The sequence below is a fragment of the Dendronephthya gigantea genome, unplaced genomic scaffold (genome assembly GCF_004324835.1).
Source record: "Dendronephthya gigantea isolate DGI-Jeju-01 unplaced genomic scaffold, DenGig_1.0 000071F, whole genome shotgun sequence".
Classification (NCBI taxonomy): domain Eukaryota; kingdom Metazoa; phylum Cnidaria; class Anthozoa; order Malacalcyonacea; family Nephtheidae; genus Dendronephthya; species Dendronephthya gigantea.
The window spans coordinates 443,096-515,184 of record NW_021163081.1 but is presented as its reverse complement, the minus strand read 5'-3'; the positions used below and the strand labels follow the sequence as shown (position 1 = coordinate 515,184).

The 72,089-nt window shown below is 35.9% G+C and overlaps 4 protein-coding genes and 1 pseudogene across 4 annotated transcripts; 4 read left to right on the top strand and 1 right to left on the bottom strand.

The window, feature by feature from the left end:
• The first annotated feature begins 24,211 nt into the window (after positions 1 to 24,211).
• LOC114531434 lies at positions 24,212 to 25,076 on the top strand. Its single transcript, XM_028553037.1, has 3 exons — positions 24,212 to 24,459; positions 24,565 to 24,607; positions 24,784 to 25,076. The coding sequence occupies exons 1-3, from the start codon at positions 24,241 to 24,243 to the stop codon at positions 25,014 to 25,016; spliced, it is 495 nt and encodes a 164-aa protein (XP_028408838.1). The 5' UTR covers positions 24,212 to 24,240; the 3' UTR covers positions 25,017 to 25,076.
• Positions 25,077 to 27,937: 2,861 nt separating this feature from the next.
• LOC114531405 lies at positions 27,938 to 30,342 on the top strand. Its single transcript, XM_028553019.1, has 3 exons — positions 27,938 to 28,123; positions 28,385 to 29,067; positions 29,250 to 30,342. The coding sequence occupies exons 1-3, from the start codon at positions 27,938 to 27,940 to the stop codon at positions 30,340 to 30,342; spliced, it is 1,962 nt and encodes a 653-aa protein (XP_028408820.1).
• A 7,167-nt stretch (positions 30,343 to 37,509) lies between these two features.
• LOC114531404 lies at positions 37,510 to 38,830 on the bottom strand. Its single transcript, XM_028553018.1, has 3 exons — positions 38,818 to 38,830; positions 38,662 to 38,697; positions 37,510 to 38,570 (listed from the first exon to the last, which is right to left on the bottom strand). The coding sequence occupies exons 1-3, from the start codon at positions 38,828 to 38,830 to the stop codon at positions 37,510 to 37,512; spliced, it is 1,110 nt and encodes a 369-aa protein (XP_028408819.1).
• A 6,868-nt stretch (positions 38,831 to 45,698) lies between these two features.
• On the top strand, positions 45,699 to 46,634 carry LOC114531403 (zinc finger BED domain-containing protein 4-like). The gene is made up of 2 exons (XM_028553017.1): positions 45,699 to 46,339; positions 46,415 to 46,634. Exons 1-2 carry the CDS (start codon positions 45,699 to 45,701, stop codon positions 46,632 to 46,634), a joined length of 861 nt encoding a protein of 286 aa, XP_028408818.1.
• Positions 46,635 to 57,538: 10,904 nt separating this feature from the next.
• On the top strand, positions 57,539 to 58,136 carry LOC114531402 (annotated as a pseudogene).
• Positions 58,137 to 72,089: the final 13,953 nt, after the last annotated feature.

The window sequence follows — 72,089 nt, the reverse complement described above, 5'->3', positions numbered from 1 at the left end:
GCTTGATGCAGTCAATATGAGATGTAGTAAACAAACATTGGTTGAGGTTCTTTCTACTTCAGATAAATCTAAAAATTATGTTTTGCCACAGCTTTATAAAGCATCTCTTAAAGACTTTGAAGGTTCAGAGGAAAACATGCTAAGAGTGTTGCTGTCTATTATGGTGGGGGCATTATGGGAAAGAGGAAATATCGTCAAGTGTACAGGAATGTATCCTTTCAGAAATTATAAAGAAGTAGGAAAAAATACGGAAAACACATTGCTGTGAACAACTGCCCTATCCCATTGCTTGTGCCTTACAATAAGTTGATGCCATTTGTGAAGAGCATTAATATTGGCACTATTTATAGTACCTATGACACATTATGTGATGCCTTTCATGAAGGTGATAAAATACAAGGCTGCTATAGAAGTCTCAGGGAACTACTAATTATGCTAGCTGAATTTTACCTTGCATTTACACCAACTGACCTTGTTTGGTTTGATGAGGCTAATAAATTTTATGTTGCTTTAGGTGGAGATGGTGCACCATTCGGCAAGTATGATACCGCATGTGCATGGTTAGTGACCTTTTTAAATCTTGGGAAAGGTGTCTTAAGCAGCAATGAGAATTATTTATTGTTTGGTGCTAACTGCAGTGAGAGTATCCCAGTTAGTAGATTTATCCAGAAGTTAATGATAGACATTGCACAAATTTAAGATGAGGTTTTTCCCATTAATGTTAATGGCACTGTGGTAAATGTAAAATTTTGTATAGCAGAATTGCCAAATGATATGAAGATGCTAGCATTCCTTGCAGGGGAGCTTTCTAACAGTGCAAAATATTTTTCCACTTTTGCTAATGTTTCACTTGATGATTGCACAAACACCAGTGGCAGATTTGGTAAGGAGAATCCAATACTTGGAGACCCTGGAAGAATAGCAAAAGGTTGCCAGTGGCAAAAGCAGTTGATGTACTGAAAAAGAAGGTTGAAAAGCAAAATATCAAGTCATAGACAAAGAGCAACAAAGTCACCTCATTTATAGTACAGAAATGTAGTCGTCAAGAGTTTGTGCCTTTAGTTGGCAAGCTTATTGATCAAGCCCATGTTGATCCTCTGCATCTGAAAAACAATGCCTGTGCTTTGGCCCACCATTATTAATTGAATGAAATTATTTCTATTTCCCATCTAGATTTAAGCATTACTTCTTTTTCGCAAGTATCAGCAAGTTCCCCTTTTGGTAAGTATATCAAGACATTGAAATGTAAGTGCAATCTCACGAGGTTAGCAAAACAAGTTGTAAAGTTGTAAGATGGTTTAATGAAACCAAAGGTGAGGGAAAGGAATTTGATAACCGTTTCACTGGTAAAGATTCCAGGTTATTTTTGCAGAATTTCATGTTTTTTACTTCTTCTGTAGAGAATGATGTTGCAAAAGGAACACGAGAGGAACTAATTCTACATGTCCTTGCTTATATCTGTCTTTGTTTAAGGGATAGCGTTTCCATTTTTACATGTGTTTCAATTTGCGATGAAGACATCAGTAAGGTAAAGCAGCTTTGTTCAAATTACTAGAAAGCTCATTGTATTTTCCTCAATGTGAACCCCACAGTATGGACCCTTGGTAATGTTGTGCCACATCATATTACTGAAATGAAGGCAAGGTATGGTACGGGTCTTGGGCTTAATTCCATGGAGGGTAGGGAAGCCAAACATGTCTTTATTGCCAAGTACTCCAAAAACACACTTCATCAGTGCAGATGGCAGCAAATATTTAGGCAGGAGGATGTTACACTGCTTTGGCTCCGCTCTAGAGGTCTCAATATATCCAACACCATCGTCAACAAAGCCACTTATATACCTAAGAAAGTATTTACAGATAGCACTGCATGTTACTGTGGCCTACGCAAACCTGCCGCTGCTAAAAAATGCAATTTTTGCAGTCTTTACTTAGAAAAGAAATAGGAAATAGTGTTCAGCAAGGTAAGACCATGATCAGTGGTTCAATTGATTGCAAAAAAACTTCCAAAAGGAGTGGTTAAGGCTGAAAATGGTTTGTGTTGTTCATTCAGTTATCTATTATCTAGTTATATTATTAAATGGTTGCTTACGATTTTTACAGTACAAAGTTATGTGTCATGATCATGATGTGCTTCACATCAGGTATTTAACACTTTATGAGAATAAAGTAATATGTCAGCGGTCGCTATGGTGTAAAGCCGCAAAAAATAGTGCTCTGCAATTTTTTAAAAATTTATTACACTTTTTGTATCAGATTTGGAAACATTATCAGATATTATTACAAGTAAAGTTTTCGTTAACATTGTGGAAGTTTATTTTGTTATTTGTATGAGTGTTTTCATGTAAATAATTGCATGTTTTAATGTAAATAATTACAACATTCTTGAAGAGTTGGCCGCTAATCATCAACTAAGATCATAGGATTTGTGGCAAGTGGACAGTTTTATTTGTGCTTTTGGTGAATTACTTTTGAACAATATATCCATTGGGACTTTGTGATAAATAACTGGACATCCTGTTTATCAATTTGGAATATCTGCTCAATTTATTTTGGTAATTGCTGGGGTTTGGCTGTTACTAGTACATCTGTGTTCGTTTTTCCGTTAACCGTGTGCAACATGATTTGACTTTCAATTATTGATTACGAGTCGGTGCGCATTAATTAGAAACTATGTCCAAGAAAACAAAGACGGTGAATGCGTTTTCCAATGTAATTTGTGCCCGAGACCATTTGGTTCGGAACGAGGACAATCGCTACATTTAAATTCATGCAGAAAAAAACAGGCAACAGTTAGAGTGCGATGGAGAAACATCAGGTATGCCTAGCTCTACTGTTATCAATCCGGTTACTTGCTCAAGTTTTCAAAATAGCAGATCACCATGTGTTTGGGGCAGCCTCACTAAAGACGATCTTGTTAATGCAGCCTATGAAGAGGTGGTTTTTTGGCGCAAAAATCTGTTTATGTTACCAAGTGGAGCTGCTGGAAAGTCATACGTCAGGGAATTGGAGAGACTGATTAACGCTTGGAACAGTAACCCGGAGATCTTGCATATTTCTTTAAAACTTACTATGATCATGCCTGCTCTTCTCTTGCAAAAACCGAGTTTCAAATCGAGATCGAAAGACCAGGTGACTTGTCTGTCTCGGCGCATGGCTTTGTGCCAACAAGGGAACTTTGATGGGTTACTTCGGGAATGTAGAACTATCCAGTCAACACTACTGGCTACTGGAAAGGTTTTTAATGAACAGCTTTCCAACATCTTTGCTAGTCTCATGTTTCATGGCAAAGCGAATGCAGATATACATTTGTTGGATGAACAATCATCTGGTGGAGTTCTCCCTCTTAATAACGTTGTGTACAAGGACCTCTTGCAGAAACATCCACCTGCACAACCTGAGGATCACTCCGTCATGATTGATGGTGAAATTTCGTATGTCTACGATCCATTGTTATTCGCCAACATTGACGAGGCAGCCATAGCAAAAGCAGCATTGAGGACTCAAGGTGCTGCTGGTCCTTCAGGTCTTGATGCACTTGGATGGCGGCATATTTTTGTGTCTCGCATCTATGGAAATGCTGGCAAAGACATACAATTGGCAATGGTGTTAATGGCGAGAACACTAGCAACCCAGAAGGTTGTTATTGGAGCAGATCAGACCACCAGCTTAGAGGCCTTCTTAGCGTGCCGCTTAATACTTCTGGACAAGAACCCTGGCGTCAGACCGACTGAGATTGGAGAGGTTCTACGACAGATAATTGGAAAATCAATTGTCTTTGCCATCAAGCCACAAATCATGGATAGCGCAGGAGACTTAAAGCTATGTGGAGGACAACAATCAAGCTGCGAGGCTGCTGTTCATGCCATGTCGAAGATTTTTGAAGAAGAAACAGATGCTGTCTTACTGGTGGACGCCACCAATGCGTTCAATTCCATCAACCGCAAGATCATGTTACATAACATTCAGTACATTTGTCCCGCAATGGCTGTTTATACGTTCAACTGTTATGTGACAGCTTCAAGACTGTTTGTGCAAGGTAAGGTGGTACAGAAATTGCATCAGCGGAAGGTACCACGCAAGGTGATCTGTTAGCCATGCCGTTATATGCGGTTGCCATTACCCCACTCCTGCTCATGATTAAATCTGATGAAGCTAGTGATGTAAGGCATGTTGCGTACGCAGATGACCTTAGTGGTGCAGGTAAGCTAATGCAACTGCGTGCCTGGTGGGAGAAGATTGTCGTGCATGGTCACAAGTCTTGGATACTACCCGCGAGCAGATAAATCCTGGTTGATTGTGAAGCCACACCTGGTACACCATCAGCAGAACATGTAGATTCCATCCACGATCTTCGTCATGAGATTGCAAAACAACGTCAAGCTAGGAACTTGTTGCTGCTACAGAACTTGAGATCGTGCATGAGTGAAGGCAGATTCGAGCAAATGACCTTGCCCAGTTGAAAGGATCCTTAGCTTGGCTAACAGCTCTGCCACTTGCTGATGAGGGCTACATCTTGACCAAGCGTGAGTTCTTTCATGTAATCTACAGGGTGTCCCAAAAAAAACAAAAACTATTGAAATCACTCATTGTTAAAATTTGAATACTGTGTGCACGAATTTTACCCCATGGGGATTTAATGCAACTCAGTAAAATGCTAAATGCTTCGTGTTGCTACAGAAAGGGGACATGTTGAAGGTCATGGTGATTGAGATGCACATTTAAATATTGTTAATAAATATCATTTTCGCATATGAGCAAATTTTCTTGCATCATATGCATGCATAAAAATGCTTATGGCAAACATTTACACACTTGTGGGTCCCAACAGAGTGCTTAGGCATTTAAACTCTAACAATTACATTGTTATGGGTGATTTCAATAGTTTTCATTTTTTTAGGACACCCTGTACATGGATTATCGATGGCCTTTGAAACGCCTTCCATCTTTCTGCGCCTGTGGAAAATTGTTCACGGTCAATCATGCCCTGTCGTGCCTGAAAGGAGGCTTTATCCATCGAAGACATGATGAGATCCGTGATCTACTTGCTTCTGCTATCGATGACGTTGCTTACAATGTTTCAATTGAACCTGCCCTTGCTCCTTTGACTGGCAAGGTTCTTCCATCCAGTGCTAGGTGTGCGACAGGTTTCTGGCATAGATGTGAAAAGGCATTTTTTTATGTTAGGGTGTTTAACCCATATGCCTCAACACATTTACGCCAGACATTGAGCAGCTTGTTCAAAGCCAACAAACGGGGAAAGAAGAGACATTATAACCAACGGATTGTAGAAGTCAAGCATGGCTCCTTCACACCAGTCCTCTTCAGCGGATGCGGAAGAGAGACTCAACATTTCCTGGGTGCAAAGCTTGCTGACAAGGAGAATCAGTCTTCCTCTATGGTGATTAGCTGGTTACGTCGAAAGATCGCCTTTGCTTTGCTTAGAGCTCGTGTGCAGTGTGTTTGTGGCAGTCGAAGTTGGAGGACTGTGTCCATTGCATCACTTAATGACATCACTTTGTCAGAATGGAACTCAAACATTAGGGAGTCTAGTTAAGTTGTTTTTGTAAATAGTATGTAGAACTGTTATACTCAGTTTTAATGCATGTTTGATTATTGTAAATTTCCTGGTACTAATAAACGTATTTAAATATAATTTTTATTTGGCCTGAAAAAAAAGTTTAACACTTATTATATATATACTGAGACGTCTATACTAAACACTATTGTTGATATCCTTTTTCACCCCGACAACTTGTATTGTGGTCAAAGAAATCGAAGTGTCCGGAGGAACCCCCAGACTTTGCTAGAGAGCTTATTTACTCTTTTCACATTTGCAAAAGCGGAAGGCCTCGATCGGCTCGAAAACACACCGTGATGATTCCGAGATGAAAGGCGATGGCATCATGTATATTTGTGACTTGTTGCTTGCTATTTGTGTCAATTTTTAAGGTGTGCAGTTGCTCCATACCTTGGCACCTAGTTGCGCACATTTAAAACATGAGTCAAGTGATCTGAAGTTGGTACATGAATACCTGTATATGACTCCTACAAGTATACATATACTGCGACTTTGATGGTTTGGCAATTGTTTGCAAATCTTTGATTGATTTTAACAAACATGCATGCACTGCAAAATGTTCATCCCTTGAGTAGGCCTCTTCACATTTATAATTATACACTGTGTGCTTATGAGTGGACATGATTTTTTAAATGCCTGTAATTCATGTCATTCACAAACATAACAGAGCAAGTTAAACAATATTTGCATTGTTGTTGAAAACAAATAAGGTGGTTTGGTCACCATGCATTCACCCAAATTCATGGCCACACATATGATTGCACAAACTGGCGTGTTTCTAGTATTTTCTTGAAAAAGAAGTGCCAAGAGACCAGAGTATATTAACATATTGGTGGAGAAAGGTGAATCAGGCCTCATCATTGTAAAAAGTCTGCTCGCGCCGCTAGGAAGAAGAGAATGCCAAGTTGAAGCATGATATACGCCTTTGCCCATTAATTATTATATAATGTACAGTACCGTATATATATACAGTATGAGGAATGTTTAAAGGGAATAAAAGTACAAAACTATTAATTAAAAGCAGTTGCCGAAGGGTAACATATTATATAAACTGCAGGAGTGTTTGCAAAAGGTACGTTTACACATTGCGATTTGTCTGACCGATTTCTGGTTGTGCTGCACGTTGATGAGGAATAGCAGTCAGTTGGGGATATCGTCAGATGATGAGTGCTAGCGGAGAGGATTTTTTACTTATCATTGACGTAGACCTAAAATTGGCCCGACAAATCGCAATGTGTAAACTTGCCTATACATGTAACAAGTTTTATTCTGAGGTGGTTGGCATTTGTCAAGGGTTATGCTGACATACTAGACCTAACCGGGAACGTTGCGAAAAATACAATTTAGGTTGTTCATGCAGGAATCGAATCTACCCCCTGGGATTCTGGTGACTTACCTATGGAATAGCTGTCCACAGCACTGCATCGGAATCTTAGCTTGGGGTGCAGTACAGTCGCGTACATTGGATTCCCGTTAGAGGACCTAAATTGCATTTTTTACATATAACATGCAGTGATGCAGCAGACATAATCGCTGTCGTCTAACTTTGTAATAAGTATTTAAGTGAATGAACTGATCGAACTGGACAATGCAACTGACTTCATATTGATATGTACAATTGAGTTGCGATGTTTTGCAGAAGTGTGTTTTCTAAAAGTTTTCGCATGGTGTTTTGCACTCTTGTGTGGCGAGGATACATTGGTTTTGCGTTAATGGATTATGCTGAAACCAGATAAGGATATCAAGAATGAACAAAGTACCAAATATGTTGATGTACCAATAAAAGAGTACAGCCTACTCAAAAACCCAGGAATGGCTCTTCACTCACTATGTTGCTATATAGACAATTATATAAAAAGTGGTGGATCTTGATACAATTGCCAAAGTGGACTTAATTATGCTTAATTATACTGCATTCAATGAATGCCACAGAGCAATACCATCGTTGATGTCATGCGTTATGTGCCAAGCTGCCAACAACAACAAACTTCTGTCATATACTTGTGTGTGCATTTAAGCATTATGCAAGACATTGACCAAAGCACATTTTCTCAAAATATCAAAACAATGTTGTTCATTGAATATTTTCTTGGTATCACCTAGTGAAGCTGGACAATAATACAAACACATTGGTATATCTAAATAAGAAAAGTATGACTTTTAAAGGGGTGGAGGTGAGAAGTGTGGGAAGGAGAGCCAGGGGGGTGAGAGGGGGGAAGGAAGCATGTATATTTTTGTTAAGGAAAATAAGTGTTTGCCATTAGCTATAGAAAGCATGCAAAACAATAGCTTGAAATCAAACCAGATGTTGTCATCTATTGTTACGTTTTCATGGCTAGACAACAAATTCAGAAAATGTCTGTTCTGATCCATTGATCAAATATATTAGACTACCTATACTACAACATGAAAAGAGGAACATTTTTCGTTGAATATTACATTTTAAATCATATTGGTTGTCAATAAAATTTGCAATGTTGAAATTTTTATTTTTGTCCTAACTCCATCTTTGATTAGCTTGATGTGATCTCCTTATTCAGAGAAGAGTTAACAGGAAGTTGGGTTTAATTTACAAAGTAAATTATGAAAGTTTTTAAAATGTATAAAATTAGATGACATGCAATTAAAGATTGATTAAAAATATGGAACAAAATTTGTGAAAATATTTTTTCTTGTGTATATACACATTTCCCCAACAACACATTTCCCCAACTGTCAATTTATCAAAGTCTGGGGATGACATGCTTCCAAAATTAATCAATCCTACAAAGGCCTAAGATCCTAAATCTATCTTTATGCTGATCCTTGCCCTAAAAGGGCTTACAATGATTGGAAACTCACTGTGGCACACAACCTGTCCATGCATAAATTATTGTGAATATGTCTGTGATGGTTATTGACAAAGTTAATAAATAAAATGCTAAATCTAAACAGTTCCAGCCATGAAACTACTATTGGCAAAACAAATATGAGATATCGGTAATACCTTTTAAACATTTGTATATTTAGGTTATTACGTATAATCACTATATATCATCTTATAACAATTATATATAATAATATAATCATATAACCATATAGTATTCTCTTTAGTCAGACTTACATGCATGAGTAAGCAAATAGTTACATGCATGAGTAAGCAAATAGCTATCCACACCTTATCCCACAAACACTTAACAAGGTGTCGACCACAAACCACGGTAGCATGCATGTGCTACAACGCACTGTATTATTGCGTACGGGAAATGACTTATAGGTTTAGGGTAACCAAGCGTATAAAGTCTGAGCACAACCAACCACGGGAGAGAAATGCGTACAGCATTCTTCGTAAGGCCTCAGTGCCTAAATATATATTGTAAAAGCAGAAGTACTAAACAAAGAGAATTGGAGTTAAAGTTGAAGACAAGGCTTTGTGGAGTTGTGCTCAGACAGAGATAAGTCAAACATTTAAAGATATATTATCTTCTTAAAGTCATAATCTTATAGAGACATTAATTACTGTTATTGGAAAGTTAAGGAATAAATAACTATATAAATCTAATTGACTCGCACTGTGTTTGTTGCGAGTAGAAACAGAACCAAAAGCAAGTATCAAAGTTTATAGGACTGCGCTCGTAACAAGGTAGAAAATCCTACACACTGTCTGAGCTTCTCTTGTAATACCCCTTAAACATTAGTGTATTTAGGTAGTGGAAATCCTACACACTGTCTGAGCTCCTCTTGTAATACCTCTTAAACATTTGTATATTTAGGTAGTAGAAATTCTACACACTGTCTGAGCTCCTCTTGTAATACCTCTTAAACATTTGTATATTTAGGTAGTGGAAATTCTGCACACTGTCTGAGCTCCTCTTAAATTAAATTACATCAAATTTCAAACTCTTTAATTATGTTGTGGAAAACCATAGATGTTCCACTCACAAAAATAAAAAAATATGTCCATCTGCCCTCTCTTTATGTTATAGGTCAGACTAAACTGCTTTTCCTCTGACACCAGAACCTCTACCCTACTTTCACTTTTCCTGCCTCTCAATGGCTTTTCCAAAAACTTATCCCTCAGCTCTTCCTTGACTATTGCAGATAGCGTTGACAAAAACCTAGTGGAATATGCCATGTCGCTAAAGGCAATGACCACTGCTATACTGTTCCTCTCAACCACACAAGAGGACCTGCTGAATCCCAGCATGTCCACAAGGGGAACCAATAGATTGAAAATTTCTACTGGTATATCCCTGTGGATGATACCAGTGAAAGGTTGCCGTATGCAATGCCTCCTGCTGAGACGTCGATGGAGAGCTTCCAGCCAAATTCCTGACTCAGGAATCAGAAGCTTTCATGGGTAAAATCGCCTTTGTTTTTAAAAATATAATGGCATCCATATTGGGATTAATTAAGACACCTCCTTCTCCAACACCTCCCTCATTTTCCGCACTTTATTCCTCAGTATTGCTGTTTGACCCTTCAAAGATAACTTTAATAACCTGCTCTACATTCAAATCTTCCGCTATTTTGAAATTAACTAATACATTAATGCGCATGACCGCTGATCATAGTGAAAGGCGAACGTTCTGAATTTGAAGGCTCTTGTGCTCGGCGTGAACACCCGATTAGCACCTCATGAAATGATTACGATGAAAGCTAACTTTGATTGTTTTGTAAATGGTGATTGTACTATATTTTTGTTTTTTAAAGTCAAATTACTGTATATAATTTATAGGGCACAAGGAAAGAAGTCAAAAACAACATTTAAAGTTGTGGAATATAGAGGGGGACGTGTTCGTAAACGCTCGAAGGTTACCAAACCAGTTCATATAACATTACCTGACCAATCATCTGTTTCGGGGCAAGAGAACACCAGTGATCATAATGTTAAAGATATAAATGAAGGTGATCAGTATGATGGATCAATCGTTGACTTTACTGATGTTGCCAATGTAGATGATGATCACAGAATGAAATTCCCCAATATGGAATACAATCCGTCCTTAAAACTCGTGTTAGGCAATGTCGTAAGAGAAAGGAAGCGGAAATAGAAGCCTGGTCAAACGTACGTGAAAGTATGCTGGATTGAAATTGAAAGCATGGCATTATCCAATGATACCAGTTGCTGCTTTTGTTCAAACATAGTTGAGTGCCAATGCCTGCGGAATCCTGCAATTAATGTGTGCTGAATGTTGTATTAGGAAGCACAAGCTGTCTTTGCATGTGCCAGAGATATGGAAGGTAGAGTATAATTATAATGTATAAGCTGCATGAATATAGGTAGGTAAATGTAAGTGAACAGCAATGAAAGGATCAAGAATTTCTGGTCTCCAGTTTAATTTCAAAAGACAAGAAAACCTTTTTTTTTTCAATGACTTAATTTATATAAAATAGAGGGAGCTAGGAAATAATAGTTGATAGTTATTTATATGATGTTAATTAAACTACCTCCATTAGTTGGTAGTTTATTGGTATAGCAGGGGAAAATTCCCCAACAGTACTATAGATGCTTTAGGTATTTATCTAATTTCGAGTTAGAGCACAGCTCAAAACTGGTATATTTTCACCAATATATTCATTCCAGTAATTTTTTGCTACCAAAAATTGTTATATTATTTATTTATTTTATCAGATTGTATGCTTTCATTTATAATCATTACAATTTTTTTTAGGTTATTTGATTTTTAGTGCAAAGTTCGAGAAACTTTGAAGTATTGTGATGAGTGGCGAAAATTCAAATAAGTCAGTAAGTCAGTCAGACAGTCAGTCAGTCAGTCAGTCAGTCAGTCAGTCAGTCAGTCAGTCAGTCAGTCAGTCAGTCAGTCAGTCAGTCAGTCAGTCAGTCAGTCAGTCAGTCAGTCAGTCAGTCAGTCATAGTGTAAACTTTACGGGGGGTAGGCTGATTTATGCGTATAGTAACTTTTTGTATATGATCGGTAATTTAAGGTTTTTAAATCAGTTTAACTTCCTTTATTTATTAATGCACTATACCCCTTTTGCAAAGTTCACCAAAATATTGAGGGGTTTTTGGCGGTTACTGTAAATTTTGAAGCATTGCTTTTCCGTGGTTTGGGTTTTGTTTTAAAGGGATTTGCGCAGAATTACCCCCCGGAACACCCGATTCTTTCTTAACATGTTGCAACTGCGCAAGTGCCGTTGAGACTTGAACATTATTCACGATGTAAAGAAACGAGGAGTGACGAGCATTGCTTTAAAACATTCCAGGCGTAAAAATCGAGCAATTCTTTGAGAATCTATGCACTTTATCAACTTATGTTATGAATTACGAGCATTCAATTCAACACAAATATAATTTGGAAGGTTTATTCCATAAATAGAGCTAAGAGGTTAGGAAGAAACGACGCTGTGTTGTTTATGTATTGATGAACTCTTACACGAATGTATATTATGTCGATAGCAAGTCGATACCTGATATTCTGCATACAGTACATAAATGATACAATATAAAACGGACATTTTGTGCAGTAATCAAATCATTTTAGCGGTATACAGTATTGATTGTAAGTATATTGTTTTGTATCGATTTACGCGTTGAAGTATCCACATCATAGACATAATATGCACCGCAGTTTATTTACATTATTTACAACGCAACTATTTTGGCTATTCTTATGAAGTGACGGATAAATTGTAGCCATCATATAAATGTAGTGAATGTAGTCACAGTTGTTTGACGAAGAAAAGAGACTACACTGAGAAAATCGCGAACTGATGTCGCATGAATCTAAATTCTGTGAAGCACTCGCCAACAAGTAGTCGGTAAATGTCTTTTACCTAGTAGAAAAGGTTATTGCCACATTACTTAATAGTTACCACATTAGCATATAGATAAATTAATTAAACCTCTTTGATTAGATTGAGCCCATATTGCACATATAACTACTAGGCTTTTTAATCCAAAACCTCTCCCTCTCTTTGAGGTTAATTATTAAGCATGCATGACATCAATAACCTGCACCAAAAAATCACTTTAACCTAAATGTCCCTTCCCCCAAAAATGTTCATGTAATTGTTGCCAAAAATATTCCTCTGCCGTATCTACTCAAAAACGTTATTGGAAATTAAATTGTAATCTAAATGGTGTTATACTATTTCTTACATACTGTATGTAACCCACAGCACTTTATATGTACCACTAATGAAATACACTAAGCCGCCAGAGTCACAATCAAAGTGATGCATGGTTAATGCAAAAAGCCCCTCACTTTAATAACCATGTTGAAAGGTGCTTGTTCCCGTAACATTATAAAATTATTCTGATATTTTATAATGAAGTTATTTTATTATGTTACTTTGTTGAGACTTATGCTAGCTGGAGAAAGATCTGGACATAACCACTTTAGGGCATTGCAAAATTGCTTTGTAGACAAACGGCACTCCAGGAAGAGTACTTATCCATTCCAAGGAAAAAGGAACTGTGCATATTTCTGTCAATGCACTTTTTGGGTGTGTAAGAAAAAAAGTTCTGGCGAGAGCACTGCTCCTCCAAAGCATGGTGAGACATTTTTTATCTTGCAAGACAAAGTCGATTCATTCACCAATTCCTATGGAAAAAAGAAAGATGTGAGATTAGAGAATGTAAGAAAACTGTAACAGAATTATAATCTAAATTCATTCTAAATATGAATTATCCTGCTTTTCATTTCATTCTATCATTATGTTCGTGAACAAACTCCTTTTTTTCTTGCCCTAAACTAAAACTCAGCATAAATATTTTTGTCAAGGAGTGCGACCAATTTCAAACCGGAACAAATTTAAGATCCAAAGTAAAGTCCAACAAGCTTGATGAAACAGCTGTTTTTGGATGTTCTTGTCGCCATGAATTTCCTAACACCTTCTTTAGTCTTAAATGTGGAGAGCAGTAAGTATATATTTCAGCTAAATACTGTATTATTTTAATGGACTAACTCACAGTTTTTACTTCAGCATTAACTACTGTATTACAGTAAGGACTTCACAGCATCATTAGACTTTTCGTAAACTCTCTTTAAAATGACAATAAATTAATTATTTTACTAGAATATCAAATGCTGTGTTTCTATTGAAACACGTAAAGCAGAAAATTTCACATCCTTCGGTGAAGTTACATTTTTTGTATGATATTGCTTGCACTTTGGAGTCTCATTTAAAGGTTTGTTAAATAGACCTTAGAAGTGTTTAAATCCACAGTTTCCAATCTATTGCATTGATTTCGTTGTTTTACACTTCCAAGATTTAGGTATCTCTAAAAGCTATTAGGATGCATGATGTATTTGCAGCATGTTTTTAGTAAATTTTCGTGCACACAATACAAGTGTATCAACACGGCTTCAGCATGTAAACAGTATCAGTGTAAAATGCTTTCGCATCTTTAATGTGTAATATTATAAATTTGTAACACTATGTTATAGATTTTGTCCGTTTTCACCAATAAAAAACTACATTTTTAGGCGAGTGGGCAAGTTGATTTGTTGGACGATGTAAATCTTGCAGTTCCTATGTTCCATGTATATGGTCATAAAGTAAAGTGTCAGGTAATTTTTATCCATTTTGAAAATAATCTTTTTGATCGTTGCAGCTCATTGTACATAGTTACATTTAAGGTTGTCATGTCAATTTTAAATAGGGTTGTCATGTCAATTTTAAATAGGTATTGTATAGCCCTAGAAGATTGGAAGGCTTTGGATTGACAGATGGAGAGGTTATGGAGCATCTTTGGTCATACCTTCATCCCACTGAAAAAATTACAAAGGAAATGACTGCCAGCCACCGAATCGATGCGCGCACTGATTACCTTCTACATTATGCAAGGAAATCAGTATCGCAGATTGGTATGTTATTGTGTTTTACCTATTGCACTAAAACAATTACCTAATGCTTAATTATGAAATACTATGATCATCTCGGGTTTTATTATTCTGTACGGAATCTGGCAGTTTGTAGACCTGGCAAAACATCCGAACCGTGTCAACACAACAACAAAAAGACTTATATTTTATGCTAATCAATTCATGATAATTATTGAGTTATTATTCATGACAGGTAATCGCTAATTAATTTTCCTCATTTCATCGTATTAATTATTTTTCTATATATACATTTTCTTCAATTGCTAAAGGTGATCTGTTGTGTCAACGGATGCAAAATACCTTGGAAATGCAAAAGTACAGCAGTGAAGAATTCAAACTTTTAGCTTTAAAACTTGGAAAGGATGGTGAGTACTCATACAGCAAAACTGGAATAAGTTGAGACAATTAAGGTAGTTTATTCCATGTACTTTACCTGTCTGTAAAGAATCAGAATGTTTTTAGACTCCGTCATATATATATCCTCAAACCCCATAATGTTTTTTTGTTACCTACTAATGTTGTTTGAAGATTTAATGCGTGGAACGTTTTTACACAGAAAATACCCGACAAACAGATGTTCACATCTAAATTGCTGAAGAAGAAAAAACATACATTAAAAAATGTCCAGTGCCAAGTATGTCATTATATATCTTAATATAAAAATTTAGCTTTAAAGAATTATCTTTAAATATGGTAAATTTGCTTGTCCAGTTGACCAGATACTATCCCACTGTGAATAATACTGTATTTTAGATAGCAACAGAGTGTTATATAAGGAACAACAGTATATTGAAATTCTTGTTTGTCATATATAAACCTTGTACACGAAATGCCTTGATCAACTACATTTGATATTTTGATTTTTGAAACAGCTTCAGCAACAGCTTATGGATCTCTTCAGTATGCAGAAAAAACTTCAACAATACTATTCTGCAAAGCGCATTGTTTACAAATTGTATCAAATAGAGTTAAACTTCTGGATAAATTTGTTGTATTCATTGTTCATTATTTTTCTTTGTTCACTTTTTGAGTTTGTTGTATATTAGATACAAAAGTTCTAAATGCATCCCTGACTCACCAGCATGGAAAATAACAGTTGAAAATGCGCTGAAGTAAGTGGCTTTTTTGGACTTCATGCATTTGCACCGCAATGGTGCAGCGAAATCGTTGATACTTCCTCCTCCTGTTGACATTGTTGATTTCCAAATTAAATGTGTTCCAAAATAGTAAGGAGCCTTCTTCAAAATGTTATTAGTCCTGATACAAAAAAAATAGTTTACATACATTCACTCTGAACATTTCAACATGAACCATTGATGATCTGTAACTGAACTGTTAGGCGATTGAGGAGAGGTTTTGATTTGAATTTTGTATAACAATTAATTTTAATTAATTCAAAATATTTATTTTAGGTTAGATAACATGTTAAAGAAGATGGAAAAAGGCTTTTCGAGATGGCGGAGTGACAGTCCCACATTTCACGAAGCAAAACAGAACCTGGAAAAGCAGAACAGGAAGAACCAACTAGAGAAGATTCGCCATATGGCATCAGAAAGGTGGTTTCTACTTCAACTAATGAAGAAGTATGCAGGTGATATTGCACGAAAAAATGGCCGCATTTACCCATTATCCATATTATTATTATTATTACACATACCTGGATTATATAGAGAATAATGCATGGATGCGTGGAAATATGGAATTTATTTCAAGTGTTGAGAATAATATCGAACAAGTGAGATATCTTTCTCAACATGAGAAATAAATTCCATATTTCCAAACATCCATGTATTATTCTGTTTATTATATAATAAAAGCTGTTTTTTTGAAAAGTTTTTTATCCCCCTTCCTGATTCCAGTTCAGTGGATCAAACACAATAATCGCACATGTGTTATTATCATGAATAATCGCACATGTGTTATTATCGCTTTTCAAAATGGCGGATTCATCAATAAAACACTGCATATTATATAATAAAAATGTTTTACTGCATGGATGCCTGTAAAAATGTTTTATCTATTGAACATCTTCAGGTGATTGGATATGTATCATATAATCCAATGCAGGTTCGATTCCTGCTAGATGTTTAGGCCTGAGTATTTCATACTAACTTTGCAGTGGTAACAATTCCATACATTTTTATAAATGATCAAGCTATCTTCCTTTTTATAGATGGTCAAAGTATGCGAAGAAACTTTTTGGGCAAATTACTAGGCAGACGAGTATGATTAAGAAAGCCATCATCAATACCTACCTACAATGCAAGTACTGGAAAAACGTCAACCATATCGGAAGTTCAATATCCAGATCAATTCACTTTTGAGCAGTGTGTCAATATTGAATCGTCGTTGTGGGATGGGTTAACAGCGCCGAACAATGTAACATGCACATGCCCAGATCAATTAAAAAGCACTTAATTGATATGTATAATATAAAACAAAGATGTGAGGAAGAAGTTGTTATGTTAAAAGATGAAATGAGCAACTGCATCAACTTCTTCATGCAATCCCTTGATCAACCTTGAAAGTTGGTATAATGTGCTAAAGGCAGACAATCTTTCTGAAAGCAATTGTGGAATTATAGCTGTATTGTCGTCAAGAATACGTTCACTGTCTTTCTTCATTGGTATTCTCAAGCAGCAATTTAACGTTGATGTTTCGCCCAACACCTAGAAAGCACATTATCCTGACGAGGACATCACTGAAGAAGCAATAGCGGAATACTATAACATGCTGAACATGGAGAGTATGGAAAGCGACGATGATTAATTCAATGATGATAATTATGAAGAGATAATCCTTAGGGCCACCCCAATCACTATAGGGAGCTTAAGCATTGACTACTACTCTGACTACAAGATTCGTCATTCCCAGGCGTTGTTTGCTTATGCCATCAGCCGAAACTCTAGTCGTTGGGCTTTTGAGTACGAAATTTACAAACAAACTTGTATTTAAAATCAGAATCAGATTTATTTTTACATGTATACAAAAACAAGAAAAAAGCTCGGCGACTACGAGTTTTGGCTGATGGCGTCAGCAAACAACGCGCAAGGATGACAAATCACGTAGTTGTAGTCGTAGTCACTGCTAAAGCTCCCTACTGTCGTGTTAACAACATTCGAAATTTGGGATTCGAAATTTCCATAAAAAATCATCTATATCGACTATCATCAACTATACCGCATAGAGGGGCTTTCTGGAGAAAATTGTTGAATATTTTCATTACAAAGAAATAAAGCTAACAACTAGGTACTTACTGAATGAGAGTGAGGTCTGTAAGTTGTTTATTATATGGTATTTTAGACGACAAAAAAAACAACTCATCTTGCCAAAAGGAAAAAGTAAAATTACCTAACTCGCAATTATCTAAATAATATATATAATAATTCTTCACATAGATTTTACAAATTTATAATATATATAATAATCGATCAAAGACAAAACTTGTAAAAAAATATTCTCGAATAATTTAGTTAGAACATTAAAAAATTTAATTTACCTTATTATTTTCCCTTGATAATAACGGAATTTTTTCCTGGGGGCCTAAAAAAAAATTGCGATGGGGCAGGGGAGATTGACTATTTTTAGTGGAGTTTTTTAAAATCTATCAGGTTTTCCTGCAAGTTGCCAAGTTTCAAGCTTGAGACTTGAGTATAAATGCCACACAAAAACAATACATTGTACCCCAAATGTCAGGAAAATTTTTTAGAATTACATGTATCTTGATGATCTAAAACAATATGCAAAATATCTTGTTGAAATTCCATTTCTAAAATTTTGATGAAACTCTTGCTTGTCCTGTGTAAACCTTATATAAACACCCTATATTGCGAAACTGTACCCCAAAATGCATACGCATGTTAAGATTTAATGAATGTCACTGAAATTTTGCGATGAAAGTAATTCACAAAATGTACTTAGTTTTTGTGGGTAGCCGCTGCGCATGCGCGGCTAACCACTATGTGAGAGTTGAAAAAATGTCTTGGGAAATAAGTAAATGTCCAGATCTTCGGCGATCGTTGGATAAACGAACAGATGACGATAATACCGTTCTTTATGACTTCCGGAGAATATCGTAACTAGTTCGGAAAATATCGTAAGTTGTTATTTTGCCAAGATTAAAGATTTCGAGTTTCCACTGTGATTTCGTGGAGGCGTTGACTGCGTTGTTTCGTTTTAGCAAAGTTAAGGTAAGCTGTTTAGCAAAGTTAAGGTAAGCTGTATTGCTTTTTTGTGGGTTTTTGTTATTTTAATCGCTTATTTATCTACTGTGGTCGAGCAATTTCGACTACAATCAGATTTTACAAGCGTACATTTCATTGTATATACGGGGCAATCTTGCCTGCACTGACATCATCTTGTCAGGCGCTCCACGTGTCAGAGTGCACGTATCGAAAAACTAAAAAAAACCGGAGCCATTGTTGCTCGCACTGGTCGTCATCATAGACCAGGGTACTATTTACGTGAAAGGCCACGTACCAAAAGTGAACCTAGCCATTGTGCAGGTATTGAAATTGAACCCAGCCATTGTGCGGGTATTGAAATTGCACCCAGCCATTGTGCGGGTATTGAAATTTGAACCCAGCCATTGTGCGGGTATATAAAACAATTAACAGCCGCAACTGCTGCTATATTCAAACAAAATAACACTGCTGACTGCTTGGTGACTTGCAGGTACATTACTGACGAATATACTGACAAATAAAAATCATCAGTAATATCTAAATTAACTCGACAATTGACAATTGGTTTTGAGTTCTAGGCCACAAATATGGGTGTCACTATTGAAGTTTATCGCTCCAGGATTGGTTCACACCACAATTTTACAGACCGTCGCAACAGTATGTGCTGTCTTAAAGGTAAACTTTGGAATCAAATACCATTAATGTTTTATTTCAATGTATTCTGCTTGCCTTATTTCAAAAGCCAATTGAATAAGAGCCAAAAGATTAGTGAGATGTGCTTTTGGTATGTTCAAATGATATACTATCATGATGTTTATGTGCCATTATTACTAAGACTCTCAAATGATGTAGAGGAAAATCCAGGTCCTAGAACTTTAAATGATTTAGTTGATCCTGCCTGTACAATTCATGCAGATTTTAATCAAGGTAATGATTTAATGTTTGGTATGAGTGCTGGTAAACAGTGTGTAGCCATGTCATTATATGCAATTGTTTACAAAGAAATTAAATCAGTCAATATTTGGGATAGATCAATTCTAAACACAGTTTTAATAAATGGAAACAGTTTGTATGGTGTTATCAGTCAAAGTATAAATAAGAGTTATTTATTATTAACTGATGTCCCTGAGTTTGTTGACATAGAAAATCATACCTTTAATTTGCAATACAGTGATTCCTTTTCAGGAGCATTATACATGAGTGAAAATAGTCTCCCATTTGTGACACTTGAGCATGCTTTAAATGAAATATTTTATTCATTAAACTATAAAAGTTGTTTACTTACAATTGGTATTAATACTGTGGCAATTATCATGCCTTTTCCTGGTGTGTTTAAAGTGTTTGATTCACATTCAAGAGATCTATCTGGTAAACCATCTGCATTGGGTTATTGTGTTTTAATATCAGTGGAAGGAATAGAAAATCTTGGAGAGTATTTTCGATTAACATCAATGTCCAATGAAGGAAGTATTGTATTACCATTTGAGTTAAAGGGTGTAAAGTGCATCCATAATCATGATTTGGAAACAGTATTGTCTACAGAAAATAGTACAAATTGTGGTATGGTTGATGTAGGTTCTGCTGAGCTATTTGAACAACATAGTGTAAACACACAAGAACTGAACAACAAAAGGAATGATCAAACATTTAGAGAAAGGGTACAAACTAATGAGTCAACTGAAGAAAGTAAAGCTAGACTTGAAAAAATCAGTAAGGATAATAATGCCAAAAGAACAAAAAGACAGAATGAGTCAACAGAGCAAAGAGAAACTAGACTTGCAAAAATGAGAGATTATAATAATTCTAGAATACTAAATGAGTCAACAGAGCAAAGGGAAGCTAGACTTGCAAAAATGAGAGATTATAATAATTCTAGAACACTAAGAGAGTCAACAGAGCAAAGGGAAGCTAGACTTGCAAAAATGAGAGATTATAATAATTTTAGAATACTAAATAAGTCAATGGAGCAAAGAGAAGCTAGACTTGCAAAAAGAAGAGAATATAATAAATCAGGAAAAGAAAAATTTAATAATGAGACCATTCAGCAAAAGGAAGCTAGACTTGCCAAAAATAATGAACGAAAAAGAGCTTGTAGAAAAAAAAATCACTCTGCAAAGCAGTACGAGACAAAAGGTAACAAATCGCATTCAGTGAGAGTTGTTACAGATGCTGTACATTACTTGCCCAGTGAGAATATTGATACATTTGCACTTGTTAAAAAGTTTCATAATTCTGTATCTAGAGGACCTTTGTATGTTTGCACTTGCTGTGATCAATTATGGTATAAACATTCTGTCTCCCCTGCAGACAGAGTAAAAATGGTCAGTCCTGATATAATCAAGTATCTGCAAAATATAAAAAGTGTTGATAACATTGAATGGGTTTGTCAAACCTGTAACAATTACTTAATGAAAGGGAAAGTTCCCCCTTGTGCAATTGCCAATGGCATGAAATTTCCAGAAAAACCATCTTTCTTATTGCTCCTCGACTAGCATTTCAAAAGATTTTTCAGGCCCCAAGGGGTGGTCAACTCAAGATTACTGGTAATGTTGTCAATGTTCCAGCAGATGTAAACAGCACAGTAAATGTGCTTCCTAGATTATCAGATGAGACAGGTACTATTAAAGTTCAACTTAAACGAAGATTACAATACAAAAGTTTTGCGCTTTCAATGAATATAAGACCTCACAAAGTAATGCAAGCAGCTGCATGGTTGATTAACACAAGTCCTTTGTATGAAGATAAAGGCATCATTATCAATGAGAATTGGTTGAGAAGTTTACAAGAGTCAATGGATGATACATCTGATAGTATTGAAACGTCAAATGATGCAGATGATTTAACAACACCCAACTCTCCAGAAGATGAATGGACTGAAGGTGAAGCTGAGATACCGGCTGGAGTAACCGACACTATGTTGACTCCACCAGATTTTGTCAGTGATAGTGAAAGACAGGAAATTTATAATGTTGCACCTGGTGAAGGTAATAGACCATTGAGTATATTTAGAGATCAGTATTCTGAAGAAATGGCATATCCAGGAATATTTCTCGGACAAAAAAGACCAGATGACAAACAAAGGTTAAGAAGTGTTTACTATAGTGAAATATGTAAATCTGAGTTAAGAAGATCGGATCGACGAGCTGCCATGTGTGTTGAAAATATATTCTTCAAAGCTAAAAAATTACAAATGAAATTTTTGATTGGTCAGTCACAGATTGCTCTCCGAAAAAACAAAATAGGTAACAGAACACTTACTGCTGGAGACCTAAAAACTACAGAAGGTTTACAAAGTTTAATAAACCATGATGATGGTTTCAGATTTATGAAAACTCTCAGGGGTTCACCACCTTATTTTGAACGAGCCAAAAAGGACTTGTTTGCTATGATTCGCCAGTTGGGACCAGCATCATTATTTTGCAGTTTCTCATCAGCAGAAACAAAATGGAATCACTTATTAAGAATTCTCGGTAAACTTATTGATCACAAAGAATTTAGTGATGAAGAATTAAATAATCTTACTTGGGAGGAAAGGTGTCGACTGATTCAAAGTGACCCAGTAACCTGTGCAAGACATTTTGATTTTCAGTTCAATACTTTCTTAAAAGATGTCTTACACCCGTTTTCAAAAGTCTGAGCCTGACATGTGGGTTTTGTGACACATGACCTTTCAAAATGGCGGCATCGTGTTTGGCCGAGCATGAATCCGATTTCGATGAAACAGACGATGAAACAAACAATATTAATGAGGAAATAGATTATACTGAAACTCAATACAACAATAGCGTTTATAATGTACAGTTACCTGGCGAAGAGGACACTCAAATCGTCGACAGAGAAGCGATTGAGGTTAGTTTTACTATTATTATCATTTATCATGTTTTGCCCATATTAATTTTTAATTAGTACAATTTTTATTCATAAATTCATAGAAACAATACCGGTACATTTCTGGTAAAACAACTAACTATTATTCATTATAGAGAGAAGTGATATTGTATTTAGAGACAAAGAATGGAAACGTTTCTGGTGCTGAATGTTCACCATTGGTGTTGCCGCCCAGATGGGACTACGCGACGTTGAGAACCTGTGTAACAGACTACATCTCTCGAAAAGTAGGAACTGATCAAATTGTAAAAAAACTGTATTATAAGCGTGCAAATAAGAAGTCCTTGGTGTCATTTGATGGGGACATGGATATTCCTGCTTTACTAAAGGAATATCCTTTGGAGGGACCCAAACGAAAAGGAAGGAAGAATAAATGTTATATTTACTTAGCAGTTGATCTCGGGGAAAAAGGTATATATATATATATATATATATATATATATATATATATATATATATATATATATATATATATATATATGTATATATACAGATCATTTTAGCGTTTTACTGAGTGGCTACAGCCTAAAGAAAAGGTATCACCATGAAGGACACATGTAGAATTCATTTTCATATCATTGTTTCTGATGCCAAATTATTGACTGGGATTAGACAGGGTAAATTCTAAAGTTAAAGGCACAGATGCATAACTCAAGGGAACAGGCACCTGTTAGCACTGTTGCTCTCCCCTTGCAGAGTAAAATTTTCTGGTGTCAGACAAAGTGAATACTATATTGTGGGTGAATCAGGGTGCAATGCAGTTCAATGAATTAAAGCCAAAGTGGCTTTGTAATACTCTTACTTAACACTCTTATTTTCCATTAGTATATTGTAGCCTATAGATGCTCCTGTCATGTTTAATGCTGCTATCATATTTAATGCTCTTATGGCCATTGTCAATGTAAAGTGTTAAGCTAATTTAGTTGTTGTTACAGACAACCCTCTTATCAGAAAGTCACCACGTCTACAGGCACAAAAGGTTTCAGATGTATTCATTCATCCTTATGTTAATGGAAAAGTGTTACCAACTGCAGATACTCTGCACAATTTGTCACATAGTGAAACTCTATCAAATATAATTTTGATGATTGTGTCACTTGAAACAGAAAATTTATATGCTCCAAAGAAAGGCTTATTTTGGCTTCGAAAAGATACAAAACAACCTGTTGCGCTAAAGAGTGATGAAGATCTTGCTTCATGCAGACGAGAGTATGGTTTCAAAGTACCTATAAGAATTGCTTGTGAATGCATTGTCAATTCACCATCTGGTAAGAAGCAGTTTTAAACTTTGTTTTATCAATATTTAATTAATTCCTTGTAGTTACTTCAATTAAAAGGTAATTGCCACACTTTATTGTACCAGTATGTGTTTGAGGCTGTTGAGAACAAATATATAAATCTAGGGTATACATTAGGTAAAGTAATATAAATGTCTGCTGCAAATTGTGATACTTGTACCAATATAATCGTGCAATAGTAAAGCAATTTTTCATGTTGTGATCTTTATAGAACCAATATTGTCAAGGAAAAGGAAACTAGATTTGGGAGGAAATAATAGTACAACAGAAAATTAATTATGGAATGATGTCCATGTCTCTCTGGTGCGTGACTTAGAAAAAAAGGGAGTGATGTGGAGATATAACATAAACCACCTCAAGTGTTGGACTGACGAAATAGTGGCTGGAAAATCATCTGGTATTGGGGATGAGCCAGACTGGGAGACGTTTATTGATATTGTAAAAGTTGCACCTAAGAATATGAGAACAACCAGAAGCCCATCTGTATCTAGTGAAACAAGTTTAAGTTTATCACCAACTTCAAACCCTACCACCCAACCTCATAGTACCTCTCCCAACCTGCTGGAAATGTTCATGATACAGAGCCAACAGCGAATGGAAATTGAGGCAAAGCGGGCAGATATGTTTCAAAATACTTTACTAGCAATGATGAGTTCAAATGTTAGACTACCAGTGCAGGTGAGATTTATATATGTGATTAGATATTTGAGTTATTCGCTTGGACAAAGGAAAACAGCAAACAAATCTAATCTTTATGGTTTTCTATTATACTTAATTTCTTAGGAACCCAGCGGATCTGTCCCAATAAAGCCAACTGAAAAAACAGGTATGTTTTCATATATTTTTATTCAGCAATACATATGGAAATCACCAGCATGTTGTATATTGCCTGACAATAACCTTTAGCCATTTTCAAATTTTCCCTAAAGTAATGCAAGTGTATCACACAGTTAGTACCATTCAAAATATGTGGTATCTAATTATATTGCTTTTTTTTGCTAGCCATTCAGCAGCTTACAGAAGAGAATGTATCAAGAGTTTTGAAAAAGATAGGGCTGGAACGTTATTGCCAATGTTTTTTAGATAATCATGTAGATGGTATCCTCCTTGAAGCCATGATACACCACACCCTTGGTAATGGTTTGCTGGCAAGTCTTGGTGTTATAGATGAAAATGACCGCTCACTTTTAGTCAGGGAAATCTATAAAGTGAAGTTCCAGGGATATGAAGATTAAAGTTAGAATACTCACATGCACTGCTTTAGTCATAGCCACATGAAGATATCATCCGAGAACATGAGGTTTTTGATATCTGTCAATGTTGAGTTAGAGTACATCATTTAAAAACAAAAAACATACTGTACTGTGTTGATATTAAGTTCATAAAATAGTTATATCTTAACACTTATAATTCAAATTAAGTTATGAATCCCAGTTGGAATTGGGATTTGACTGGTATAGCAGAAGCATTTTTGCCAAGTGTTGTTAATTTTATCATGCACTTGTTTCTGAGCAACCTGTCTGACTTAGCAATGACAAAATATAGTATTATCCCACTACATTTTTTTCATATGCAGGTCAGTAGGTACATATAAAGAAAGAATGTTGTATTTTTTATAGTGTTATGAATATTAAAACTTTTCTAGTTTTTGTATTTCTACCAACTTTAAAATACAGTTGACTTGTTGTTTATAGCAGCTATTTTTGAGTATTACATAGATCCACACAACAGCATAAGAAATTCATATAGAAACAATACTGTACCTCATATAGTGCTATCTCGAAGCATCGTTTTGGATACTTTTCACATATATCTTGATGACACTGTAGCCACTCTTTTGCAGTGCCAAATGCGATTTCGATTGGGTTTAAGTCTGGTGAATATGGTCTATATGTAAACACAGATGCATGTATATATGTTATTGATAGGTGTGGCATTTCCCATTTTTGTGTCATACCTTTTGCTCTATATTTTGAGTACAAAGCAAGTAATGGACAATGTCAATTGTGCATTTACATATCATTGGAAATTACGTTTCCTGTTGTCTATTTGGTGAATGTGCCAATGGGGGCATTCTATTCATTTGTAAAGACACTATAAATAGCTCTAGTCAATACTAAGAGTTATGTAAATACTTACGGTAAAAATATGATAAGACCACCCTTGCTGCGAACCATGTTGATAATTCGTTCAGAATAGTGTATGGTGCAGTTATCTAGAACCACAACTGAGCATTTTTCTTGCTTTGCAAATGACCCAATGTGGGGTAAAATAAAATGCTCAAAACAAAACTCAAACTGGACCATGTCATAGGCACCAATTATATTTCGAGATACTCGACTTCAATTTAACAATGCATTGTCTTTATTATTCACTCCTTTAACAAAATTACAGTTAATTCAAAGAATATAAACTATAACAAAACAAAGTATTTAATCATCCGGTCCCTTATTGCCGCTGGCCTGCGCCTTCTCTTCGTCTTTTTTGTTCACTCAAGCATGGCGGACGATCAAGAAAATGTTTCAGTCTTGGAAAATATAGTCAATCCGTATCCATCAGAGCAGGAAGATTCCATGGAAGGTAGGAAACCTCTTCCGACAGACCTTGTTCAGGCCGTAGTGGCCGATCAAGGCTTACTTGCACAACTTTCATCCGCACTTTTGGCACAAATGGCTCCGCATTTAATAAAGCAAAATACTGCAGTGGTTCATGCCCAAGCAGTCGTTGACAGTCCCGGAGTATCAGAAGATCAAACAGGAACTGAAAATCTAACATTACCAGGAGTATCTGACGATCAAACTGGTACACAGAATCACTCAAATCCCGCTGCATCGGATGATCAGTTGGGTACATCTATTTCTGGTACTAAGCGAGGGCGAACAACAGTTATTCAACTGGACGATGACTGTCCGGTGTCGGCCAAAAAGGTTCGCACTACTGGCGATGTTGAGAGTGAGGTGGAAGAGACAGAGACGGATCATTTACTCTCTCCAAACTCGCGATGGGAGGCTAGTGAAAGTCTATCCCAGTTTCTAGCTACGACAGTGAAGAAGCTAAATAAGTTTGAGCGGAAGACCTTGGTTAAAGTTTATCCTAGACCAAATGTGGATGTAGTTTATACCCCTACTATGGATGAATATTTGAAACCTTTCATCCAGGGTATAACCTTGCCTGATAAACCCCTCAAAGAGCTACAGGACAATGTACTTGATGTCTTTGGTCCTCTGTGTACAGCATATGAGAACTTTCTATCCATGGAAAGCGCAATTTCTACAGATGGGGTAGTGCAACTGGATGCAACTAGCGTTCGCGGTTTCATGGATTGTATAAAGCATGCAATGCTTTTGACAGGGGATGTAGCTTCTCAAATTTCTACTAACCGACGAGAGCTGGTCTTGAAAAAAATAAACCACCTAATGGTGTCCCTTGCTCAAGAGGAGTTCCCAGATACGAATCGTAATTTGTTTGGGCCAGGGTTTGAACAACGCCTCAAGACTAGATCTGAGACCGCGGAGACAATTGGCAAAGCAACCCGTGTTGGCAAGCCCTTTTTTCGAGGGGGGGCCTCCAGGGGAGTTCACAGACCCTGTGGAGGCCGTCAAGGATTCAGCTTCAGGACCTTCTGCCCAAGCAGTTTCAGACCAAGAGGGAACATACAAGCCAGGGGCAGTGGAAACCGGGGCCGTGGCCAGTTTCCACGATTTCCAAACCCGCAGTCCTACAAGAACTTCCAGTACTAAAGAATGCCAGACCAGATACTCTACCAAAAGGTATGTTTTTAGAGATTTTGCAATTCAAGGTACCCGAGATTGCACCTCAAACAGGGCGTCTAAAATTTTTCACCCAAGCTTGGGAGCAGGTTACCCAGGATCCTTGGGTCTTACAGGTTATCCAGGGTTATCAGATAGAGTTTGTTTCTACCCCTCTGCAGCATTCCCTTCCCCACCCCCCAAATATTGCTCTAACACAGGACACTGTGTTGGAACAAGAGGTATTGGAACTGTGGAGGAAACAGGCAATTCAGCCAGTACCACCTTCATCTCTAGAGGGGGGGTTTATAAGTTCCATGTTTGTGGTACCCAAGAAAGATGGGGGAAATCGCCCAGTAGTCAATCTAAAACCGTTAAACCAGTATCTGGCCTACGAGCATTTCAAAATGGAGGGCATTCACATGTTGCGGGATTTACTGAAAAAGGACGATTTTCTTGTGAAAATCGACCTCAAAGATGCGTATCTGACGGTACCGATTTGCAAAAATCACCAAAAATACCTCCGTTTTCTCTGGAAGGGCACAATGATGGAATTCAGGTGTCTCCCGTTTGGGCTAGCCACAGCTCCAAGGGTTTTAACAAAGCTTATGAAGCCGGTAGTAGCAGCTTTGCGCCAAAGAGGAATTCGTCTAATTATATATTTAGACGACATCCTTATTATGGCAGAGTCTCACAATCTAGCATTGGACCATGCAGCCTCCACACTAAATCTTCTAGAGGGACTCGGCTTTCTAGTAAATTATCAAAAGTCCCATCTCTCGCCTGGCCAGCAGATGGAATTTCTGGGGTTTTTAATCGATTCAAACTCCATGACACTTCAACTTCCGGGCGAGAAATTGCGAAAAATTCGCAAGAAGTGTCAGGGGCTGTTGGATCAAGGCTCAATTTCAGTTCGCGAATTGTCAAAATTCCTGGGCCTCCTGACCTCATCCATTCAAGCGATATTTCCAGCCCCTATCTATTACAGACATCTTCAGAGGTTAAAGAATATAACTTTATCCTCCCAAAAAACCTACGAGGCCTTGGTTGCTTTAGATCCCCCGGCCAGAGAAGAAATTCTTTGGTGGAGAGACCATCTCCATGCATGGAACGGCCGGGCTCTGTTTCAGGACCATGTGGACCTCATAATAGAGACTGATGCCTCGCAGAAGGGATGGGGAGCATGTTGCGAAGGTGTGAGAACAGGGGGCCCTTGTTCCTTCAAAGAAAAGAAATATCACATCAACGGTCTCGAACTCCTAGCAGGTTCCTTGGCGATCAAAACGTTCACCAAATCCAGAGTTTGTGCTCATGTAAGACTGTTGATGGACAACACATCGGCAGTTGCTTACATAAACAAGATGGGAGGTACCCATTCCCAAGCTCTGGCCAATTTAGCAATAGATCTTTGGGAGTGGTGCTTCCAAAATCAGTTGGTGGTGTCTGCTCAGCATCTACCCAGATACTTGAATATGAGGGCAGATCAGGAGTCCAGAGTGATTCAGGACTCCAGCGATTGGAAGCTGGACCCATCAGTGTTTCAAATACTCTTAACCAGATGGGGGCCTTTCCAAGTCGACCTTTTCGCATCCCGACTAACTCATCAGCTACCAATTTTTGCCAGTTGGAAGCCGGATCCAGTGGCAACTTATACGGATGCATTTTCCATGAATTGGAACAAGATACAGGGATATGCATTTCCCCCTTTCTCTCTCATAGGCCGGTGTTTACGGCAGGTGATGTATCAAAAAGTGGACCATCTGGTGCTGGTAGCACCAGTTTGGGCCACTCAGCCTTGGTACCCACTACTTCTGCAACTCTGCGTGGATTTGCCGATGAAGGGCAGTCAAGCTCACCCTCTGGACAATCTGCAGTTAGCTGGGTGGAGGCTGTCAGCAAATGTCACGAAACTACAAGCCTTTCAGGGGAAGCTAGAGACATTTTGTTGGCAGCCTGGAGACAGAACACCAGTAGCACCTATGCCTCTGCTTGGAGTAAGTGGGTTAGCTGGTGCGATCAACAACAAATTAATCCACTTTCAGCACCTATAGAAAGTATTTTAGAATTTCTTACAAGGCAATTTAAGGATGGTAAGGCGTATAGATCTATTAATGTTTATCGCTCAGCTTTATCCTCAGTGCTGCCTCCGGTTGATTCTTGGAAAGTTGGGGCTCATCCTTTGGTTTCTCAATTACTAAAAGGAATGTTTAATTTGCGACCTCCTCAACCAAAATACTCTCATACTTGGAAAGTTTCCCAGTTGTTACGTTTTATTAAATCACTTGGGCCAAATGATACGCTCAGTCTTAAACTTTTGTCCTTCAAGTTAGTAACACTTTTGGGTCTAACAGCTCCAGATAGATCTTCAGATTTAGCGAAAAGAGATTTGAGATTCCGTACTTTTCATCCTGAGGGAGTGTCCTTCGCACTCTCTGGCCTCTCAAAAACGTCTAAGCCGGGAGATTCGCCTAAGACAAGCTTTCATGCAGCGTTTAAAGAGGACAGGGACCTTTGCCCAGTAGAATGTTTAAAGAGTTACAAAATTAGAACTGGTGACTATCGTTCAGGTGAAAAACCTACTAGTAACAAACTGTTTTTATCCTATATTTCTCCTCATAATCCCGTATCGTCATCAACTTTAGCCAGATGGATAAAATCTTTGCTGCAATTAGCGGGCATAGATACGTCCATTTTTTCAGCGCACTCGTTAAGAGGGGCGGCTACTACGGAAGCATTAAATCGGAAGGGTGTATCAGTATTAGATATTTTGGGTATGGCAGACTATCTCGTCTCGTATCTCTCATATAATTAATATTATACTGCATCTGCTACACAGACTTGCATAATCTACAATTATTAGTGAGCTGTTGTGATCCCTGTCATTGACATTGCAGCCAAAACACTAAATCTTTTTCCTCTGGTAAAATTTCCATGGTTAGCCAATCTGCATCCTCTCAATGACATGCCAAACTTCCTCTAGAATACAGTAAAATAAACAAGTTACTGATCACTGCAAGCATCTTTTCCTTTCACACACAAAAATATTTTAGAGCAAATATGCATTTCATAATTCATAGGTTATAATCAAGTTTACTCAACACTATAATTTTCACATATATTTGAAATGTATTTACACTCATCTCTAGCTGGATCTTACCTGGAATGTTCTATCATCTTTTGCTGATTCATCAACAAAGAGAAACTGATGCTTCTGAATGCCTGCCACAAGATGACGATATTTTGCACGCTTATGTTCATTCCGCTGCTTCGCTATCACATGCAACTGTCAAATGTTAGAGATTAATAAGCCAGGGCATCGATTGCATGAAAAATTAAAAAAAGAAATAACTACCATTGGTTAATGCCTGGGTCTGGGATATTATAAAGATTAGTATCTAATTACTCACCTTTTTCAATGTTAAACCACATCTTCTGAGGTAACGATGTAACGTTGTTAAAGAGTACATAACACCAGTAATGTGGTGCATCCATTCTCTCAATTCGTCGAGATATATTTCAGGGCACTGATCTACCAGCCTCCTAATCAGTAACATATCGGAACCTTTTAATACGAAAATAAACCTAAAGCTTCATTAGCCATACAATTGTTTATTTTGGGTGTAAAAGTACAAATCTAACCTGTTATGATTCTTGGTCGTCCTTTCCTGTGTTTCTCATATTCAACACTGGAGGTTTTCTTGTATATGCCTAAAGTTTTCTTTACGAAAGTTTCTCCGACACGTAAAATTTGCGAAATCTGATTTATCAAAAATCCATCGTTGTTTAAAAATACAACTCTCCATCGAAGAGCAATTGGATACGATTTCACCATATCAAATTTCACCAAAATGACAAATTATACCTATTTTAATTATAAAATTCAGTCACAAAACCCACATGTCAGGCGCAGACTTTTCAGGCGAAGTCGCGTAATTTTGAAAACGGGTGTAATGGGCAAACTTGCCCCATTAGGCAAAATTAAAGATTGGTTTTATAGAGTTGAGTACCAACACCGAGGGTCACCTCATATTCATATGTTGATATGGCTTGAAAATGCACCTGTGTTTGGTGTTGATAAAGATGAAGATGTTGTTGCTTATATTGACAGCATAATTACCTGTAACAAACCAGAAGATGATTTGGAAATACTCGATCTTGTAAATAGACAGACACACAGGCATTCTCATACTTGCAGGAAAAAGTCTAAAAATATTTGTAGATTCAACTATCCACAACCACCAATGAGATGTACTCAGATTCTTTATCCACTTGATGAAGATACTTCTTTGACTGCTGCTAAAGCCAGCAAAGAATTGTGGAAAAATATTAAAAGTAAACTAAATGATTTCAAGGAAGGTAAAGACATTACCTTTGATGAACTACTACAAGATTTAGATGTTTCAGAACGTCAGTATATCCTTGCTATACGATCATCTTTGAATACTCCAACAATCTTTTTGAAAAGAAGTCCAAATGAGTTAAGGATTAATAATTACAATCCTGTTTGTCTTCGAGCATGGCGAGCAAACATTGACATTCAATATGTCTTAGATGTATATGCATGTGCAATGTATATTGTATCATATATTTCCAAAGCCCAAAAAGGAATGAGTGAATTACTTCGTAAAGCTTGTGCTGAAGCAAAAGGAGGGAATACTAATATCAAGCAGCAAGTTCGTGATATTGGCAACAAATTTTTGAACGCTGTCGAAATAAGTGCACAAGAAGCAGTGTATGTTGTTCTGCAACTTCCAATGCGAAAATCTTCACGTAATGTAATTTTCATTAATACATCTCCTCCTTCTGAAAGAGTCGAATTGCTTAAACCGTTGAGTGAAATAGAGAAAATGGCTGATGAATCGGAAGAAATTCAGTCTGGAGGTCTTTTAAAAAGATATATAGAACGACCTGATTGTTTGCAAAATGTGACACTAGCTGATTGGGCAGCATGGTACGACTCTTGTGGTCAACAGACATATAGAAAAACAAACAAGTCTGATGTTGATAAACTTCCATTAGAAAATGATGATGAAGATAATGACGATGAATTACCAAATGACGAAAATCTTCAAATGGTAAAAGCTTCTGGAAGTAAAAATGTAAAGAAAAGATCTCGATCTAGAGTAATCCGAAGTGTCTGGTTTAATAAAGAGGCACAACCTGAAAAACATTATCGGGAGTTAATTATGCTATTTACTCCTTGGCGAAATGAGCAAACCGATTTGTTGAGAAATTATTCTTCTTTTGAGGAGCACTATTTAGCTCGATATGATGAAATAAATAAGCAAATGGAGCAATATGCTGTTTGTAGTGAAGATTTAAATGAAATTGGACATAATTTTGACGAATGTGATGATGCTTTTGATACAATAGCACCTGTGACACAAGATGTTGAACGACATGATCAGGACCAAGGATGTGTGGACACACATCCAGATTTAAACGAAACTTTTGATCATCTTGCAGAAAATTTGGGTATACCGTCTTCTTTACCAAATAATGAACCGCTCATCTTAAATGAAATGCAAGATAACGAATATCGAGCTTTAGTTCAGATGCTGAATAAGAAACAAAGAGAGTTTTTCTATCATGCTCTGCATTTGATAAAAACATCAGATAAACCATTTTACGCATTCCTCAGTGGAAGTGGAGGTGTTGGAAAGTCTCACCTTATTAAATCGATATACCAGGCAGCATTGAAGTATTACAATTCACGAGCAGGGGACGATTTTCATCGTGTTCATATATTATTGCTTGCTCCAACAGGAAAAGCTGCATATCTTATAAAAGGTAACCCGATTCACAGTGCCTTGCGCATTCCAGCTAGTCAGTCCCTAAAAAATTATAAACCATTGGATTCTGGCAGATTAAACACGATGAGACTGGAACTGGGTTCATTAAAGTTAATATTACTTGATGAAATATCAATGGTTGGCAACAGTATGTTCACCATTCAATTGAACAACCGTTTGAAAGATTTAAAAGGTAGCAAAGAAGATTTCGGCGGTGTCAGTATAATCACAATAGGTGATTTATTTCAACTGAAGCCTGTAATGGATAGTTATATATTCACAGATGTTCAGTGCTTAAATTCTTACGATATTCTTGCCCCAAACTTATGGAGGAAATATTTTAAAATGTTTGAGCTCAATGAAATCATGAGACAGAGAGAAAGCAAGATTTCCGCAGAGATTCTCAATCGACTTCGTGAAGGTAATCATACTCCTAGTGATCTTAAAAAACTGAAAGAGAGATGCGTTGAAGAGAATATGTGTCCCAGAGACGCCCCACGTTTATTCATTCAAAATGCTTTAGTTGATGAATATAATCATAAAGTTTATCAATCATTCAATCGTGGTGATAAATACGTAATCAAGGCACAAGATAGCGTCATTGGAGCCTGTTCAACTGAACTCAAGGAAAAAATAATCAGACAAATACCACATGTTCCTTTGAAAATTCAAAACAGTTGGCTTATAAGCTACATATTGCAGTCGGACAACGAACAGAACTTGCGATCAATATACGCACTGATGATGGACTAACAAACGGCGCAAGTAATGTCATTAAACATATTGAATTGACCAATGATACCAAACCCTCTGGCCTCGTCTGGGTTCAATTTGACTGCGAAGATGTTGGGAAAAAACCCGACAAGAAAATAGAATCTTATATGCGGGAGGTACATGCATACTAAGTAGTTGGACACCTATTAAACCGGTTACAACACAATTTGCTGTAGGTAAAACAAAGTCTGCTCAAGTGGTAAGAAAGCTAAAACTGTTCATAGATCACAAGGTGATACTCAATCACAAATCGTCGTTAATTTGAATACGAGAAGGGCAATTCCTCATATTCATTACGTCGCTCTAAGCCGAGTAACAACAATTGAAGGACTATATATAACTGATCTCTGCGAAAGTAAGATTTCTGTTGATCCTAAAGTCGTACAAGAAATGCAATCGCTGAGAAATGAGTATAAATTAGATCTTTGTTTTACTCCTTTGTACATGCTGAATCAGACTGATATCAAAATTTGTCATCTAAATGCAAGATCTTTGCACAAGCCCCTAGAACTACAACATCACATGTTACAAAGAACTACAACAATAAGTTATTGAAAAGTAAAGAAATGCCATAGTATAACATGGTTAGATCAAACCAGGCCAATCTTTATTGGCCTGCCTCCAATTTACAGCATTTTTTGGTTATTTTTTTCTATTTTCTGTTTCCTTTTCACTTATTTATTTCTTTCTTTTAGGTTCCGGCGGCACATCTTCAAATTAATCACATGGCTTCAAAGCTAGCTTCAATCATCAATAATTTAAAGGTAAATAATGCCAGTTTTATTGCTAATTTGATATTAGTATTGAATCTGCCGTACGTAATGAATCCCAAATGTGCCTTCGTTTTTCTACATTAACGTGTGTCTTTTTTTACAGTTCAGCTACGCTCACAGAAGTTGCCGAACTATCTACAATTAAGTCAGCGATGCTCCTTGTTTTAAAACACGTTGGTCGACGCCAAATGAACTTGATAAAAAGGCCAAGCACGACAAAAAATATATCGATATCCTCGTCCATCTGGTATCGACATCCAAAAAACTGTCACTGGAATGTGGATACCAAACAAGAACAGTTCTCTTTTCTTAACCAAAGCATCACTGAACTTCTTGACACATTCATGCAAGACAAAGGCAACAAAATGATGCATTTCTGGTAACTATTATTTGTTAGTAAGCGTTTACATCAGTGCTGAATAACGGATTCATTCTTAACTGATTGTCGGACTGATAATATCATCAATGAACAATGTAAACAAGCTAATGAATTCTCATTGGATCAATAAGCTCGGGCAACTTTCTCCGACTAATTAATGGTGATAGAAACATTGTCCGTGATGCTAGTTTTGCCTTCGTATACTGGATTCATGGTATCGTTAAAAAAGTAATTTCGTACGAAAGAAGAACTATGGCAAGAAACTTTGCATTGATGATTTATAACATCATTCAAAATCAACCTCTTAGCTAACATCGTATATTGCATACATCGAACGACAAAATTACATGCACAAATTGACACAAATTGTTGTAAAACAATAAACATCGTAGCGCGCTGATATTGAAGTGAAAGCTGATTAACCAGTGACTTTTTGAAATTGTAAAAAAAACTGGAACACTCCGAAAACTTCTTCTTTTATATCTGATATTTGTTATATATCATAATGTGTGCGGCCTTCCTGGAACCTGACTTCTTTCCTTTTGTACTGTCAACATTGTTTTGTCCAACACGTCTTATTTCTAATATTTTTGTGTATACTTTTTCTATATTCTCTCTCTTGTAAAAAAATGTTTTATGTGTGAATTCCGTCATTAGAAATTTATATGAAGAATGTCCATATAATTGTCTAGAATGTGTATTTCATGTGATTATTTAATTTCATTGTGTAATAAAATCTATTTTTCTATTACTGTATCTAACATATATATTAACTAGTGCATTTCTTTGGCGAGAGAGCTTTATGACATTGAAAACGTAAAACTAATCAATGCAATGATTTTTGACGCAATCTGCGATCTGTTTGACAGTGAGCATAACTTGCAAACAACGTTCCTTACCTAACCCTCAAAAAGGCTGCCATAATATCTAATCCATGTCCTTTAGCTAATCGGTTATTTAAATATAGTTTATTAATGGCTGGTATTATATATATTTAGGCAAAGCAACATTTAACTATGTGGTACATTAATGCAATACAAGGTATAGACAAAGGCAACAAAATGAACATTTAGGGAAATTTATTGAGCTAAATTATTTGTCAATACGTGTTTATATCTGTCGTGAATTATGGCATTCAATCTTACAAGGTTGTCAGACTAATATAATGCTGACATAATGTCGATGAACATTGCAAACAAGCTATGAGCTTACTGGATTTATAAGTTTCCACAAATGCACAATTGTCTCTGACTGACTAGTGGTTATACAAATATTGTCAGTGAACCTAAATGCATTGATACTTGATTCCATGGGACATGGTATCGTTTAAAGACTTCGTTACATTGTGGGAAAGGTGACCCAAGTGGGAGGGATCAATCCATGTAACTTTAACTCTAATCATGTAATCCTTTAACTCTACGGAGAACTTAATAGTTTTTCCATAAAAATCTGTTGTATACTGTAGTTGTCTCAGGGGGTAGGTTGTCCCTCTAACTTTTTTCATATAAACATACAGTGGAGTTTTTTTGGGGGAGGCAGGGGGTAGACCAGTAGAGTGTCCCTTGTACCCAAGATCATATAAACAGTGCCAACGAACAGACCTGTTTATAGGGAACCAAGTTAGCATCTATTTGACTGCTGAATAGATTTTGGTTATGCCAACCCAATGGTCCCTGGTCCTGGGTGAGAGTTTTCTGCAATTGTCCAAAAGGAGAAAGGAGTGTATTACTGGTAACTCCAAGTTCACATCATAGTTCAATGTTGGCATGTCTATTGCTTTTCTGTGCAACCAACCAATAGCAGTGTTTTGGTTCAAATTAGATAATCGTTTAATGACATGGTTGACATGGTAAAAATACAATACACACATGATGAGGAGGGGCACAAACCACTCAAAACTACATAGAGTTTCCAAATATTCTCTGCAGGGAACTCTTAGTAACTTTATTTAAACTGTGCTTGAGACTATTTTTTTCAATTCCTGGAGTTGATACTTTGCGGAGATATCAAGATATACCAACAATCACTGCCAACAAAATTGTAATGTAAACAAAATAATAAACATGCAATATAAACTAAATATGAATATAATACACTTGTCTGCTCCCCAATTACCAATCCCTGTATGCCTATGCTTGTCTGAAGCTCAGAAATCAGCAATAACCACTAACTTCTAATATTAACCAATAACTATAAAGTTCAAGTTCAGTTCAGTTAAAACAACATAACACTAATATGCAAAACTCTTACTGTCTGGAGAATTAAAGGTCGATCTTCTCTATATCCAAAATTTTTTTAGATCTTGTGTCATATGATAGTTGTAGCATTTCTAGGTTTAACAATGCTTCAGTTAACTCTGCTTCAGTTATCTGAACTAGATCAATTTTAGAAACTGAAGCCAGCTTTTCTACCGAAGAATTGAAGCCACTCAAATGAATCCTTTCATTTGTATTTTCTGCGTTTTGAACCAAGAGCCGCATGAACCATTGGTATTTGCACATTGACAATTTCGTTGTCATCTTGCATGAAGAACATTCAGCCAACTGACCACTGCATTTGATGATTACTTTTGATGAACAAGATAAACATGTTGGATGTTTTGACACAGAATTAACTCCAATAATACTTCCCATGATTTCTTTTACAGATGAGGTCATATCTGCAGCAGGAAGGCTTTCTTTAAAGGCACTTGTTGGTGAAATTTTGCAATCTTCATCTGCTTTTGGCGTGTTAAGATATCGCTCAGAGTTTTGAAATTTCAGGCGAAGTTGATTGAAGGTGTATGTTTTCTCTACCTCAATAGTATCAGTATGACTTCTCCACAGCACAAGTTTTATTGATCCTGTTGGGTCAACAAGGAATCCCTCTTGTTTCTTGAGTGCACCAGATGGCATTAGAATTACTTTAGTTGCAGATAAATGAGCAACATATCCTGTAACTGTGACCAGCTGTCCAGGGGTTGTTTGCGATAGAGAAGCAATGGTTGTTGGACTTTTTAAGTCTTTGTACTCAAGGGAAGTTATGGTTAGAACAATTGACGTGTACTTGTTAATAATTACATCGTCTTTCCCAAACTTGTTGCTAGTTTGATATTTCCTAATCTTCACTGGACTTTTTTGTTTTGCATGGGAGTCGAGTGTTTCCCACTTTTGAGGTGCAAAACATACAGCATTGAAAACTTTTCCTTCTGCTTGAAGGTTGCAGTTAAAATACTTCGTACTTCCAGATGCTTTGACAGGTGAAACACAATGAACAAAGCATGTAATATCAGATGAGTCTGGCTTAGTCTTAGGTGCAGAAGCCGAATCTGACTGTGTAGAAGCTGAAAATTGAAGGTATAAAAACAGTCAGCACTAGTAACAGCAAAAACCTAGTGCTATTCCCGAAAGATACTACAAAATCTGAATACTTACGTACTGGTTTGTCCATGTCATTTTTATCTGGAAAGTCTGGAAATTAAAAAGGGAAATTTCGTAAGATAAATAAACACAATTCCTCCTAGTTTTCGAAATATCAAAGTAAAAAGACAAAAACACCATAAAAGCATCAAAATAAAATGATTTTCTCACCTTCCTTCGACATACTTTAATGCACAATCAAAAAATACATGTGGTCACCCGTCACTGTCACCGTGTACTCAGTCACATGACCCAATATATGATCGCAAGTTAGTCGTGAAAATTTCGCTATTCTCCGGTACGCTCTCGTTTCGAATGCAACTCACATGACCAGAGCATGACTATTCACATCGTGGTCACTGATCGTGGTCCGTACGCTGACTTGGGCATTCCCATGATCCTTTGCGTCATCAATTTTTATCGCTTCGTTAGGGACTGTGGAAGAGTCAGGTCCGTACGTAGAAATATTGGAAATCCAGCATTCAGTAACAAAGTGGCAAGCCATACCATATATAGGCTTGCCGCAAAAATTGCAAAACTTCTGAATATATATCAGGCTCTCTGTCCAACATTTGTAATGTTTTCAGTACTCTCGCTCTTGTAAAAAATGTGTTCATTCCGTATTCCGTCGTTTAAAATTTATATGAAGAATGTGCATAAATTGTCTATAATAGGTATTTCATATGATTATCAAATTTAATTGTGTAATAAAATCTACTTTGTTTATGAGCTTGATGTCCAAAAGACATTTTATAGGAATAATTAAAAGCCGGTGACCATGCGCGATTTTTGGGAATGACTAATAAACGATATAAATTGCAGTGCTTTGCTTTACTGTAATCGCTGCTGTTTTCGAGGCTACCCACATGTACGCTATGCGTACCTCTCGTTTGTTTTTTTTTGGTAAATAGATATAAATTAAAAATCTTAATGTGACAATGAATACTTACTTACAGTACTTACATTAATACAACAATACTATATATAATATATTTCTCAAATGTTTGTTGTTTATAAACTTATCACCCCGTATACATATAATTACGGAATATTTTTTTGGCTTGGAAGCCTCTCTCTCATCAGTGAAGACTCCATATAATGAGAGCGAGGCATCTAGGCTAAAAGAGCATCAATGATGTAATTATTGAAGGGATGTATGAATTGATTTATATAACAATGGTTATCTACAAAAGTCACTTGTTGATTCCAACTTGAATTCCAGTTTTACCAAGAAAAGAGAGCTTTGATATTGGCCACAGGTAAAACCCTCCAATATGTACGTTGTCATCATCAAATGCACCCGGTACAGGCGGTTTTGTGACGCAACTATCTTTCACACTGACCACTTCAACTACCAGGCAACCAGGCCCAATTGGTCTTCCATGTAACTGATGCTTTGCCAGAACCTTTCCCATTCCTTTGATCATGTTTTGCTCGTCCATAAGCCCAAAAACTATACCTGCGTATAAAAATTTACCTTACTATTAAAAATATTTGTGGAGAGTTTCATTGGCACTCATGTCCACGACACTCACGAATACATAGAAAGCAGGCTAAAATGTAACTTTAAACTCCATTATTTATATTATTCACAAGGAAAACACCAATATGTCCACAAGCATGTAATGGTTCAGTTTGTTAATAATAGATACGCTGGAATTATGTTTGAATTTGAAAAAGAATAGGTAAATGAAATAATAACATAGCCTGAATCCACAATGGCAAAATATAGATCTTGGTTTTATTAATTACATGGATGGAAGAAAACGCAGACATCTACCACATTCTGTTTGGAACATGCACTGGGTAATGTTGCTAAGTGCCATTAAGTTTATTTGTTTATTGTTTCACGAAAAAAAGAAGAATCGGCTAAATAAACGGATTAGCTTAGCTGATTATTGCGTATTATTATATGGCAAGCGTCACTTCCGGTGAAATTGAGCTCAGTGACTTTTCCGTAATGGCCGGCACTTTCCCATAATGGACCGGCATTACTGGCAATCAATTCAGACATTCAATTCAGGCATATACATAACATTATACTGCTTTCACAAACACCCATTTTTACTGGCGCAGTTGGATACCCATAAGACGTTGCAATGATCAAATATTTGCACCAAAATATGAAATTTAAAAATGATTATAGTATTCATGTCACTGCCTTGTTGGGGCAACCAATCAAGCGAATAAAAACTTTTGATAACTAGGCAGAACACTGATGTAATGCTTAAAAAATTTTAAATCGCATTTCGCACTTTATGAAGTGGAATAAAAATTTTAGCTAACCTTCCTTAAGCTGTAGTGAAACCCAAAAAAATTGTTTGCTCAATAATTTGAGAAACAATTAGTTCTTGGCCGTCATTCTTTGACAAAGACTGACAAGGGAGCTTCATGTCAGGTTGGTTAATGGGAGCAAGGAAAGAATGGTCTTGAAGCTGGGATTGTGAAGGCGTACTAATTGTTTCCCATGATGTACTTGGTCTTAAGCTAGTAGAAAGTGGGACTTGGTGATCAGATGCAGTCATTGGAGGTAATGTAGATGGGGGCAAAAATGGATCAGTACTAGTTGACGAACTGACATTTGACGAAGTTGAAGAAGATGATGCATTGTTACTTGCAGTATTGATTATTTCCATGTGTGATTGCAAACAAAAAGAAAAGGAGTATCTTCTCTCCCACAATCTTCGCTTTTGTTGTGCCCCGTAATGGTTTGGCTGTTTTGGATAACAACCCAATTCGTCTATGAGTTCGGACGGCAAAAACCATTAAACTTTAGTCCAAGAGATTCTGCTGCTGAATACGGCAAAAATGAAGCCTTGCCAAGTAATGTACCTCCAAAATAACGATATTATATTAATTTTGTATTCTGACTTTTTTTGTAGCGTCAGATAGAATTCACAGATAAATAGTATCATCCCACGGGAGTTGAACCCATGCTCATATCCCTGATATGTGTTAACACAAAGATGATGAAGAATTAAGTGAATTCTATTTTTTCGTAATGTCTCTATGAGCAATTCTCAAATACACTAGTGTATAGCACTTGTACAACATAGTATAACACACATAAAAATAGAGAGATTTACTTATTTTTAGGCATCTTTATATAAGGCCACATTCATCAGTAATTCATCAGAGGAAAAAATATTCTTTTTATGTCCATCTTTATAAGCCCGGTTGGCGTCGTTTTTGTTGAAGAACTCTATTCCTATTCAGTCATAGAAACTTCGCCAGCCAGGCTTATTAAGATGTCCATAAAAGAACATTTAAATTCCTCTCAGTCATGAAAGCAGTCTATGCAATTGTAAATAAAGCTTCCTTTATAAAGGTGAACCATATCTAATTTTTTCATAAAGAAACAGTAGTGAATATAACAGCATTTTTATGTATATATATATATATATATATATATATATATATATATATATATATAAATTCATATATAAATACTGCATTTTTGAAATATTAGGGGAAAACGTCAAATATAGAATGTACTTACACATCTATCTTGTTATTAAGGGAGACTAAAAAAAAATTTTTAAAAGTATCACATATGTAACAAAATCTCTGTCATTTACTATTTCTCTAGTGAATACAAAGCCAAATAAAGATAACCTGACATTAGAATGCGCTGATCGGCCTAAAACGAAATTCCCCCCTGTTTCACTGTATCTGAATTATTCAGTCGTTCAGATGATTGCATCTCTAAACAACTTCACCCATTTTATGCCCTCGTAGACTGGACCAATTTTGAATAGGCATTATAATAAGTTTTCAAAAATTATAAATTGGGTATAAATGTTCATATCAAACAGGTGACTCATGTTATGGAGCACAAAGATTAACAGTCGCATTCCACTGGAAGTGAACGGTGCCAACACTTTACCATTTTGAATGACATTTCCAAACTTTGTACAGGTATCCGGATATTCCTCAAGAAGCTTTTTGCCCAATTTTGTTGAGGCATGGTATATATTGCCACCTTCCACACAGATAACCGGGCATTCGACTCCATCTATATTATCAAGTTCTGCAACCTGAGTGTTGATAAATATTGATTAGGCTCAATTCAGGACTCATTGTAGTGCCCCAAATTCAAATCACATGCATGTGTTTTCATTCACATGTGGTTTCACGTAATCACATGTCGTGTGAATTCACACACATTCCTATAACACACAGTACATATGAACTTTGAACATGTAGGTAGCTTGTAGAAATCATAGAATTCGCTGTGTCTGCATAAGTAAACTACCTGAGAAATACAAGAGAGTTTTCGACGTTTTGAGTTTTTCAGGTAGCACTCATACTCAACGATTTCTACATTTCAACTTGAATACAAATTTTTGCTCCACCAAGTTGCATAAAAAATTCGTTAGTATTTGGTAAGTCGTTTTTGGTTTAGAACAAATATTCCATACTGAATCAGCACTGCATGTGCACTAATACACTATAACTATTTGTAGAAAAAAACTGAGATACAGAGTAAATACACTTATACTTAATAATAACATTACCACCTTCATTAAATTGTTAACAATTCTTTTACTTCTCTGCCTATCAGTGAATCATTCCCTCTATATTCCTCTTTTTGACCATCTGTCAAGTCCTTCAACTTCGCACCAAGTTCAGAGAACTTTTGTTTCTTGCTCTTGGAGTCTCATACATTTAAATAGTACAAAATGTTATATACAGTACACAATGTTAGTACATAATAGTACACAATAGCATAATACAGACTACAGTGAATGATACTATGTCTGTAACAGCTGGATCTTGCAAAAACGGATGGCTACTTTTCAGCAAATATTTTACAGATCAAAAGTAAAAGTGGGTGGTCAAAATGCTGTCCCTGTGCATGCATTTGACGTCATGACAGCTTAATGTATTTAACAAGATAAACTGGTGGGGTTTTTTCTAACCCACTTAATGTTAAATACATGAAAAATTTAACGGGAATTATTAGTAAAGTATTAATTATGATCCAGTATAACACGATTGATTGTTATATTTTTCAGGTAGTTATCCCATATATCAACTTATTACAAAATTTATCCGGCAAAGAATCTATGTACCTACACTGGCAACCCACATTTGAAATTTTATTAACATAAAACCCGACTTGCCTAATTGAGTAACGTGCATGTGAAATCTAATTGTAGGATGTACTGTGGTTTTTTAATATATACCATCAATATAATCATACCGATTGAGGCCCATATGTTATCTTCTCTCTTCTTACCAGTTGTTTTTTACAGGAATTAATGGTACATCACAATTATACTTCAGATTTAATTTACCTTCAGCAAGTTGTTCCTTAGCACAAACATTATAGCCACTCCTCTTTTGAATTAGAACTGATTTACTAGTATTTTGCCTAGGTTCACCAGATGATCGTTTGCTAGCTTTATAATTACTTATCCAGTTCTAAAAAATAAGGTAAACTAAAGTGATTATCCCATGAAAAACGAAGCACAAAAATGTCTGGTTGGTATTAGATTAAGGTACTGTACAACACATACAATAAACCTTTCCAAAAATAGCTTGATTGCATAGAAAAAATAGTTTGAAATCAAGCCAGACAATGCAGTCCATTGTTAAATAAGCAGTTTTCATTGCCATTTGTAATAAAATACAGTTTATAATCACAGACAGTGTGATATGCAGAGTTATCAAGGTCTTGGTAAGCGTTATCAGCAACCCCTCTGCATATCACAAAAACCAAATTCAATAAAGGTTTTATTATACATTTGAAGAATAGTAAACATAGTATTAACAAATGAAAAACCTTATTTAATAGCAACATCCAAAAATTCATCAATTATTAATATATAAATACATTCAAATGAATATCACTTGTTAACCACCACAGGCTTACTTGCAGATAACTCAGTTATCTGCTAGCAGAACTGAATTTTGTGTGATTGCACGATTTATCTGTCAACTATTAGCCAATCAAATTGCTTTCACTACTATAAGGTACAATAATAACAATTAATTGTTGGTTAATTAACTAAACCTCCAGCACTCAACTTAATCAACATTTAAAATTTTCCTGGCTCTAGTGGTAGTGGTGGGCCGATACCGATACCAAATACTCAATACCATAGATACTTAGAAAAGTATTGATACTTTCGATACCAAGAAAAAGTATCGGCATTTTTAATGCCACCAGCCTGCACATTTTTGTCAGCGGTAACGTATAAGCCGTTGTACTTTGTTTAACTCTAAGTGTTGATTGTTGAAATTTCCTAGAGGCTAGAGACATGAATTATGGATAAAGGTAATTATTTCCACTTCAATTTTGTGAAGTTTTCCTAAATTTTTGAAAACAAATATATTTTGTTTTATGATCTATGGAAGGAGAAAGTTCCGGGAGTCATAGTTTGACTGGAAAGCGTTTAAAGAGTGTCTGTAATGTTTGCTCGGAAAGTTTGAAGCATTCTAACAATACTTCAAATATTTTCAAGGTATTTTTAATATATTGTAATTTGTAAAAAAATCCTAGTGCAATATTTTTAATATATTGTAATCTGTAAAAAAATCCTAGTGCAATAGTTACCTATAAAACTTGTGTAACGAAATTCATTTCTCTAGTGATTATTAATGCATTTATTTTTAAACAACTATCATTTAAAGATAAAGCACCCCAGTCAACACAAGGAAGCAGAAAAATTAAAAAAAGAACAAGAGCATAAAAATGAAAAACACAGGAAATTGAAAGGTGCCAATTTTCTGCAGACATTACTAGCCTCCATTCAAAAATACTTTAAATACTCATTGATTTCCACAAAAAAGAATATTATTGATGATGCTGTATTTAAAATGATTGTGAAGGACATGCAACCAGTTTCAGTTGTTGAGAATGAAGGATTTCAATTGTTGTTAAACGTCCTTGACCCGCAATATCAAGTACCATCTCGAAGAGCAATCATGAGAATGTTGCCAGAGGAGTACTCTAAAGAAGTCGAAGTAGTGAAAAAGAAATTTCTGCCGTGTCAAATGTTGCTCTGACAAGTGATCTGTGGACTACTCGAGCAACAGAAAGCTACATGACAATTACCTGTCATTTCCTCACAGAAACGTGGGAGCTCAAGTCTTTGGTGTTAGAAACATTACTTTTCGAACTAAGCCACGCTGCAGAAAATATCGCAAATTCACTGAGAAACGCTGCAAAGAAATGGAACATTTCAGAAAATATCATTGCCATAGTAACAGACAATGCGTCAAATGTGGTGGCAGCTGTAAAAATTCTTGGTTGGAACCATGTTCCCTGCTTTGCGCACACGCTTAACCTTGTCGTATCTGAAGCAATAAAATCAGATGAGTGTGTGAGTGAGATTAAGAAAATGTGCAAGCAGATTGTAACATTTTTTCACCAAAGTGTCAAAGCTACAGAGAAATTAAAGGAGGTGCAAAATAAACTAAACCTCCCGGAACACAAACTAATACAAGAGGTGGACACAAAGTGGAACTCAACCTTTTTTATGTTTAGTTGCATTTTTGAGCAGCATGATGCTATAACTACTGCTCCATGTCTATCAGGTCGCAATGATTTGTTCCTTGCAGTCGACGATTTCCAGTTACTGAAAGCTTCATTGTCAGTTTTGCAACTATTTGAAACAGCAACGCGAGAGATCTCAGCTGACAAATATTTATCTATCTCAAGAGCAATACCTCTCACAAGATCACTGTAACACTTGACAGCTAGGACCACACATGAAGATACTTCACTCGGGACAACTCTGAGTGCTCAAATGCAACGTAGATTTACAGCAATAGAGCGTGCCCATCTTCTTGCAATCTCAACGATCTTGGATCCAAGATTAAAGAAGTTTGCCTTTTCTAATCGTGAAGCTTCTCGACAAGCAGAACAGTGGGTATTTCAGGAGGCTAGAGCTTTTATTCTACCACAGTTGAATACCAAGAGGCTGGCAGAGGATGAAGGGGATGAACCTGAGAAAGTTAGTAAATCCCCTGGTTTGTGAGATATGTTTGACCAAAAAGTTGTTGATTCTACAAGAAATGTCAAAAGCAAGGCATCAGTAGAAGCCGAAGGTTACTTTGCTGAAGAAGTACTATCAAGAGCTGAAGATCCGCCGGTATGGTGGAAGGTAAATGAGAAACGGTTTAATTTGCTGTCACAACTGGCTAAGAAGTACTTATGTATACCACGTATGTCCGTCCCTTCAGAAAGGTTGTTTTCCAAGGCAGGAGAACTTGTTTCCAGTCGGTGAAGCAGATTGAAACCAAAGAATGTTGATATGATGTTGTTTTTGAACAAGAACATGTAATAAATTAAATGAGCTTATTAAAGTGCCCATGTCATAAAATTGGAATTTATCTCATTAGAATCGCCGTGAAACGTAGATTACGAAAATAGTAATCACATTTGAAACTGAGTTTGTTTCCGCGGAGAAATAAAGCAATAAAGTTTGAAAATTTCAATTTAACGGCAAAAGTTTTTGAAATCCGCGACAGTCGGAAACTGGTAACTAACACGTCACAATAGGAACTCGCATATTGCGCCTTTAGATAAATAATAGTATGTACTACAAGAGAAGCAATTTTATGCCAGCTATAAATTCGGTTATTAAACATGGCAGAAATATGTCTTCATCAAGTTTAGCTATTGAGAAGTTACCAAAGGAATGACACTGATCAGAATGTTTTCCTGCCAATGCAATGCCAAGAAAAAACAAAAGTTAAGACCATGAACGCGGCTCAATGTCAGCCTTGTCAGGTAGTAAGAACACTTCGGACCATACATTAACGAACCAGATGCCGATGATAAGCTGAAAAGCTATCGCGAAATGGAGCAATCGTGCAACGATCATGGCATCGAAACTACAACGAAGACTTGATCGTAGGCGTCAGTAAATAGCAAATGTTTTCTTATTATCTTGATTGCGCGACTTGCTTTCCGTGACCCCAGAACATAATATCATTATGCTAGATATACAGTATTCAAATTACAAATAGATTCTATGGTAGTAATCTGGCAATTGTACTTAACTTAATTCTAAAGTTTCGTCCTAGTTGATTGTCATTCGTAATTGCGCACATACAGTTCACCCGGGTGTAGATAAAAGGCGGACGCGGAACCCTAATACATCTTACTGCCCTATATAAATATTATATTAATAGCATTATGATTGAGGTTTTCCTGTGGCTCATGAGTGCCGGTATTTTTACAATGTGTTTATGTGTAGTTAAGTCACGCATGCCTGTGTGATTCTCTGGTTTATTTTCATTACAAATCAACTGTAATTATAGTTTATCCTTTTCTATTGTGCATTGGTATCGGTATTGGTGTCAGTATCGAAAAAATTGGCCAGTATCGGTCAAGTATCGAATCAAAAAAGCTGGTATTGCCCACTACTACCAAGTACTCTAGATTATAGGTTAGTTTCTTCATATATTTTTCAATTTTATTTCTTGCAATGTTTTAACATTTTGATGTCCAACCAATGTTAAGGTGAGGGCTCACAGTGTGGGTTGGGGTTAGTTTTGGTTTTAGAAATGTTAAAGTCTAAGACTAAACATGTGAATACTTCAACTGCAATACAAATGGCAAATGAAATTTCCAGTCACCCTTTGATGAATAAAATTGTCTGGTGTTAGACAAAGTAAAATACCAATTAAAGCAGGGAGCATCAGGGCACAATGCTACGCTATGAGTTGATGTCTCAGAACAATATATTAACTATTAATTCATTACTATTCTTTCCAGAATTTGTTGGGTGCAAAAGTGTGTAATAAATTGTAGAAATTGCACAATGAATCAAACACCAACAATGTTGCCTGTATTCTTAAAGACTCACACTCACTCTCACCAAGTGTGTCCCAGTGATCATGTTTATGCTGATCAATGAGTCCTTCCTTAGTCAATAGCAATATTTAATTTGTGTGCAATATTCAAAATTAACATTTACTGGAGCAAAAATACCATTATAGATTCCATAGAAATTGGAAAATTCAATTTAGTGTCATTATACCTAACGTTTAAGCTCATTAAAAATCGCTGTTTCAAAAGATCTCCTCCTCATACTGATTGTCCTTAGGTCTAAAGGTAAAGTATTCCAATCATTTAGTGCACTATTTATAGAGTTCATTAATCCCCATTTGGTTGTAGCTCGTTCCTTTCGTATGTTATCTTTTGTTCGCGTGTTATAATTGTGAATGTCCGTTCCTCTAACTATCACATCGTTTCTGTCACTGTCATGAATAAGATCGAATGTAAAAAGACAACGTTGCAATTTTCTTCTAGCAGACAGATCTAACCAATTCAGTTTTAACAAAGCTTCGCCTGATGAAGAACGTGATGGTCTATCCAAGATCGATTTGGCTGCTTTATTTTGCAGGATTTGAATTGAATCCATTAAAACTTTGTTATTCTTATCTCCCCATATATTATTAGCATATTCTAATATAGGTGTGATCATGGTTGAGACATATAGTTTCCTTGTATAAATGGGGAAGCAGGTGCTTCAACCTTTGAGAATACCCAAACTTTGCGCGACTTTACTCTGAATCTGATCAATATGATTATGCCATGTTAGATGTTGATTGATAATCACGCCAAGATACTTGAACTCTGAAACATTCCCCAGCTGCTCATCCCCAACTACAAGCTCAATAGAATTGAATTGTTTCAGTTTGCCACTACTACCGATAATCATAAATTTTTATTTCTCAAGGTTTAGTGTGAGCTTATTATCACGTAACCAAACCGAGGTAGCTTTCAGATCTAAGTTCAGTTTCAATTGCAGACCAGCGACAGAGCTCTCGTGACAATAAAAAGCCATATCATCAGCAAAGATAGTCATCTTAGAATGTTGTAAGACAGACTGAACTCCATTTAGATACACAAAGAACAACAGCGGTCCTAAGATGCTTCCTTGTGGCACCCCTCAGGTAACATTAGCAGGAGGCAAAGTCGCATCACAACACATCGTTTGTTGACTCCGGCCACTACTAAGATAGGAGTTGAACCAAGAAAGACTCTTACCTGACACACCAATATTCCTGAGTTTACGAACAAGAATGGTGTGGTCGACGGTGTCGAAAGCCTTCTTCAGGTCTAGGAACACCACGCCTGTTACCTTTTCACCATCCATACTCTCCAGAATCTGGTCTGTGAAGCCAGTCAGGGCCACAAAAGTTGAACGTCCTTGGCGGAAGCCAAACTGATAATGTGACAGTAACTTATTCTCTTCTAAATAAGCATACAGTTGTACATGTGCCGCTTTTTCCATAATCTTACTCACAGTTGGTAGGATTGATATAGGACGGTAATTGTCCTTTCGAGATTTATCTCCTCATTTAAACAATGCCGAGACCCTTGCTGATTTCCATATCTTAGGGAAAATCCCATTTGAGAATGATTTGTTTATTAACTCTGTTAAGACTGGAGAGATAACATCGGAGGCATCCTTTAATAAGCGGGCGCTCAACTTATCCAGACCAACAGCTTTGTTTATTTTTAATGATTTTTAGGGCTTCCCTAACAAACTCCACAGAGACATTGTTGAGATGAAAAGTAGTGGACAGTGAGCTGACAACAGGAGTGACAGGGGTCATACGACCAAAGGCCTTTGATAGTGTTTTACCAATAGACACAAAGTAATCATTCATAATCTTTGCAACAGATTGTTCGTCAGTGTGCAATCTTCCTTTTTCAAAAACAGAAAATATAGCTGATCCTTTATTACTTGGAAGTATTTCTTTTATTACTCGCCACATTCTGCTACCATCATCCTTCACGTCTTCAATCAACTGACAGTAATATTTTGATTTCAAGTTCTTTTCTTCACGGTTGGAAAGGTTTCGCAACTTTTTGTACATGTTCCAGTGATACTTACTATTCGAACAGCGGGCTTTTTTATGGTGATAGTCTCGCCTATGCTACCAATGGCAAATGTAGGCAAATGGACAGACAAATGGTTCGCTGTTCAGTGTTTACTATGCTCAGACGAGCCGCATTTTGCTTAGAATGAAATGGTGGACATTCTGAGGATTAACATCACAAATAAATCGCTTTGTTTTTGTGTCGAGTTTCTCGCTTTAATTTATTCATTTGCCTAGCTTTGCATGAGATCGGTCACGCTAAAATCAACGGTGCATTTAATCCACTGCGCGCAATGAAATATTTGTCACCTTTAGGGGTAGCGCGTTGCTCCCAGTATGCATTATTTTTCCTGAAACTTTGACAGTTTATTAAAAAGCTTTCCTACTTTTGGACAGCTAAATAATATCTCAATTTCATCTTCACATTTTCGCACGCAAGCCCTCTCAATGTTAGTGGAAAGGAACCACTCCCCTGGTAACATAAGTTTGTTAATGAAAAACCAAACTGGCCCTAGGTATACTAGATAAGTCTTAACTATCTCTAGGAACACAAAAATTTGCCAAATTCTGCAAAATACCCTGAAAAACGAAAATTTTACATTTGGGACACTTTTTTTGATACACCCTGTATAGTCGTCCATCATCAGATAGAATGAGGTAATCGCTGTCTGCATTGAGTGTGTGATATACCTGCAGCGAAATAAAACATATTCCATGGAGTTTCAGTTATTATATGATATATAGCAAACTACATAAATACTTTTATGAAGTCTACTGAATTATAGTCATCATGCATTACCTGTCTGCTTTTCATCAAAAGAGTGTTAAACTTGGCATTTATTATGTTGGCCAAAGGATATCTGGTTTTAAAAAACCCTCTGATTTCCAGTAATATGGATAATGAAGCCATTATCTTGTCTGAGAATGATGCACTAGTCATGTATAATAATATTTTAATTTTTTTTGAAAGATTATACAATAGACTGTAGTTTCAGATTTGTGGGACTTTAATTTTCCTGATGCATTTCGTAAAATTTGTAGAAATAGTTCATGCGTGCACAAACCTTATACTATTTACTAGTAGGATTTTATGTCAGCCAGATTTTATATCACATGCTGTATCAGGTTTCTGGCCATAGTACCATTTTTTCACCAAATATTCGCAAAAATCATGCGATTCGAATGATATGTATCATTACCTGGTTGGATAAATACTCCAATAGTTAGCCGGGAGAAGAGTCTGAGAACTAAGTAGGGTTTTGAAGTCATACGGGGCTCGGAACAAAATCGACTAGTGTCACATTACAGTAAATATATATGTTGTGTGCATCAAAGTTTGTATACTTTGCATTTCAAAATACCGGCTAGATGTGTTGTATATGGTTGTTCCAACACACCAGATGCCTAAAATCAAATGTATAATGGAGCTTTGCACCCAGAGGCAGTAAGGAGATAAAAGAAATGAATGGCTTTGTTAAATTCAAGAACGCTGGATGGGAGCCATCATGTGAAAGCCATGTTTGCACCAAATATTTTAAGTCTGATGTTTTTTTGGGAATTCGCCTGGTTTAGAACAACGCACATTCCCTCGACTGAAGAGAGACGAAATTGGGGTTGGCTTGTATCCATTGATACAAATTGTGGTCGAAAAACAGACAGAGTTATCTGCAGGGGTAATTCAAAGCAAGTTGAGAATGTTACAGTTGTTACTCATGTTTTAGACTTATTTATCGAGAAATTATGTGGGCAATTCATTAGAGTTGGACATTCTAAATGCCGTTTTAGATTATGAGAGAAAGCGCATCCCATAGTGAGGAATCAGAACCATCTGTAACAACAGAGTGAGACACTGGCACAAAAAGCAAATTGTTTATAAGAAATTGAAATTGTTTACATTGCTATGTAGCCTTGGGGTTGTTTCCAAGAACACTGGTTCTCATATGAGACGAATAAATAGAAGTCGTCCAAAAATGAGGCCACTCTGACAAAGTGTTGCCAGACTTGTGTAGGGCTAATTAAGAATACCATTACCATCCTTTGTCCATAGTTATGATGTCTTACATAAATAAATGTTACATGTTGGTGCTTTATTAATATTTATTTATAATGTTACATAATTATTGATATGTAATGTTATAATAATGTTACATGTTGGTGCTTTATATTTAATATATCTATATTTCAACAATGAGTAATAGAGCCTGCTGCTTTAACACTTTTTGTCCTAGTGGCCTCATTTTTGGACGACTTCTATGTATTCATATTAGGACCAGTGTTCATTGAAAAAACTCCCAGGCTATATAGCAATGTAAACTATGTTTGTAAACAATGATTTACTTATAATATACGAGTCAACGACTAGCTCAAACAAGGACGAGCAGTAAGACCTACTGGTTAAAATTTTGGTGTTTTTACATCTCAAATTGAAATGAGAAAAATTAACCTTCAAGTGTTCTCAGTTCTTTTGTTCCCTGGGCAATTTGCAACAAACTATGCCCTTTCATGGGTTGTTGACATTCCTTGCAACGTGTTTTGCTCGGACTGACTTGAACTTTAAACAGGGTTCGATCGCCCTATCTTCAGAGTGATAAAATTGGAAAATTGATTATTAAACGAAGCCAGGCTCTCTACTTCCAATATTCTGTTATACGAAGGATCACAACTTTATTGTTAGAAAATTGTTTTAAAACGCGGATATTCGAAGCAAGATTTTACAAGATAACTGGCTCTTGATAAGCTTTATCGTGGAGCAGCGATTTCATGCGAGCAACTGTGTTGATGTTAGACTTCAATAGACGAGGGAATTTGATGATCACAATATCCCTGCTGAACATGAAAACTAAGACTGTGTTGGTAAGAGAAACGTTTAACATGGATATAATATAACAAATATAGTAATATACCTAAAAATATAATGATTAAGAGTGTTCCATGCATGTGACAAGTTTGTTCACAGTTATTGATTTCATGCCGCTTTTTGTGTAACCTGATCAATTATCAATATATAGTATATATCATAATCTTCCTAGTTCCTATGCTCATAATATTATGGTGATAAAACTTATCCCGTCGTTAAATGAACCAGAATGGATAAGTTAGAGTGTTTGATAATTTGCATTATATTGAAGTTTGGGATGCATATTATAATATTTGCATCTATTTATAGCATATTATGTTTGTTATGATTAGCATGGTTTTGTGAAGTTCTAGCACGCCTAATGCATCTTACGCGAAACACAATATTTCTGCTTATTTTATTTGAGGATATTGTTTAATTTGTGTTAAATCAACTATTGCTATCATAAGGGGATAAAAGTATATGTGAATGCGAAGTTGTGTGTTTTGAAATATGACCCTCGCCAGGTCTGTTAATAAGCGGAATCTAGTATGTCTTTCCTGGGCATTGTGATGAACCCTAAAATAGGCCGAAATAATAAAAATTCCGATCTGCCGATTTGAAAAATTCCTCACTATAGGATGCACTTTCTTTCATAATCTAAGAGGGCATTTAGAATGTCAAACTCTAATGAATTACCCACATAATTTCTCGATAAATAAGTCTAAAACATGAGTAACTGTAGTATTCTCACCTTGCATCAAATTGCCCTTGCGGATCTTGCAGAAAAGGCCATGTGTCTTTCGACTGCAATTTGTATCGTTGGATTTGTATCATTGGATACAGGCTAATTCCAATTTTGTCTCTCTTCAGTCAAGGAAATGTACGTTGTTCTAAACCAGTCGATTTCCCAAAAAGTCATCAGGCTTAAAATATTTGGCACAAACATGGCTTTCACATGATGGCTCCCATCCAGTGCACTTGAATTTAACGAAGTCTATCCATTTCTTTCGTCTCCTTACTGCCTCTGGGCGCAAATCTCCATCATACATTTGATTTTAAGCATCTGGTGTGTTGGAACAACCATATAGGACACATCTAGCTGGCATTTTGATGATGAAGTGGATATTTCATTTTCTAGTCATGTGAAATTTAATACTTGATAATATGCCTTTACCTATCTTCGCTATTTCACATTTTTACTTTTCCATGCAAGGCTACTTTGCACTGGACAGCTGCAGAATCAGATAAATTTCACATTAAATTTCAAAAATATTTCTGGCTAGCTGCCAGTATTCTTGTGTTCCACTATAGCTTGGAGATATCGAAAGCTATAATTTCTTGTATACTCACAGGAAATTCTGGTTTATGTGATAATACAGAAACTTTGACTTCATCATGCATGTATAAGATCTATCCTGCTGAAAAATGGATTTAGCCCATTAGTTAATTTTAATAAATCTTTGGTCATAATACTTACTCCATGGTGACAAACAATGTGATAAAATCCACCAGTTTTCCCAGGAAGTTTTAAAAAGTTGTGTCATGAAGTAAAACCAGGAGTTGAAGATAACATACATCTTGTCACATCAGAAGAAAAGGTAATTTATATACCTCTGGCTCGATACTTAAAACCTCGCCATCCTACAGTAAACCATGATCTACATATAATATATTATTACACAATTATAATGAAATGAAACATCATACTGTCAAGATTTTAAAAAAAGGCACTCTGTTTTTTGTGTTCAGAGTTTATATCGTTCTCATTTCGCCTGGCATCAGGCATTATTGGCAGCCATTCTTCAATCTTCATCTTCAATGCATTTTAACTTCTGGTGTAAACAGCCCTTTCTATTGCTTTTTGTTTTATTCTGGCCAATAGTTCCTCTAACAAAATCATGCTGCTGTGTTGCTTGTTTTCTTTGATAGATCTTATCTATAAATTTGACAAGTTCATATGTCTATTTGAATGCACTAGCTACTGATTTAAGTCATGAACAAGTATATTATTGCATATATTATCAAGTTTCAACACTATTCCTAAAACAGTATTAACAAACCGGTGAATTGTTCCATCAAGTTTTTATCATTTCCATCTCCTAGACATACTTCAGGGCATACTCCGCATATTCCACTAACACTGTCCAGATTTCTCTCAGTCATTGCTTCAAATGCCATTAGTCCATTATATACAATATCTTTTAGATATTCTATTTCATTTTATGATGATGCATTTACCTTAACATATAGTTCCATATGCTATAGTTGCATCTTTCTTTTACAATACATTTTCTTAATTTCTATATTTTGTAATCATACACCTTCTTAGGTGCACTGTTTTGTGTATATCCATTACTACTGCCGGGTAATCTATTACAAAAAATGCATGCAGATGTGACTGGCTAAATGGAGAGTTATGAAATGGATAGTTATCTTTAGAGAAGTATCATTTTGGAGAGTTATATTCGGAGCACCCCATTTTCCACAATGACTTCATCAAATTTCTTACTTAACTCCCCCAATGTTTCCTAAACATACTTCCATTACTCATAAATCATTAGTCTGAGATAACTTTGCAGTTATAGTAATTATATTATCTTTATATAGTTGTCCATCATCAGATAGAATGAGGTAATCGCTGTCTGTATGTGAGTGTGTGATATACCTGCAGCGAAATGAAACAGATTCCATGGAGTTTCAGTTATTATATGATATATAGCAAACTACATAAATACTTTTATGAAGTCTACTGAATTATAGTCATCATGCATTACCTGTCTGCTTCTCATCAAAAGAGTGTTAAACTTGGCATTTATTATGTTGGTCAAAGGATATCTGGTTTTAAAAAACCCTCTGATTTCCAGTAATATGGATAATGAAGCCATTATCTTGTCAGAGATATTATGAAACCTAAGACTTAGATGACGACAATACAACAGACATGAGAACTTTCCCACACGAAATTTCTGTTCTACCCCGATGGTCACTGACAATCAAAACACCTGCGAGCAAACAAATGAAATTCCTGCAAGAGGTAAACAATATACTATTTGTCATGTGTAGTTTGCAAGTACGAGAAAATTAATTACCATATTTATATGTGTATGCCTATATATATGTATATGTCTTTTTCAACCATAACTAAAATTAAAGCGTACCTAAAGGAAAGTGGTAAGTCAATACTTTTACAGTAATGTTAATACTTCAACGTCCTAAATATGATTGACATTCAACCAACAATATATTGTTTTCTTCATTACATGCTGTGCAACTTCTGCAAAAGAAAGCTAGAAGATAATTTTGTTTAAACATTAAAAAACAAATAAAGTAAGTAATAAAAAGTTGTGGAAACATTAAGTATTGCAGTAAAGTAATAAAAAGTTGTGAAAACTAGATACAATAAAATACTGCATATAACAATATGTGCTGTATAATGGCTGTTTCTTCGCCCTATCTCAGGGCTCATCAGCTTGTTAGGAAACATTAAGTATTGCAATAATTATTAGGCCTAGGTCAAATGTTGTACTTCTCATGCACCGAACCTAATACAAAAGTTCAACGTTAGATCGACTGGGTCAAACGTCAAATTTAACGTGCCACACAAAATTCACATTCTCATGTTACATGAAGTATTCACAACAAAATTTTAAAACCAGAAAAACGCGAGAAAAACAAAAAATGAATGTTTATTGAAAAAAATTGCAAAAGAATGCAACGGATGTCAAAAACTATTGAATACGGGTATGATATTGGCTTTCTCGCATAGAGGAATAGTACTAGAGGCAGACTTAGTAGCTGCTATAGCTTTATAGTCCAAAAAATCCAGTTTTTGATATTGCTCATGCAGAATTGCTCATTAAGAAACAAAGGTTGGTGGAGCTTGGTTTGGAATTCTGATGAACACTTTTGGAAAACTTTACGTGTATCCAGAACCACATTTAGTTACATTCTTTCACGTATTTTCCATAAGTTAAACAGTCTGTGAAGATCCTGTTTCTCCTTAATGTCGCTAAAGATTATGTCTCTACCATCTTGGAAGAGGAGACTACTTTTACCCTCTATCGGAGATGGTTGGCCTTGGACGATCTACAGTTTCCACAATTGTTGGTTAAGTAACCAAAGCAGTTGTAACTTCTTGCAGAAGAATGTGTCACTTCTCATCTGCTGAAATCAGAAAAGGATTTCAGGAATAAAATTTTAGATATGGAAGAATTATGGCAATTTATGAAGGAATACCATAATCTCAAAAACCTTTACTCAGTTGTTCTAATGGCTGTTGAAGATGCCAAGTACAGATTTGTGTGGGGAAGTTGTGGCTTTCCGGGTAATTTCCATGTTGCAGTAATCCTGAAATCAACCTCTCTCTGGTCAGACATGAAAGAAGGAAAGCTTTTACCGAATTTCAGTCAATTTGAGCAAGGTGTTTTCGTGCCACCAATATTACTTGGTGACTCAGTATTTCCCATGGAGACGTAGCTAATGAAACCGTATTCTAACGCAGTATTAACAAAGGAAGAGGTATTTTATCTACCAACTAAGTCATGCAAGTATGGTGGTTGAAGGAACCTTTGGGCAGCTGAAGGGGCAGTTGGAGATACCTGCTTAAATCTGAAAACAATCATTACAAAGTCAAAATGGCTACCTCGCATGCATGGTCCTTCACAATGTATCTTTAGATCAAGGAGATACTCTACCCACCAAACTTGATTTAACCATTGATCCACTCACCTTGTGTTGCCTTGATCTCTCTGCTTCTTCACGGGCAAAAGCAATGTTTATACTAGTGCAAACAATTGGGTAAACCATGCACCATAACCTTTTTGATCTTGTAATCTTTTTATCCCAGTAGCCGTTTCAACACTAAGTGCAACACTTTTACATTCGCCAACTGCATTCTTTAAACTTTGTACGTAATTGAACTATTGTAAATGGTACATCTTCTCTCTCATACTTGCATGTGCCTTTAGCTCTTTCAAAATTTTTGTACATTTCTCAGAATTTTTTTTAATCTTTACATTGATGAAAATTAACCTTGTTTTATAATACTCATTGGTGACAACAATATTAATAAGATCATTGAGAAGACTGTCTGACCATTGTGCTTTTCTTCCAGCTCTCTTTTTCTGCTTGCATCTAAACTTTCTTTTGTAATATTGTCAATTGTGTCCAAATCCCTTGAATTTTCTATTCTAATTAGTATGGTAGAGAAAAACAATGATATGGGTACAATTGCAACATCTACTTTACAAAAAAATTCAAGGGCAACAAAAAGTTTAGAGTCTGGAAAGTAATGACGAAAAAGGGCACTTCCTCAAATAGTAATCACCCTCTTGCATATTTACAAGTAAAGCATTATGTTATTTACTTTATGGATGTAATTAATATACACACACATTGAATGAGTCAAGACTCAAGAAGCTTTATTTGAAGGCAAGTTCACCTAAAAAAGTGGCACATCTTGGTGTTTTTACCAAGTGAAGGCTGCAGGCGTACAGTCCTTGCATAAATGTAAAATAATCCAATACCTGCGTGGGATAAAATGAAAAACTAAACTATTTTGTATCAAATCATTTAAGATTCATCTTTACTGCTAAAAGTTATATTTATTGTGAAAGTGGCCAACATATACAAATGGACTTTTGACACTTGGTGGACAAGTTTAAGGAAAGTTTAGAACGAATATTTATAAATAAGAATTTAGGGCAAAACTGCTAGTAATAATTACCCAGAGTGGTCTTTCAAATACAACATTCTTCTATGACCTTCTTATTCCATTGAATTAGATGAAGTAACTTCTGTCACTTGTACAATGCTGAACTCAATTATCAAGTTTGTGCTCTCATCCATGAAGGTATAAGTGCCATATTTAACTAAATGCCCAGGACTACTCCATCGCCCATCACCACATACATCTTATACTGCAGGTTCTCTTTCATGTGCGTTCCACAACTGGGAATAATATGGTGAGTCTGAGGTGTGTTTGTATGTGTTGCCACTAAATAGGATAGCTGCTGGAATTAGTAGGTTCCTTGCTGCAGTGCCATTAATTTCAGGTCACAATTTCCAGGATACAGTATGTCCATTAATGCAGTTTGTTGTAATTGTGACCATACTTCCATGATCTTTTTTTGTTGTTGTGTGAATTGGGCCACCACAATGTTGACAAGTTTTAAATAGTTTATTTAGCTGACTTTCACACACTTTTTCTATGCAATATGCAGTATCACTGAAACATTTGTCATCCATTTCAGACTCAACAGAAGCTGAAGGACAATATAAAGAGCTGCTATCACTCAGACCACTATCATTATCTGTTTGGTTTGTTGATTCCATAGCTACCTCATTTTCTACAACACCACTTTCAAGCAATTGCACATTAGAGACACCAGGGTGCATTCCATGTTAACGCCACGCCGGAGGTTTTAAAAGACTATATTTTTTACGTCAACACATGTGAAGTCTACCGCCAGCTGATAATAAACAGAATCGTGGAATGTAGTCATGATGTAGGTAATCATCAGGTAGTGGGCCGGTTTATTACTTTGAAATCATGATATCAAAGAAAGCAAGTCACTTGATAATTGTTATTTAACTATCATAACAAATGCCAATGAATATGAAATGAAAAACTAACTAATTTGATACACAGTGCATTTTAATCTGCCAAAAATGGGCAGCGTCCCTCTTCGGAATTTACCCTATCAACAACCTTCGACACATCATACTGGTGTGCACATCGAGATGAAAAGAATGTCAGGACACAATGTGGTTTGATGTCAAAAAAGATTCCCGTGGAAAGTGTTCCATTGCCTTTCGGATTTAGCAACTCATTAGCTTTGAACGGTGTCAAAAATCGAAGGGTAGGTTTAGCAGCTAAATGAAGCTTATAACAAGGTGCACATTGCCAAAGTTTTCATAAGCCAAATGTTTAAGCGTTGCAGTCTGAGTAGAGATGGTATTGACTTTTATGCTTAAAGTGGAAATAGAGTCTAAACACTGCTTCAACAATGCTCCTTCGCTGACGTTGCTCGTATCTGAAGCTTTTAAATCTAGCTGAGTAGTTTGATGAGAAGGGATTTCAGATACCATATGCTGTTGAGTTGGTAGTGGTTTGACTTCGGGTGTTTTCCATTGCTCTTGTATTTATTACTAATTCTAGAAGCTGCTGGAGATGATGCTGGTACAAAAGTCCAAGCTTTTCTTTCTAATAACTTGTGCCACCTTCCCTTGTGCCTTTGGACACTGGAGTTGTGTAATCGACAAATGCTGGCGAACCTTTTTTCGTGCTTTCCTTCAAGACTGAGCTCTAGGCATTGTAAGCAAACATACCTTTCATTGATTTCTCCAGTATTCATCTTGCGCCTGGGTTTTTTACTAGACTCTTCTAAGTTCCCAGAAGATGTACTGCTTTTTCCCCAATCTAAAGTTAGTCGTCTCTTTGAAGATGGTTTATCCTTCGTTTGTCTCCCATCGTTTCTTGAAAGTTTTAACCCCAAATCGTTGCTGAAATCAACTTTGATCAAACATTTTTTTGTCAATATAACGTAAAAATTAAAACAGCAAAAAATGTTTTGAAAAATTAAGCTACCTTTTTTGCATGAAAAGCAAACGACTTTTTTAAATAAAACCTTCGCTACCAAAAGGCTTTCCATATATTAAATGTATATCTCTGGAACATGTGCTACATCTGTGACTTCCACTGACTTTTTTTTTACAAATATGGCATAGTGTAGACATAGGTATTGCCTAAATTTCACAATTTTTGCCATTGTAACCGCAAATTTATGACTTAAAACTTTGTTAAAGATAAGCATGTGCTAAAAAAATTCAAAGCTTTTACCTGCTCCATGTCAGACGAATAAAATCATAACTTTTTCCTTCTTTTTTACTTGAGAGCTTAAAATTTATTCCAAAAAAGCAATACAACATTCAAAGCAAAAAATGTCGCTATGACATATCACAAAATATATAAACGCGATTAAAATATCAACAAGTGCGCTACGTAAATAAACAATTACGACACTTGAACATCACATGGAATGCACCCTGGTACAGACAGAAGTGTATAATGTTGGGCAAAGTTCCACAATTTGCCTTCTCTTATCTATTGAATGATTATTTGGGGCCTGAGGAATAACTGTGATCTTCTACATGAATTGATTCATTTATATCATCAGCATGTGTTGTAGTAGTTCCTCTTGCATGGATATTCTCAGTTTGGGTTCCACTGGTCCTTTACATGGTAATATCACATTTACATGGTAATATCACATGACCTTGCATTAATTATGCGTTCCTAGCGGCCATGTTGTTAGCCAGTGCGCTAAAGAGAGGCCCTATCCCCCCCAAACATTATAAATAGCCATATATGGTCATGCGTGCCATATGACATGTCTGGATGGTGCTAGCGGTGCTAACTTTAAATGGCTGAATTTTAAAAGGCATTTAAATTTTGTTTCAAACAAAAACAAATACAAAAAAATGGACAAAGAAAGGGAGAACCAAATTTACAGGCACGGGACGACATGGTGTTCGGCTATAACTTGCTATAACAACAAGTTAGCAGAACCAAATACATTGTTTCTTCGTTTTCCGAAAAACGAAGAGCGGTAAGTAGACATGCTGCGTATTTAATAATTTAAGTTTTGATAATTTACAATAAGGCAGTGAATTTGTTCAATTTACTGAAAAATACACCATTTTACTGAAAAAGTAAGTAAAAAAAAGCAAATTAAGACATCTTTTCTCTCCAAAACGATGGAAATAATACAGAGAAGCTAGCTGCAAACAAGTAAATAAACTGACTTTGAAATGATTGTGATACAATTTCGCACGTTATATATCTGTGACAATGGTCAATACTACGGTCTTTTGTTTCAGTTCAAAATCGTGGGCATTTAACAGTGGAAGAGAGGATTTGTTGGAAAAAGATTCCATTTATCTTTACAAAGACTGTAGGCTTTGCACGAAACATTTTGAGGATTCTTGCTTCAAAAACTATAAAAAAAAACAGACTACATGAATCAGCACTCCCAACTATATTTTCTCATCATGAAATTATCAAGCAAAGACTGTTAGGTGAGGGTTTAACTGGTAAAATAATATTTCACAAATTAATGTCATAATTTCTTATATGAAACTGTATAATATCAGAACATACAAATGGGAAATGGATGTTTCTGACATGTATTTATATTCAATCTAGATTTTGAACCACCTGCTAAACATGCACGAAAAGTTACAACAGAAATGTGTAACACAAACTCAACCAGTGCAGGTAATTGCAAAGGCACATATATTTGTTAAGCATGTGATATACAATTTTTATATAAAAAGTGCTTAACCCTTTAACCAACAATGCGCCCTACTTTTTTGGACATATGCCAGACGATTTTACTTGCCAATAGGAAAGTCTAGGGCTAAATGGGTTAATTAATAATGGCATAAATGTTTAGAAGCAACTACATCAGGAATACATTTAGTGATGACAAATGCAACACAATATACATCTACCATCAATGGAGATACAGGTAATATGTATTTATGCAAAAAAAACCATTCTTAATTTAAAAAAAAACATCCTGCTCAAAACATGAAAAAAACTTTCTTCAAGGGCATGGATCAGAAACAAATGTGACATCATCTGCCATCCAACATCCTTCCAATAATGGTAATCAATATCTAACTTATGCACAAAAATTTATACCTGATTGGTAATTGAGGTAATAGACTTTTTTTTAACAAATTTGTAGAAAATACTCATTGGAACTTCCAAAATCCAAAACAATATGTACAGCCACCAGTTAAAAGTCCCACAAAAGAAAAATTAAGGAAGACCATCTCAAGGCAAAAGGCAAAGATAAATCGTTTGCAGAAAAAAGTAACAGTAAATCCAAAAAAGAAGGGTAAACTAGCCATGCAAGATCCCATTAAAGTACTAGAAACATTTCTGCCTGCTTCTCTCATCAAACTGATTGAGACACAAGTCCATCTTTTCTCCACCCAATCCAAACATGGCTATCGGTATAACAGTGATACAAAAGCCTTTGCAATCACACTTTACCACCTAAATGGCAGAGCTTACAAAATGTTATCAAAGCATCCTTTGCTTGCCTTCCAAAACAACAATTGTAAAACGGCTTAATAAATTACCAAACAGCCCAGGATTAACAGAGTCTGCCATCAATGTCATTTCCTCCAGGGTTACAAATATGAATGACAAGGAAAAGTTATGCATTATTTCATTTGATGAAATATCACTGAAATCCCATTTGGAGCATTCTACTAATAAGGATGTATTAACAGGATTAGAGGATTATGGAGATGGAGAAAAAACAAACTGTTTGGCAACATCCGCAATAGTTTTTATGGCTCAGGGCATCTGTGAAAATTGGAAACAACCATTCGCTTACTTCTTGGTTAGTGAAGCTTGCACAAGTGAAAAGGTTAAAGAAAAACTGTTCCAAATAATCGACAAAGTTGAGAACATTGGATTAAGCATGCTTGCTGTGGTTTGTGATATTGGATCCAACTTTCAAAAGCTTTTCAAAGAGCTCAAACTTAGCTATGAAAATCCATCATTTCTCCACAATGGTAAACAAATCCTGTTTCTATTTGATGCTCCTCATATCATTAAGGCAGTAAGAAACAATCTTATGAAATATGACTTTATTTTGATGATGGGAAATTTGCATCATGGAAGGACATCCAACAACTCTATCAAATTTATTCAAAAAATGACATACGCTGTTGTCCAAAATTAACTAAAAGTCATTATCTCCAAACAATTTCCAAAAAATGAAAGTGAAGTTGGCAACACAAGTCTTGAGCCATACAGTGTCTTCAGCCATGTACACAGGAGTTAGTACGGGCCAACTGCCTCCAAGAGCAGCAGCAACAGCAGAATTTATTGACACCTTTGATCAAATATTCAATTCCCTTAACAGTTCTTCTTTTGAAAGTCCAAAATCCATGAACAAACCAATAATTCAGGATTCCAACCACAGCACATTTCTGAAAGAAATGTCCAACTTTGTTCAGAAAATGAAAGTTAAAGATCCATCAAATGGCAAGGAAGTCACCAATACTTCAAAGAGCCTCAATGCACTCCAAGCAACTTTGAATGGAACAATTTTGCTGTGGAAGTCATTACAAGACTTGACTGTAACCTCTTTATGCACCAGACGTCTTAATCAAGATCCATTAGAGAACCACTTTTCAGATCATTCAGAACGGTTTTTTACCAAAATTATTTATCACCATCCAATGGAAATTGTGGTACTGATTTTGACTCTATACTTGCCACAGTGGGAACCCATTGCCAAAATTTTGTTGTTGATGCACCTGAAATACCTGAGGAAAAATAAAGTACAGAGTCATTGAACATAACTGAAGTGGACTATCAACAACTATTGGAGGAGAAAAACATGATCAACAAAAATGCTATCACCTATGTTACAGGTTACCTAGCAAAGAAATGCCTGCAAAAACATCAATGTGAGACCTGCAATAAAGCTCTAATAAATAACGAGTTGGACAGTCCGGACAAATTGTTCACATATTTTAAGTCGTTTGAAGAGACAGGTGAGTAAACTTACCTTGCCATTTGGTAAACTTACAGCTCCAGCTGATTATCTGGTTAAGTATGTGACAGCCATTGATGCAAAACTTGTTGAAACATTCCAAACATAATGACAATTAATGGCATTGGAAAGCATCTTGTTTCAAACCTTCCAAAATTTCATTTGCAAGAATGCACAGAATTTCCCTCAGATTACTTGTTAAAATTATTTGTGAAAATGCGAATTCATTATATTCTTAAATTTGGTAACAGGGAATTATCAAGACGAAATGGGAACAAAAAGAACAGAAAATACTTTAAAGTGACCCATCTTTAAATTTGACAATTTGAATTAATATAATTTACTATTGCAATACAATAAAATAATACAAGCTTTTAAATAATATACGAATGCACATTTGTAAGAAATGTAATATAGTGATCAATTAATAACAATTTTAAAAATCGTTGCTGAATTATAATACGGTTATTCTGTGATGCGTTAACTTAGTAACAACTGAGTTATTAATTTTCTAATACAAAAATTTGTTTACCTCATCAAGTTTGATTCCACATTTTCACTTTATTTAAACAGATCGCTCCCACTTCTATAATCTTCTAAAGGATAAGAACTAACAAAATCTGGTTTTGAGAAAAAAATTGAGCATCGTAATAATAATATTAATACGATTTTTCCAGATAGTTCTGTCTCGGCTGTTTATATTCCATACATGTGTTCAAGCCGCCGCCATATGCATGCTTTCCCGGGGGGAGAAGGCCTCTCTTGAGTGCACTGACTAAGCTAGGGGTACGGAAAATTAACGTCAGTCAAAACCTCTGTATGCTCTGTGGTAATATGTTCATTGCATGTCTGAACCTGCTTATCTGATGTGGTGTTATTAACACTTATTAACACGTATAAGCGTAGTTAATTTGTTCAACCTTATCATTTGAAGTGTCTATATTGATATTTACTCTAGGATCATCCAGAACAAAGTTACCTTGTTCCAGTGTTGTTGCAACCTTGATAATGTTAACCAAAAATTAATAATTTTCTGGCTACAATATAGAATCTTGTAAACAAATATTTACCCTATTAATTTACTCCGCTAGATTTTACCCAGTTCAGAAATAAATCTATTGAACAAATACTACAATTTAGAACTATTTTCGGTATTTTGATTAGAAATATACTGTATATTTTTGTATTACATTTATATCATCAAATATATGATACAGACAAACAATGTGGAAGCATATTGGACTATCAGTATACAAAAGCTATGTAATCAACAAACCTTTCTTGATTGATTTTATGTTTGTCGCAAACTTGATGTCCTTGTTTTCAATTTGTTGTGCTTCTTTGGAAAAGCAAATATTGTAGGTACTGCTGATGTCTTTAAACATTTTACGTTTCTTGAAACATGAATCACTTCGGTAGCGGATTCAGGTCGCACTGCAGACGTACGTATTCACACACTCACTGGGGTTATTGCAACACACATTCTGCAGCCAAATGTTTTCGAGAGGCTCATTTGGCAAACTATGATAACTTATCTGTTTCCTTGGTTTTGCGACTGGTATTAGTACACAACGGTATGGTGAATGAGGTAGAATGAGGTAGAAACCACCAGTACGCCATGACACTTTAGTGAAGCCAAGGCAAGGACATGAACCAACCAGCAACATTTCATACAATGACCGAAAATCAATGAGCATTCTTGCCTGACATGAAGAAATAAAATGCAAGCTATTTCGTGCAAATTAATACATAAGTCAAATTTGTAAATTACAGTACGTAACTTTGATTTGCTTGAAATCAATTACACAAATGACAAAGTGCTTTCAGCTTCTCAACACTATATTGCTCAATTGTGCTCATTGTCAACTACTTGAATTCACTTAAAAAACCAATTCTGGGTCTAAATAACCATTCATGGTCACAAACAAGCTGTTTTATGTAGCATATATTAATTTAATTGAATGGCTGAATTGTACTATGAGTAATGCTACAAACTTTCACTAGGCTTGCCATATTGCTGGAGAAAGGAGATAATGTTTTTCAGGTTGAGACTCTTTATTGAACCAATAATGTTAACCAAAAATTAATAATTTTCTGGCTACAATATAGAATCTTGTAAACAAATATTTACCCTATTAATTTACTCCGCTAGATTTTACCCAGTTCAGAAATAAATCTATTGAACAAATACTACAATTTAGAACTATTTTCGGTATTTTGATTAGAAATATACTGTATATTTTTGTATTACATTTATATCATCAAATATATGATACAGACAAACAATGTGGAAGCATATTGGACTATCAGTATACAAAAGCTATGTAATCAACAAACCTTTCTTGATTGATTTTATGTTTGTCGCAAACTTGATGTCCTTGTTTTCAATTTGTTGTGCTTCTTTGGAAAAGCAAATATTGTAGGTACTGCTGATGTCTTTAAACATTTTACGTTTCTTGAAACATGAATCACTTCGGTAGCGGATTCAGGTCGCACTGCAGACGTACGTATTCACACACTCACTGGGGTTATTGCAACACACATTCTGCAGCCAAATGTTTTCGAGAGGCTCATTTGGCAAACTATGATAACTTATCTGTTTCCTTGGTTTTGCGACTGGTATTAGTACACAACGGTATGGTGAATGAGGTAGAATGAGGTAGAAACCACCAGTACGCCATGACACTTTAGTGAAGCCAAGGCAAGGACATGAACCAACCAGCAACATTTCATACAATGACCGAAAATCAATGAGCATTCTTGCCTGACATGAAGAAATAAAATGCAAGCTATTTCGTGCAAATTAATACATAAGTCAAATTTGTAAATTACAGTACGTAACTTTGATTTGCTTGAAATCAATTACACAAATGACAAAGTGCTTTCAGCTTCTCAACACTATATTGCTCAATTGTGCTCATTGTCAACTACTTGAATTCACTTAAAAAACCAATTCTGGGTCTAAATAACCATTCATGGTCACAAACAAGCTGTTTTATGTAGCATATATTAATTTAATTGAATGGCTGAATTGTACTATGAGTAATGCTACAAACTTTCACTAGGCTTGCCATATTGCTGGAGAAAGGAGATAATGTTTTTCAGGTTGAGACTCTTTATTGAACCAGACGCTTTGAATTACTCTAGCCCCAGATCTTTTCTTTATTTCCTTTATTTCCATGCTGTCCAATCCACCAGTGTCACATTTTGCAACAATCAGGTCGTTTTACATATCTTTTTAAAAGACCACCAGATGGAATTTCTTCTGATTCATCATTTTCTCTATTTCACTCAATGGTTTAAGTAATTCTACTCTTTCAGAAGGAGATGTGTTAATGAAAATTACACTACAAGAAGATTTTCACATTGGAAGTTGCAGAACGATATACACTACTTCTTGTGCACATATTTCAACAGAATTCAAAAACTTGTTGCTGATATCACAAACTTGCTGTTTGATGTTTGTATTCCCTTATCTCGCTTCAGCACAAACTTTACAAAGTAATTCACTCATTCCTTTTTGACCTTTGGAAATATATGATACAATATACATTGCACATGCATATACATCTAAAACATATTGAATGTCCATGTTTGCTCACCATACCCAAAGGCAAACAGGATTGTAATTGTTCATTCTTAATTCATTTGGACTTTGTCGAAGTATTCAAAGATGATCGTATAGCAAGAATATACTGCCGTTCCGAAACACCTAACTCTTGTAGTAATTCATCAAAAGTAATTTCTTTACCTTCCTTAAAATAATTTAGTTTCATTCTAATCTTTTTACACAATTCTTTGCTGGCTTAAGCAACACTTAAAGAGGTATCTTCATTGAGTGGGTAAAGAATCTTGAGTACATCTCATGGTGGTGGTGGATAGTTGAATTTACAAATATTTTTAGACTTTTTCCTGCAATTATGAGAATGTCTGTGTGCCTGTCTATTCACAAGATCAAGTTATTCTGTATCATCTTTGGGTTTGCTACAGGTTATTATGCTGTCAATATAAGCAACAACATCTTCATCTTTATCAACAACAAACACTGGTGCATTTTCAAGCCATATCAACATATGAATATGAGGTGATCCCCGCTGTTGGTAACTCTAAAAAACCAATCTTTAATTTTTCCTAATGGAGCAAGCTCACTCATTAAGACATCTTTTAAGAAAGTGTTAAACTGAAAATCAAAATGTCTTGCACAGGTTACTATATCATTTTGTATTAGTCGACACCTTTCCTCCCAGGTAATATTGTTCAATTTGTGTTATTCGCCATCACTATAATCCTTGTGATCAATAAGTTTACCAAGAATTCTCAATAAATGATTCCATTTTGTTTCTGCTGATGAGAAACTGGAAAATAGTGATGCTGGTTCTAACTGACAAATCATGGCGAACAAGTCCTTTTTAGTTCATTCAAAATAAGGTGGTGAACCCCAAAGAATTTTCAAGAATCTGAAACCATCATCATGGTTTATTAAACTTTGTAAACCTTCTGTAGTTTTTAGGTCTCCAGCAGTAAGTGTTCTGTTACCTACTTTGTTTTTTCGGAGTGCAATTTGCGACTGACCAATCAAGAGTTTCATTTGTAACTTCTTAGCTTTGAAAAATACATTTTCAACACTTATAGCAGCTCAACGATCAGATCTTCTTAACTCAGATTTACATATGTCATTATAGTAAACACTTCTTAGCCTTTGTTCATCATCTGGTCTTTTTTGTCGAAGAAATATTCCTGGATTTGCCATTTCTTCAGAATGCTGATCTCTAAATATACCCAATGGCCGATTGCCTTCACCAGGAGCAACATTATAGATTTCCTGTCTTTCACTATCAATATATTTCAATATCACTGGTCATATCCAATTACTCTTGCAGGTTTCTCAACCAAAGCACTTGATACAAAGCACTTGTGTTGATTAACCATGCAGTTGCTTGCATTACTTTGTGAGGCCTTCTATAAATTGACCACCCCTTTGCACCTGAAAAATCTTTTGAAATGCTAACTGAGGAGCAATAAGTCGATATTCTAGTTCATTTAGATCAAAGAAAGAAGGTTTTTTGGAAATTGCATGCCATTAGCAATTGCACAAGAGGGAACTTTCTCTTTTTTTAAGTGGTTGTTACAGGTTTGACAAACCCATTCAATATTATCAACACTTTTTATACTTTGTAGATGCATAGTTATGGGGGGGCTACTTAGTTAGGCGGTTAGGCATTTTTGTCCATTTCAAGGATCGGACTTCGGATATATCTACATTTTTGTGGCGGTTTACGGTGAAGAGATTATTGTACGGTAGCGGAAAAGTATTGTTTTTTAACTCGGTTTACGGTTATATGTGTGTTTTATTCACAGAATACGGTTTAAAATATGAACAAGATCAAGGTTTGGAAGTTTAAATGGGAGGTATCTTCAAAGATTTTGGTATGGTCTTAAAGCTTTGATTTTGTGTTTTGTGCAGAGTTTCTTTTATGTAAGCATTGTTCATAGCGCGGTTACAGACTTTTGAAGAAAAAAATGACGGTTAACGGTGAAAGAGGATAAAAATATCGCGGTTTCCGGATACACCTACCCCCTATAATAGCCCCCCAGTTATGTCAGGATTTACCAGTATTAGTTGGTCTGCAGGCGAAACACTATGTTTACACCATAATTGGTCACAGCAAGGGCAAATATACAGGGGTCCAGCAGATACAGAGTTATGAAACTTTCTCGCTCTCTCTTTTCAAGAGCCAATTCATTACTATTTTCATTAGACAAGCTATAACTCATAGGGTTTAAAGTTTTATTTCCAATTGATTGTGATTTGTCACCTTTACTCTTACCTTTTTTCGAAGAGCAGGATTTTTTTCTAGAAGCAATCTTTCTTTCACGATCTTTTTTAAGTCTTACTTTTTTCTTTTTAAAATTGTAATATTCTTTTGCTTTTAACAACCTATTTGTATGCTGTTTGTCATATTCTCTCTGTCTTTTATTTCGTTTACATTCAGTTGGTGTTTGTGGAGAACTTTGGACTGTTGTGACTTCTTCCAAGTTAGTGTGAAGTGAGTCTTTATCTACAAGTGAATTACATGCCCCAGTACTTGAATAGTTTTCTTTTGAAAATGGAATGTCTATCTGATTGCTTCTTAGCAAATTAGTCTGGTTTATGCTAACAGCCTTCAACTCAAACGGAGTGGCAATATTTGTATCATTTATGTAATAGTTCAATGTTGCACAGAAATGTATGGCGTTCCGTTCCGGTCAAAACTGCTTAAGAGTACAAATGAAATATGAAACACTATGGCAGTAAGTTATAACTCGTTAAGTATATTCGAAGCACACAAAATAATGTCGTATTCACAAAATAATCTAACAAAACGTCCCCTGATACAAATGAAATCCGCAAAAACTTTTCCAGGCGTTAAAGCGCACAAGCTCTATGTACCCCATTATGTACCGTTGCACAAAATAAATTCCATCGCCTAGCAACCGTACCGTCACACAAAATTAATTCGAACTTAACACGTGAACACAAAAAAACACAGAAGTGGACTGGGGTTGATCTTCTTTCATTTGAAAGGAAACGGAAGTAAAAGTTATTGACGAACAATAGCAACAAATATGGCAGAGAATATGAATAATTTGAATAATAATATGAGTAATCAAGTAAATAATGATTTAACTCAGCTTGTTAGATAGGTTGTATCTTCGTTGCAAAATTTGCCTGCTGCAAGTGCCCAAACACGGGGTAGTTAGAGCAACATTGAAAACAAGAATGTTAATAATTCGTCTGCTAACGAAGAACTCTCAGAGAGATTCCGACTTCCTTGTGGTCAAAACAGAAGTTCAGCAAGACCATTACCAAGATCAGGCAATGGACGTTTTGTGCCGTACACTACAGCAGCGAAAGCCAGTAAAAGTAAAGCTAAGGCAGATATTATTATTAAAGATGTCTGTTTGTAGCCATCGCCACCTTGGCAAGAGCTTCCCAGACGGCATATTAAACAAGATTTGATAAACAGGAAATTATTCATTGACACATGGTCACTAGACAAGTCTTGGTCTGAACAGCCATTGCGATCGGAACTCCTCGATCTTTTTAAAAGCCATCTATCTGAAACAACAGAGTAAGTATACAGAGTGTGTATATATATATATATATATATATATATATATATATATATATA

What these genes read in the sequence shown, in the direction of transcription:
- LOC114531403 (XM_028553017.1), top strand. Translation starts at nt 45,699, where the DNA reads ATGACAATTACCTGTCATTTCCTCACAGAAACGTGGGAGCTCAAGTCT. An exon ending in ATACCTCTCACAAGATCACT is followed by an intron (nt 46,340 to 46,414) that starts GTAACACTTGAC and finishes AATGCAACGTAG; the next exon opens with ATTTACAGCAATAGAGCGTG.
- LOC114531405 (XM_028553019.1), top strand. Translation starts at nt 27,938, where the DNA reads ATGGAGGGCATTCACATGTTGCGGGATTTACTGAAAAAGGACGATTTT. An exon ending in GGCTAGCCACAGCTCCAAGG is followed by an intron (nt 28,124 to 28,384) that starts GTTTTAACAAAG and finishes CTTCCGGGCGAG; the next exon opens with AAATTGCGAAAAATTCGCAA. An exon ending in TGGAAGCTGGACCCATCAGT is followed by an intron (nt 29,068 to 29,249) that starts GTTTCAAATACT and finishes TCTCTCTCATAG; the next exon opens with GCCGGTGTTTACGGCAGGTG.
- LOC114531404 (XM_028553018.1), bottom strand. An exon ending in TGACATGGACAAACCAGTAC is followed by an intron (nt 38,571 to 38,661) that starts GTAAGTATTCAG and finishes TTCAATTTTCAG; the next exon opens with CTTCTACACAGTCAGATTCG.
- LOC114531434 (XM_028553037.1), top strand. Translation starts at nt 24,241, where the DNA reads ATGAGAACAACCAGAAGCCCATCTGTATCTAGTGAAACAAGTTTAAGT. An exon ending in ATGTTAGACTACCAGTGCAG is followed by an intron (nt 24,460 to 24,564) that starts GTGAGATTTATA and finishes TTAATTTCTTAG; the next exon opens with GAACCCAGCGGATCTGTCCC. An exon ending in AAAGCCAACTGAAAAAACAG is followed by an intron (nt 24,608 to 24,783) that starts GTATGTTTTCAT and finishes TTTTTTTGCTAG; the next exon opens with CCATTCAGCAGCTTACAGAA.